The 72,089-nt window shown below is 33.6% G+C and overlaps 1 long non-coding RNA gene across 1 annotated transcript; it reads right to left on the bottom strand.

The window, feature by feature from the left end:
• Positions 1-39,669: 39,669 nt before the first annotated feature.
• Positions 39,670-48,108, bottom strand: LOC118192227 (uncharacterized). The gene is made up of 2 exons (XR_004758734.2): positions 47,916-48,108; positions 39,670-40,296 (listed from the first exon to the last, which is right to left on the bottom strand). It is a non-coding gene; the product is annotated as an uncharacterized LOC118192227 (long non-coding RNA).
• Between the last annotated feature and the right edge of the window lie 23,981 nt (positions 48,109-72,089).

Here is a 72,089-nt window from a genome sequence, read left to right as displayed (position 1 = left end):
TTCGCATGATACTAATAGTAATGATATTAATAGTAATAATGATAATAATAGTAAATAATGATACTAATAGTAATAATGATAATAATAGTAAATAATGATACTAATAGTAAAATAATACTCTCTCGGATCCTTTTTTTTTTAATCAGATGAGAAATTTTTTTAGTACTTCTATGAATTTTTTTTCTTCTTCTTCGTTGACGGTTTTTAGATGGATTCGTATCAAAACTTAGTTTTCATATCGAAGCTGTTGTAGTCTGAAGTTCTTGTTTCTTAAATTGTAATTATGCCGCTATGATCAACTACTCAAACGATAATTAATTATGAAATCTTCTTTTTTTTAACACTTGTTTAATTTTTTATGTCAATAAGGACACTATTGCCTCCTGGCAGCGAACAATATGTGCATCTAGAGTGGTTATATTCTTGGATGTATTCACTGTTTATATATAGACTGCATCTACAATAACCATAAAATAAATGAACAATTTTTTTCCTTGCTTTCTTTTAATGATTTAGAGCCACTGTGTTATGGCAAAGCATACGAAGACTATTTGCGCAAGGAAAAGGATATTTTGGCAGAGGATTTTTGAAGGGAAAATGGCCTTTAAAAATGATTATGGTAATGTAACGTAAATTCTTTCGCTAGTGGTATAGTCGCTCAAAAGCAATGCTGCCTTTTATAGTTTACAATAATTTAACCCCGCTATGCATTCAGTATACTGATAAAATTCCTTTCAAAACTGTTTAAGGAAGTTTCAGATATTATTATGCAGTTCACGAAGTTATGTTACGAGCTTGCTAAGAGAGCTAGTTTGATAGACTGGATACTGTAAATTAGAAAGTACAATATACTCCAGATGATTCTCAGAACCGGATATCACAGATTTCCTCTTATTGGAATTTTTATTAAGTTCTGAGTTCCTCCAGCAAATAAGTATTAGAGAAAACATACGTTATTTCTATAATTTTACTCAAGTGCTTACTCTCGGAAACACACTGTTTAATATTACTATAATTTTATTAACAGCAAGCCAAATTGCAATACTTTTTAATCTTAGTTCCCTTTATTGTATGCTACTGCAAACCCTTTCCGAAAACTGATTTGCGGAACTCGATTTCGTGTATTATCATAATTGTTTCCATTTAATTATTTCAACTCAAGGACTTCATACTCGGTTCAACGTTCGTTCATCAACGCTGAACGTCTGCTGGCATCAGCTTCAGCCAGAAGTTATCAAACTATAAAGCTATCAAGTTATCAAGCTTTAGCCAGAAGTTCGTAGACTAAAAGTGAAGCTAAAAAATTGCCCAAATTGCAAAAGCAACTGGCGGGGAAGGATTTTTAGATATGGAAGAAAGAGACGTCAAAGAATTAATCGAGAAATAAAGAACTGGATCATCTTATAACACCAGTACGCAGTGAAAGCAGTCATAACGAAGAAGCAGATATTGCACCTTTGACTTACAAGAAGTTAAACGGCTTATTAAAAATGCCACAGGAAATGTCTGATTTTGCGAGATTGACCCAAATGAAGAAGACAATTTAGGAAACGCACTGAAAAACTCTGCGCCTCTAAGTGTGAAACGTTTAAAGAATTGTGTAATTCATTGCCTTAAGTAAAAACATCAGCTTTTTTGTAAAATAATGTACTTATTAGCATTAATAAAAATATTTTCAAGTAACATTTGTTTCATTTTTCCCCTTTAAATTACTAAAATATTTTGGTTTGTTTGAATTTTACATAGTATTTAATCTGAAGTGTACCTAGCACATTTTTTCCGTAGAAAGTTAACTTTGTGAAACGCGAATTTGCCTTCGTGCAATGCGTTAATTATGTAAACCCTGCTTTCGGCAAGTGTTTACTGTATTTATTGTAATTTCGCAACGAAATCAAATATAAGTGTCACATAGTACAGAATTAACTTGAAAAAACACAGAAGTGCATTTAAAATGGGATGTTCATTTCGTAAAAAGTTGCTTAACTTTCTCAGTTTTTTGGTATTTTTAGCTTCTAAGCATGCATACACAAAAAGCATTTTACAAAAAAATTTAAATTTTTACTATTAAAAAAATAAGCTTATATCTGTAATACGGTTATGTTTACAACGAGTGCAATCAATGACTTTAAAATGTTAGTGATTATGAGAAAGTTCTAGGGATGAGAAAATTTTTCCAAACGCAAAGAATGAGGCCAAGAAGTAGATATGATAACAAGTATTATTTAAAAAGCTCCTGATAATCATTGCTTGCAAGCATGTCCCACATAAAATATTTTGTATACAGAGTTTGGTTTATTTCATTTATTTGATTATGACAAAACACGCTAGGAATATCTGCCTAAGGGCAGGGATACCTTGGTGGAGGACTTCCTAAGGGAAATTAGCTCGTATTCACGGCGGAAACCACGAAAACGTCCACGCAACCAGGCCATTCGTATGGAATCGAACCAAAATCGAAATACCAGTGCTCAGCGAATTTGCTGCTTGGTCTCTGGTGGCCTTCATCTATTGAGTAAGTTTCTTTTATGGAAGAAATTTAGAAATCTCATAGACTGAGGATTTAAAGCAATACTTTTCATAAGCAATGATTAGTTAGTTACTTCATTATAACTAACCTTTTATAAAGCAAATTGCAGTTATCAAATCTTTATTGTTATTATTGTTCTATAACACAAGACCATTTATTAAAATAGCATAGGATCTTTTTTATTATAGAGCAACACATGCCAAACAATTTCCATAACAAAACATAGGCACCAACTTAATACTTCCGGCGGGAAAACATACTTTCGTCATCAGCTCATTTCGACTGACAAAATTTTTCTAAAGATAAAAAATGTATTTCTTATATTAGTTATTTCAACAAACAAAGCGCAAAATAGAATGACTCACTTAAAAAAAACTTTTTATTGACTGTACTCATTTTGCAGAAAGCACTATTATAAGAAATAAGAATAACGTATTTAATTTGACAACGTTGCCGCATGTGTCTTCCTATAGAAAATTGGTTTGGCACGTGTTGTCCTATAATAGAAAAAATCCGCTAGCTGTCGGAACTAATATGGCTTGATGTTGTTACATCATCTTTGAGAATGCATTAAAATGTCCGTACGAAACTTAAATACGAATACAGCAAACTTAAAAACAGGAAGACTCAACCACATGCTAAAAACATTTTGAATAGTTTACATTTATAAAAAATACGAATGAGAAAAGAAGAGAGAGAAAAAAAAAAAAAAAGATTCACTGCCTAATTTCCTCGCTCTGATAACTTTACAATTCGAGATGACGCAGTGTCCTGTACCATGAAAGAAATCACATACACAAAGGGGGCGTATATATATCTTATATAGAATAATCGTAAACTTCTCGAGGTATGAGTCAGAAAACAGTTCTCTTCGTTTTAAGCAAAGGTTTTACACAGCGATTAAGCAAGAAGATTCGATTTGCACAATGTTTTTTTTTTTTTTTTTTTTTTTTTTTTTTTTTTTTTTACCTCCAATGGCGGGCCCTCAGCCGATTCGGCTTGGCCACTACTAAGGCCAAAAGTGGTGGTCACTTTATAATGGAGGCACCTTATTAAGTGGGCCACTTTTGCCTCCTATGAAGGGTCGGACACTTACCTATCTTCTCCGGCATTCGAACCCGGGCCCTTTGTATGGCAGTCGGCTTCCCTAACCACTATACTGTGCGGACGGCCATTTGTACAATGTCCGAAATACTTTGGATGAATGCCAGAAATAACCACTGCTGTATATGCTATGAATTTTAAATACTTCACTATAGTTATTTGTACACTGGGCTCGATTAGGATAATCTAGAATCCTTTGCCTTCAGCACTGATTTTCCTACTTTCATAATGGGAAAACAGGATAATGAGGAATCGCAAGATGATATGAAAGTCCCTTGAAATCCTGAGCCCTAGGCTATCAATTCAGGCCCTGTTTACATGATTAAAAGAATCAGACTTACGATTGATGCAATAGTAAGTGTACCACCTATCGCGAGCGTAAACACTAGCTACCTCACATACAGATTATTTCCTATGAAAATATTTAAAGAAAAGATACTTGTACATAATCTAAATGATCTGAAATTCTTAAAAATAGGAATTCTTCGCTGTATGGAAGAGATCGAACCACATCTCTTGCGGTACCTGAATAAAACTGAAGATTCGATATTGATATTTTGTAGCTTTGAAAACAGTTTTAATCTTTTTTCATAAGTTAACGCCATATACTCAGAAATCTAAGGAAAATACACCAGAGTTCTAAATTTAGTTAAATTCATATAAAGAATGAAGGTAAGATTTTCATTCAGAGATTCATCCTTGTCATCACCGTATTTCATACATTCCATCATAATATTTGATAAATTTTACAGATAGAATTTTATATTTTATTCCCGGTAACTAGGACCATCAACGGCCGAGCGATTACGCCACTGAGCACTGGTCGTTTGGTCCGAGGTTCGATTCCTGACGGACGGGCTGTCTGCGTGAGAGATTTCATAATTTTCCCCATATGTAACGCAGACATGAACCAGTTTCCCTTAAAAAGCCCTCCACGAAGGCATTCATCCCTTTAGGCGGATAGCCCTTAAACGCTTTGCAATAACCAAACCTTCCCGTACTAAGCGGGCAGTTAGCAAATTTATTCCGTTAAAAATTTTTAAATCCATTTCTTTTCACAGCCTGCAAACACGCTTTAATTTTTTCCACTTGAACAAAGTTGCTGTTGGTGAAAAGCAGTCACATCTTTAGAATGGAGTCTAGCAGCGGTTCTCAACCTTTTGACTAACGCGTACCATTTAAATAAAAATTGAAAACCGTTAGTACCATCACTACAAATTACTACTACCACCACCACCCTTGAACAAAGCTCAGGTCGCATAAATTTACGAGTGTTAGATGAAAAACTCAATTAGGATGTTGAGGTCTTAATTTCTGAATTTAATAGTTAAAAATACTTTGCTCCTTTGCGTACCACCTTTTGTGTACCACATTTTTCTCTTGCGGACTACCAGTGGTACGCGTACCACCGGTTGAGAACCCCTGGAGTATAGGATTAAGTTTAGATGTTTGCTTTCAGCCTAGCTTTTTTTCTGGCTGCGCGTGCCTGAAAGAATGTAATTTTGTTCCCCCCCCCTCAAAGCATTTCTTCTTTAAAATGCGTGTCTCATGATAATTATTTTAACTGTTTAAAACGAAAAATGCTACATTTTTTTCGGAAAATTTGGCACTTGATTTTGCCTGAATTTGGACGCATCTCTCTCATGATTTCTTCTTTATGCTTAATTTACTTTGTAAATTATACCTCTTTTATCTTCCTCGCTGTGGTCTGGCAGTTTCCATGATCCAGACTCTTTTGAATCTGCCGCTACTAGTCTGTGTTTATTAGAGTGGCGCTGTTAGTAGAAGTCGGGATGAGCAATTCATTTCTGTAATGCAGCTGCGTGTTTCATAGTCCCGTTAATTTCTTAACATTCAGCGGTGTTACCGCTCTTTAGGATGTTAACTAAAAGATCAAAAGTTGGAGAAGATGTTGCAAGTATTAATAGGCTCAAGCGTTCTCTTTGCTTGGGTTTAGTGCCACTTGTGCACAAATCGAAAAGCAGGGAAACTTATGCACGAGGAACATTCATTGTTAGATGAATAATAAGTTTATATAGTTGAGCGGCAATTCCGCACAAAACCACATCTTCTTGTTATCTTTCGAAAACTTGGAACAAAGACACGGATCATTAATTCGCTTTACAAAATTTTCAGCTCCTGATCTGCACAAACAGGGACTTTTAACAAAATGTTTATGTTCTATATGAACGCATGCGTTAACGTGCAAAGAATGATAAATACCAAAGGAGTCAAGTACCTTTAAAATATCAAAATATCCCCCAAATGCAACTCATTTTAAAGCCAAATATCTCTATAACTGGTTTATGAGAGTCGAAATTTTTGTGTTTATTATTCGGATAATAATGTATTTGCTACTCTTATTTTATGTTCCAAGTATTAAAATGTTTTAAATAAAACGCCTTCTTTTTTCATCCACGTAATACCGTAACATGTACTGCGAGTAGCATTATATAAACAAATCGGTATTTTAACGCATTTATTTTTCAAAATAGAAAAATAAACGTACCCTTCAAACGACCCACATTAAAAATAAAAGAATTATATGTTTTTAAAATAACATTGTTTAGTTACTATTTTCTTAACTCCAGAATCGATTATTTTTTAACAGAGTCAAGGACAATTTCTAAAATTTTTAGGCGAGAAGGATAAAGCAGTTTCTCATTTTAACTCCCTTAGAGTTTATACAATTAGTCAAATTCTTTTGAAATTCTGATCTATGATTTTGGAGAAATTATGCACGTAAGCAAGAAAATTATAGTTATGAGAAATATTACTAAAAGATATAATTACCTTCAAATCCTGTAAATGCATACTATGTTCTTAGTAAAGAAATATAAAAATGTTCTTATAAATTAAATAAGTTTGTAATTAATAAAGTCATATATATATAATATAAATAATATATGGTATAATTAAATTTATTGCATACACATTGAAAGTTTATTTGATATTGCGACGGTTTGCCTTTAGATGTTTTAATAAAGGTAAAATTCACTTTATGTAAATGTTTTAAACTGAAACCGGAGAAAAAAGTAATAACACACAAGAAACACTCAAACCAGGAATTTACACTAATTAAGAGAAATCACGTCAGTAAATCATAAGTCTGATTGATTGGTTTCAGAGAGACTGTGCGGAAGTGTCACTTGTTTTCCCAAACTGGTTACGCCTGTTAAAATATTCCGATGTGCGCAAATGCCATTTGTGCGGAAATGCTATATGCGCAAGTGTCACATCATTCTTTGCTTGAGGGGAGGAGATACTGAAAAAAAATTAAAAAAGAAATTCGTGTGAAAATGTAATATGAGTACTATGGGATTCGTTTTTCAACAGTGTCTAGCTTAAAGACACAAAAGCAGATGATTTTTAGGTTTTTTGCCTAAAAAGGGCATAAAAATAAGTTCAAAGTCTTGGAACTATCTTTAGAAAATATTTGTAAATGTACGTTTTCTCCTATTCTGAAATTTGCCATACATTTGCTGTCCAACAACATATATGTGAAATGTACTGGTGAGGCTAGGAAATGGTGAAAGTTTACTAGCACTTTAGGGGATATGTTTCTTTTTTCCCCTTACCTGTCATTCTATAACAGTTTGGTGTCAAGGCTTGTGGATTTAGCGATTCAGTCTATAGATTATTCATGGCTTTGATGCTTTCGTAGTATATGACATATAACGTATTTGCTTTTTTTAAGAGAGAGAAGAAATTCTTGTTCTCAGTTACAGATATCACATTTGTATAGCAAGTACTTTTTTCCTTGAATATTTATTTGATTTTTGATTAAAAGATCTACTCGTGTTGCTGTTTTTATGCGTTATTTATCGTATGAAATTTCACACGAAACAAATAAAACATCTTAAAAGAAACACGAGCGAAAACTCGCTTTGCAGACATAGAAATTATTTGCTAAAATAAGCTGGCAATAAACTAAAGCAGAAATGTGAATGCAAATGCTTTACAACTTCATCCACGAGAGATTATGCTCCATATGTTATTCATTGCTTACATAGTTTTGTATATCACTCTGAATAACTTGGAAGATCTAAAATTAAGACAGGCAGTTTTTTTTTTTTTTTTTTCAATATTATAGTATTTCAGTATTATTTTTCAGTATTTTCAGCTAATATAGAATGAACTCTTCTGAACTGATTCTTACAACGTTATATGAAAATCATATTGCTCTAAAGAAATATTAATTAGACGAATATATTCCCATGTTAAGAGAAAACATGTTTTTAAACAACTAAGGGGAGAAAAGTAGGGGGAGAGGTATTTCGTGAAATTCGCCGTATAAAATTTGATACTGTTAATTAAATAAAAAACTACTTATGATTAAAAGATTTTTAGTAATTCAAGAACTAAGGCTAATTTCTTTATTATACTGGGATAAATCACTAACGATTCTTCATAAATTTCTCATAAATTTTTGTTTGTTGAGTGTAGTTTGATAACAGTTTTTGCCGCGTTGTATCGAAACTATGTTCTCAGGTCTTAGAATGATGTTTCGCAGTTTCTGAGCTGTGTTTTATTTAAATCATGCTTGCAGGTGGATTACTCATCCTACTCTATATGAAAACAAACCAGATCACATTTATACATATTTCTCCTCGTATAATTAATGATCTAGACGTTTTTCCGATCATAACTGATCGACGTATCTTCTTTAGACACTTCTAACAGAGCAAGTTAATGTTATAATTTGTTGAACAAATAGCAGTTTTATGAATAAATTTACTTTATTTTTTCATATTCATATTAATTTGAATATGAATATTTATTCATTTGAATATTCAATTAGCACAGGTTCCGATATGCATGCGCGAAGAAGATAAGCTAGAGAGCTTAAACAAAAAAATTTTATGTGCTTTCGTTGGAATCGAACATGGGTTTAGTTTTAGTTCATTTAATTATGATAAAGCACTCAAGAGCTACCTCTCTAAGAGGAGGAATACCTTCGTGACTTTATTAGAGAAATTGACTCGTATCCACGTTACACACGGAGAAAACCACGAAAACGCCCATGCAGCTAGTACGTTCTCCAGGAGTTGAACCCCGGACAAATTACCAGTGTTCAGTGACGTAACTAGCTCGATAAGCGGAGTGTTACTCCGCAACAACATACGGAAGGCATATCTTAATCCTTTAAATACTAAACAAAGACTACAAAAAGGTAAACGCTAATGAGAGCGTATTAGTGTACAGAACAACCGCTTAGTTCTCGAATCAAGAGTTTAATTAAAAAAAAAAAAATAGTAGTAAAATCAATTACAAAAAGAACCGGAAAGTGCCCAAAGTGAATAAAATGGAAATCCTTTGCAAAAACTCTACAAGCGATTTCATTTCTAATCTTTCGTACCTTTTCTTTCATCCCTGAACTAAAATAATGTAATAAATATCCACTGACAAGTGCTTTGGCTGATACTCTTATCTCCACCACTATTTTACGCAGTACTGCAGTGATTTAACATTTTCTAACCAGAAATGAGAGCAAATTCAACTACCGCTGCAAGACTTTGTCAACAGGCGGCTAAAACGAGAAGGAAAGGAAAAGCTTTCGAAAATCTCCCACAGTCTAAATAGATAAAAACGAGTGTTAACGTGTCTTTGTATAGTTAAGAATAAATTTCGTATAAATAGCGCGGTTTTATTTAGTCCTTGCTTAGCTTTTTTATCCTTCAGGAAAACTGTCGTCGCTTAATTTTATCTTTGTATTCGGCGACATGTTTGAGAAACTTTTAAGCGGAAGAGTGTCCTCTAGAAACCGTTGATCGTGTGGGGTTACATGTCTGGACACCCGTAAAGCGGCCACGTTCTATATACCGAACGCGAGAAACTGAAAGGCCTGTATTGGGGTCAGCCCATCCACTCCCACGCCTGAAACTCAGCTGCCACACTCTCGTCGTACGATGTTCACAACTGCAAGGCCTGGAGAGAGTTAGTTTTTCTTTATTAGAAGATGAGCGAACGGTAATATCAATCTGTTTTTCTCATACTCCTTGAGACGGAATGATACGATTTAATTCGTTGTTATCACGAAAGGGTAGAATAGGAAATAAAAAATATTAGCTGTAACATCCGCTCATATGCCATATTTACTTGTGTACCATTTCCACCATTCCCACTCACCGGAAATTTTGAAACTTTGGGTGGGAGGTTTTTTTTATGTTGGAATGGAAATGGTATGAATAACGTCGTAGAGAATTAGAAAGAAGTAGATCTGGGTTATGTAATTTAAACTATTAATACTGAAATTTAAAAAAAGTCTTTCGTTACCTTGAAATCCGGAATAAATTACCTTTGGAAGTCAGGTCATAACAAATAACAGCTGCTGAAACTAATTGTTTGCATTGAGATTTGTGTGATCCATTTCGAGTGCAGCGTAGATGTGAATTACTGTCATTAAGAAAATTAACCCTTTATGGTGAATTTGATGTTTTTTTGAGGAAAACGTTATAGCGATGTTATTATGCACTGAGTATTAATCAAGAATTCTTGTCATGACTTTAACCAAAAACATCTGTTTAAATTAGAGTGAGCATTTAATTAAAATAAACAAGCAAACAAAGAATTAAACGCTAAAGCAGTTTGTAATATATAACATGAATCAACACAGCATGAGTTTCTGCAGCTGAAGAAAAAGGTACCTTCGGAACTGCAGTACTGAAAATGTACTTATATTACGCGAATTCACGTTGCTTGTAGCATGAATTGCTTTAGAATTTAAAATATTTAATGACAAAATTTCATCTCTTTTCTTCGCAGGGTATCTTAGAAAATCATTGTATAATTATTTAAAAGCCAAAACAGATGCTACCCAGGGAAGGATATATATATATATATATATATTTCTATTCCTTAGCTTACCTAGGGAAGGATGCTTTCCTGAAAGTCTATGAAGTTAGAATTAATTTAATTATTTGATTATATTTACGAAAGGCAGGTACTAAAGCTATCAAAAACGAATTTCAATAAAAAAAATGCGCTTTAGGATAGTGTTCTAGATAACCAGAAGCTACAGAAATCTGCTTTGATTCGCTGAAAATATCTCGGATAGGAAGAACTTCCTTATGCAAAATGATATATAAATATCTGTGTACGAAACACCCAGCTATAGTTTCTTACTTTAAATAGGAACTTCAGAGTCAATTTTCCCATCATGCTTAACTTGTAACCATAGTAACGACAGCGGCTGCAGATGTTCGAATCCCCCTAATTGTTTTTCTGTCACTTCATTATTTGTACCGATGTAATTCTTCAAGAATAAACGTTTATTGCTGCACTTTATCTGTGTTGGCTTACAACATATTTGTCAACGAGGCTAAAAAGAATATTAAAATCAAAATATGGAATAATTTAGAAGAGAAGATGCAGATAATTGGAAATTATGCCCAGTGAAACACGATTTTTTTCATTCTTGAGAAGTACGTTCTTAATATGATTTACACGCATTATAACGGGCGCAATAGTGTCTTCTCGAAGAGCGACCTCAGTACCGATACAATTTTTAAATACGTTTAAAGCAGCAAACGTTAGCAAGTTGGAAGGACAGAAATAGTAGCGGAAATATGACGCATTCAAAATGAAAGCTTGATTTGAGTTTCGCTTTGCAAATTTCTCGATGTTTTTATTGGCTGTTAATCAAAATTTCGATTTCAATTGAATTTTTATTCGTGAAGTGTTTATGTAAGTGCTGCATAATTAGCGTTATTTAAGTCTCATATGAAATGGATTAATTTGAAAATAATGCAATGTAGAGATTTATCATAAGGAATTACCATTTTTAGGGCAGTTAAAAATATAGTAACTAAAGTAGCTAAACTAAAATGGAGAGTTAAAAGACTATTTATGTCTTTAGAAGAATTTTGATTTATATATTTTTTATCTTATGTGTATATCTTTTGTATATATGCATATTTTTTCCCTCATGTACATATATATATACTGTATTTATGCGAATCTAATGCGCCATCGAATCTAATGCGCATCCCCATTTTAAAACTTTAAATAATAAAAAAAATTGTTTGTCAGCGAATGTAATCAATGGTATGAGGAATTTATTGAATCTTATTTTATACAACAATGGATTTGTATATAAACTATCAATCAATGGTATGATAATTTTATTTAAATTTAGATATCATATTTTATACAACAATGGATTTATACATAAAGTAACAGAACATAGAATTAACCTATTAGTGGGCTATTGTTATGTGAAACAATCATTGTTAATTATCACTACCGTATATACGGTACATAGCGTAAAGTATGAACATGAAATAAATGGTGACATTTCTATCTAGCTAACAGTTTCTACAATCAGTGATTAATAGTAAACGTCTTTATTCACTATTTTGATGATAACGTTTTTAGTCCCCTTCTCCGTAATGGTGTTACGAGGCATATCAAACCAAATTGGCGTCTCGTCAGCGTTGCCAATTTGCCTCATTGAAAAATTCTTTTCCTTCCGAAGTGTGATGACATACCGCTAAAATGTTAGTAGTTTTCCCTCAAAATCTGCAGGAAGCTTTTGGCATATTGTTGTACGGCGTCTTAGAAATAAGCCCATCCGCTTCATAAACCGATCCACCCATCGACGGCTAGCTTTAAACTCTCGTTTCGGTATTCCAAGAACTTCAGCCTCCTCTTTTGCTTTATTTCTTATAGTGTCGCTAGTCACAGGTTGTCCATTCTTCCTCCTTTCACGTACAAATTCCAAAACTTTTTCTTCAATTTTAGGGTGTCTTCCTTTGCGAGGGCCAGTGAATTTCTTTCTACTAGTTTTAGTTGCAAACAGTGCCAAATTCTGTTGCCGCCACAAGCGAACATTGCTCTCAGCTACGTTGAACTCTCTCCCAGCCTTTCTATTGCCATTTCTTTCAGGATAAAGAATTACTTTACTTTTGAAAGTAGCGTCATATGACATTCTTCTCTGCTTGCCCTCCATTTCGTGACTACGTACTCTGCAGTATGCAATAATGTGTCAACGATAAATGTAACGGTAAATGTAGTCGAGAAATACAGTAATCCATTGTTACGATTTAAATTCGGTTGACGTCATCGGCGAACTGCTGACGTCATCGGCGAACTTCGCACTCGAATCTAATGCGCCATCGAATCTAATGCGCACCCCAATTTTGAGTACTACATTTGGCCAAAAACGATGCGCATTAGATTCGCGTAAATACGGTATATATATATATATATATATATAGAGAGAGAGAGAGAGAGAGATAAACGTTCCGAGATGTTAGACTGTAATCTGAAGTTTTCAGATCGCATATTTTTGTTTTTTTATTTCTTTTGTTTATTTTCTTTAGTAAAAGTTAAACACAGCATAACATTTGGGCCCATAGAGACGTCAGATTTGAGACTATGAGACTGTGGGGAATAAATGTACCTTCAAAAAGACTTTTCAGCTTAAAAATTAAATTCAAAAATTAAATATGAGAATAAAACTGTTTAGTAAAGGCTCGTGTTTTCATATATCATACCAAAAACTTTTAAGTAAAATGGAATATTTACGCGACATTTATGTTCAGATTCCAAATGCAAATAAAGCAATTAATTTTTTCGGGAAAATAACCGGCAGATTTGAGGTTAAAACTGTCGAATTTTATTTTTTATACGAAACTGTCAAATTTATTTGTCATTCTCACATTTCTTGAATTAAAACCATTAAAATGTAAATTTAGTCTTAGATTTTGACAGCTTGGGTGTTGATTGTATTTGTTAACATTTGTACTCAAATTGTGTTGCGATTAAGCTTACATTTAACAGCTAATCAGTGTTTAGCAGTTGATCGATTAGTCTTCAACAGATACTTTTCGAATTACATTTAAGATGATACTCGGAGAATTCTGATTGTTGAAAAAATTTATCTGTTCGCATCAGTGAATTCGTGATTGATTACTTAGCTAACGACGCTATCCGTTTGCTGCAAAGACGACTGTTATATAAAATGGCTGATATTTCGATGAAAGCTGTGGTAAATGGGAAATATTTACTGTTATATTTCTTCCGTTGATATTTTAGTATTTACAACTACTAAGTTTTCAAACTGAAGGAAACTTAATGTGATTATTCGTTTCAATGTTAAGCGTTTTATACCAAGGTTTTAAACCAAGTTGGTATAATTGTTTTCTTTTGGCTTTTGGAAAAAACAAATTTCCGTGTAACTAAGGTCAAACACAAAGTTTATTTTGTTTTATAATTTTTTTTTCAGATAAAAACGAAAAGGAAACGAATCAAAAATATACTCTATCACCTGCTATAATCTTTTTCCTCTTAATGAATTTCATGAAAAAGCTACATAATTATTTCAGTGGAAGGAGTTACCGAACATAAAAAATAATCAAGTAAAAACGAATCAATCAACTTTTTTTAGAAAACTGATATTACTTTTAAATATAAGCTGGTTCCTATAACTAGAAACTGTACTTTATAGTCATCAGAAACTGCTTTTCGTTCTCTAATGGTAGTGAAGAAGACAGAAATGTAAAAGGTTACCTGCATTTGTACGGTTTTTATGTTAATCAGCCAGTTACATTATTATTTTGCCTTACTTTCCCTTCTACTTTCGTCAACTCCAATTAAGCTGCAAATTAGCTTCAATTAAATGAAAATTAGAATCAAGAACTCTATATTTAAATACAAAGTTCTTGATTCGAGATACAGCTTTTGGTAGCTAGCTTTGGCCGGGCTTACTCTGCAACAACTCCCTGCTACACATATAAATTTCTTAATCTGCTTTCGCTTCGCTAGACGTAACTGCTTCGAGAAAATGCTAAAGCTTGATCTAAAGCTTACTTTGTTTTTAATATTTTAATTTGTCTTGAAAATTTTTTCTGTATTTTTCGCAAGCTGGAGATTTGATTTTCTGTTATTGTTTTCAGTTTTGTATAACCGTCAGGCTTACGTGTTATCGAAAAGATTTATTTTAAATCTTCATTTGAGCTTGATACACTCGTGGGCAATTATTAAGAGAATTTGAAAATTATTTCTACTTTTACGAAAAGTATTCAACCAAAGGTACCAATCAGGCCGCCAAAGAATTATGCAAATATTCATGCGTAAGCATACACGTGCGCATCTACGGAACTGTGACTATGCAGCGGATATAAGCTCATGAGTTTTTTTTTTTTTTTTTTTGACGAATTGTGTGCTCGTACTCCTGCCCGACATTCACTGTGTTTCTCGTAAGAGGTAGGAAATTTTTATAATGCATCGGGTAAAATGAGAAGCTACGAACGTATGGATGACGCAATGAGACGGAGAATCGTCGAAATGAGATGGAGAATTTCTGGAAACGGGACACTGGATCCATAACCAGAAGACTTGGACAAGGATAACCAAGATTTACAATGAGAAATGAAGATCGTTATTTGGCAGTTTTAGCGCGGCAACACAGGACTGCTACAGCTTCACAGCTTTCACGCGAGCTGTATGTTGCCACTAGAACCCGAGTTTCCAAAAATTTCATGAGAAAGGACTGGATGCCAGAAAACTCTTTGTTACAGACAACTTAGTGACTTAACACACTTAAGTGAAACGCTGTGCTTTTTACAAATGAGTCGAGATTCAGTCTGGACACCAATTCTTGGCGTCCCTGTATCTAGAAAAACCATGGAACACGAAACCATCCCTCCCTCATCACGGAAAAGGATCATTGGAGGTGGTAGAGGTATAATGGTTTGGACAGATATTATGCTGGACGGCTTCGTGCACCCATGCATGTATTTGGCAAAGGCTCCCTGTCTGCTATGTGGTACATAGAGGAGATCTTGGAGCCCTATGTTTGACTTGTCAGAGGCGCAGTTGGTCCTGTGTTCTCGTTAATGGACGACAATTCTTGTCCACCTAGGGCTCAGCCGGTCGAGGATTACATGGAAAGTGAGGATATTCGCCGCTTGGATTATCCAGTCAGATCTCCTGACCTTAACCTTATAGAGCATATCTGGGACCCTTTTCGGAGGGCATTTTCATCTCGCTATCCCCGAGAACCATCTCGGAATTGAAAACTGCCGTGCTGCAGGAGTCGGATAAAGTGCCACAGGGACTCCTCAATTTCTTACTATCCCGTATGCCGTCATCTTCACGACCTGTCTGACTGTGGGAGGGTATCCCATATTATTTCCCATATTTATGTTTGGCTGTGAGAGGGCCTCCTCGTTTTCAGTTCAATATCACAAAGTGGACTTTGTACATTTCTGCACTTTGACGATAATCATGAAAACATAAAATGAGTTTTACTGGTACACCTCTTTCTCTGTAATAAATGTATATTCATATCAAATTTCAATAAAATTTGTCCATTAGTTTTTCAGAAATTCGACATAATGTGCAAATTTTTTGAATTTTGCACACTAGTGTATTTACTATACTTTAGGCAGGTAAGATGAGGCAACAAGTCTTTTGTCTGTTTTTGCAGTGATAGGAGATGATATTTAAGTAGTGGGGAACTGTAGAGTAATAAGCATCGTTATTCTTCACCTGCATGTGAAGTATATCTGGAGAGCATAATATAAGAAAATAATAGTGTTCTTTTAAATTGCTGGTAATCCGAAGATCATGCGTTATATTTGATATCCGCTACATTTTGTTATTTGACTTCAAAATTAATATTTGTTCGGCGTGTTATATTACCTTAATTGAAAGATAATGTTTTAAATGACGTCAATAAGTCAAGCTAGGAAATTTATCGTTACCTTATGTACAAAATTGCGATTGCAAATAGATAACTGTCAGCATTTGCTATTCCAGATGTTTAATATAAGCAGAGAAACAACTGTGAAACTAGCGAAAAGATAAACGAGCAACTATGTTAAAAGAAGATAAAGATTCTCTTAAATATGTTACAAATTAATAGCGCGTATATTAATGAGTAGAATAATATGTATACTTCATTCAGCTGCATCAACACATTACTCATATATTTTTCATAGAAGCCGTCATTAAACCAAAGCATTCAGTCATCCAGAGAACTACAAATGAGATCATTAAATATTTTCCCTTAATTTGAAAGCACTGAAAAATATGAATAATATTTCATCCCTGCTGTCAGCCTTACGTACAGGTAAAACCGTTTGTCATGGATAATGTGTTCCGGAGAGATTCATGAGACAGGCATTTCCGCATTGAGTAGCTCCTTTTATATATTTTGTTACTTAACCATTTTTGCAATAATTTTTGATGATTTTTATTGCATTATTGATGTATTTTTATTTTTACAAGTTACTATATTATTTGAATTGAGAACGGTTTTTATAACGAATGTGAGTTTATGTAATCTAATTCGCTTTATGAAAAAATATGTTTATTGAAGTAGTGACTTAACACTGATTGCCTTACCCACTATAAGGCAATCAGTGTTACATCACTACAATCAGTGTGAAATCAATGTGTCAGTGTTAAATCAATTTGGTTAAATCAGTGTTAAATTAATGTGTCAATGTTAAATCAATTTGGTGTAGATTAGGGATTTCAAACCCTGTTTTCATACCGACGTTTTTTTTAAAAAAATGGTTTTCTTCATGGTTTCCTTACGGTTTTTTTTTATAATATACAGCATACAACAAAATTATGATACAAGTAATTATATATAAATAACTTGAAAACAACAATTTAACTAAGAATATGAACCAATTCTTTTAAAGGAAAGGTGGTTATTAAATTTATGCTTTATTGTTTTTCGATTATTTTTAATCTCACAAATATATACGAGCTTTCAGAAACTTAATATGACGTTTGAACGTGATATGTTGATGCAATTTGTTTTTTAATAGTTGGCATAAAATTACTTAATTTAATTCTTAAATCACCTGGTTCAAAACCATTCAACCTGTTTTTGTTTTCTGTAGTAAATTATTGACTTGAATGAAACCCGCTTCTAGTAAGTAAGAAGATGGTAGATTGTAGGTTAACTGATTAAGGGAAAGCAATTCTAGGGTATCTGCCTGTTGGTAAGGAGGCCCTAGTGCAGGACTAGGGCCGGGAAAAGGAAAACCAGATCGTATCTACGTTATATGTGAGAAAAATCACGAAAACTCCTACTCAACCATCCCGTTCGCTGGGATTTGAACCAAAGTCGAATTCCCAGTGTTTAGCAAATTTACTGCTCGGCAGCTGGAAGGGTCAATATTGTTGTTTGATTTCTAAATTAATACTTGTTAGGCGTGCTATTGTATCTTCAGCATTGTTGGTTCGGTAACAAATTTTATTTATGAATATTTCTCTGGGATGACTTTTAAATTCCAAAACAGAGTACCCATGTGTTTTTATAATCAATGAGATCTTGATAATGCCAATTATTTGCCGGTACCTATTCGGCAGTCGACTCTTGATCGTCATTGACTCCTTTTAAAATTTCATCGACCCGCTGGTTTCAATAACGACCCCGCTTACTGCCCTTGGTCTAGATCCTATAAACAACATCCATAACATAAGTTTAACTTAATTCCAAGAACATAGACAGGAGATGGAACTTAACTAAAAGGTTTAGACTTAAGACTGTTCCTTCACATTTTAAAGTTAACGAACAATAGCCACCGCTCTTTGCTGCGTTTGAAGAAGTATTTAAAGCAGTGGAAGGACTAACTCTCACGTAAATAACTGGGTTCCACTAATGAGGACTAATAACCATATTCTGTAATGGGACTATTACATGATGCTAGAAAGACGTATGATGCTAGGAAAAATTTTCTCCAAGAAACAAGTTTTTCTTTCTTCTACCATCGGAGGGCACTTGGCTGAAACAATCTCTCTGAATGTCCACCTATGTACCACCTATGTACGCGTGACATTTTGCGACTGAAACGAAAATGTTTCTCTTGAAGATGTACCGTCGGTTTTCACCAAAGAACTAATTTCGCGGAAGTCAATCAATTAGCTATCAGGAAAGCAAAGATTCTTGGAAACGTTCCTTTCGACGCGCAATCATGGATAGCTTTCATATCTAGTAATGATTTTACAGACATAAAATTCACTCATCGGTCCACAACTCTATAGGACGGCTTTTTTCCTCACTCTATCATGCTACATGGGATGGTCGCCAAACTGATCTCTCCATGTTATAGTTTTGCTCACTATTTAAACTCAAATTAAGTTTCATTCTAGTAAAGGTCAGCAAACGAAATAGAAGGTACAGAAAAGAACTGGCATATAAGTAAGCCGTTATTTATCTAAAATAAACTTGAACGAGTAAATAAATTATAAGGTATTTTCTTCCTTCTTCCAGCATGCCTTCGTGGTGTAACGGTAGCACACTCGGAGCGCATACGAGAGGTCCAGGTTCGAGTCCCAGCAAGAGCACTGCTCATTTTTCACGTCTCCTGCTTCAAAAAAACCTAATTATTCCAAAAGTGGTGCCCGAACTAAAAGGTAGCGGACGATAATCTGTCACCACCAGAATTTGGCGAATGGGTCTTCCAATCCCCAGTCGACCTTTGAAAATTGGAGTATATAAGGTATTTTCTCTCTCCTTTCAGCATGCCTTCGTGGTGTAACACTAGCACACTCGGAGCGTATTCGAGAGGTCCATGTTCGAGTCCCGTCTAGAGCATTGCTCATTTTTCACGTCTTTTGAAAAAAAAAAAAAAAAAAAAAACCACCCCTAATGATACTGCAAGATAATTCTTTTAATCTTGCTCTCTCTTCAGATTCTTCTCTTGCGGATTCTTCAGATTCTTCTCTCTTCGACGTGCGGTCTCCTCGGACACTCCAAACACGTAAACGGCCATCAGAATACTGCACATAGAACCGGACTCGTTTGAAAAGACGACATTGAGCCACTCTTGTACCCACTTTTGTCGTTTGGCTCACCAGAGTCGCCATCTCTCTCTGTGCTGCATTGTCAAGGGAAGCAGAAGTAATGGGCAACCTGCTGATAGTCCACGCTGATGCAAACGTCGACGCGCCTTATGAGCTGATACTGGGCGTGCTGCGAACATGCCCATTTCCTGACTAATGGTCCGTGATGTGGCCGTATGGTTTTGCAGGGCTGACCTCACAATATGTATGTCCTCTCTGGGGTTATTCATGGGAGGGCATTGAGATCCTGCATGCAGTTCAGTATGACCCTCAACAATCCATTGATTCCATATTCGCATGACAGTTGTTGGATGTCGACCAGTGCGCCGGCGATATCACGGAACGATAATCCACACTTTCGATAGGCAACAATCCTGCCTCTGCATTTCCTCTTCTTATTCGGGACATAACACGAAATTCTGAGCAAACACCAAACTTAGAAAACCCTTTCCAGATGAGAAATCTACTACACAACTTTTCTTTTATGCAGTACTTCAGATGTCGTTGCTCGCATTGTCAACTGGTTTTGAAAAAGAGAGAGAAACTGAGAACGAAAAAAAGATATTAGATTTTTATACCAATTCAAAAAGCTTCCTGTTCGGTAAAGAAAAAGGCAGGAATTTGGAAAACGAACTCGGCACTCTCTTTATTTTAACCCAATGCACTTCTCTGAGAGGGGGAAAGGTGAAGGGACAAGAAAAAAAAAAAAAAAAAGTCGAGAATGCTTTGCAAAGAATTGTAATTCGAAATGGCTAAGATCACTTTAAAGTAAACTATATCTTACTTTTTTTGCATAAATATAACACTTCTGATTTTTCTCGCAGTAATATTTAATACCAACATGTTTCCAACTTAAATTATTTAATTACGTAATTCTTTTGATGAAAACTGAATATCGTATGGGTCTTATTGTTCTAATGAATGTTACAAATACACATACTTATCGTGCCTTTTATTAAGACTGAAGGCTCGTACCATCAGCGCACAATGTGTTGTCCCCTTTTCTTTTTGTCTTTTGGATTGTTTCGATAGCCATTTTGTTTTTGAACTAAGGTCGCCACTATAAAAAGGTGCAGGAAAGGTGCTGTTCCTTATTTTTATGACTATCCCAAAACTATTATGAAATGCCTAGCCGTGCTAAGATAGCTTCCTCGCAAGGCGGGTTTAGGGTTGCAAGAAAATGGCAAGGGAAGGCATAGTTCCCAGATTTGGCGTGAAATCGCCCGTTTGGCGACAAAATTGGCGATATACCATAGATGGATGGAGAACATTCTGGAAAGGATTTTTCTTGGTTTGGCCCAAAATGTTCTCGAAAACAGCTCAAAAAGCTACACAAACTCCGCCTGTACGCGAAGAAGCAGTCCATTGGGAGTCTAATCGTGTGTCTCGTAGTCTAGTCGATCGAGTTGATCGTCAGTTTAGTGTCGAGTTGGTCGTCGAGTGTATCGCGAGTTAGTGCATCAAGATTGTGCATCGTTGAGGTTATCGTCGAGTGCCTCGCGAGTTGTAGCGTGGAGAGTCTCCAGAGCACGTTCAGTTCCGAGAATGACTGAACCGAGTCGGGAGCTGTACTTCAGTGCTTTGTCGTGAAGCTGACTTCACCGTTATAGCCTGATATCCCGAAGACTGCGTTGCTGATTGTTTCAGCGTGTTTGTTGCAGTTTTTCAACGACTTTAAACGTGTTTTAAGAGCTCTTTTGAGTAATACTGGATAATAAATTGTGTTTTCATTCTCCATCAAGTGCTGTCATCAATCATTTCAAATCCACGAACCAACAACTGGTGTCATTTCGAAGGACTCGGCTTGAGTTGGCATGTTCCAAGATCTGCAACACCCTCCTGATATTTTCTAGATGTTCCACAGTGAAGTCATCTATCTGGGGCACGTCATCTCCGCCGAAGGCGTCCGCACAGATCCAGAGAAGGTGTCGGCAGTTAAGGACTGGGAACGCCCTGTGTATATTCATCAACTACGGAGCTTCTTGGGGCTCTGTACTTATTACAGAAGATTCGTGAACTCCAACATCGCAAGGCCTCTGCATAAATTAACAAGGAGTAAACAAAAATTCGTATGGACTGAGGAGTCCGAAAAGTCTTTTAATCTGTTGAAGGCGGCATTAACATCTACGCCCGTGATCTCATATCCTCAGACCGACAAACAATTTATGTTAGACACAGATGCCAGCAACGAAAATGTGGGAGCTGCCCTTTCTCAAATGATTGATGGTCAAGAGTGAGTTATAGCCTATTGGTGTCAGTGCTTGTCCAAACCGGAAAGGAATTATTGCGTTTCCCCATTGCTCGCTATCGTAAAGGCCATAGAACATTTCCATCATTATCTCTATGGCAGAAAATTCTTATTGCATACCGATCATGCTTCTCTAACCTGGCTATTAAATTTCAATAATCCTGAAGGACAAATAGCCAGATGGATTCAAAGCCTTCAGGAATATGACTTTGAGATAAAACATCGCAAAGGGTCCTCCTACGAAAATGTGGATGCTTTATGCAGGAAGCCTTGTCCAGCACACTGCAGGCATTGTTCAAGAGCCAAGGCTAAGTACGGATTGGAGAAGCTTAGCATCCGGCAAATAGCATCTTCAACATGAACCTATCAAGATCCGTGGAGTGATGAAAGAGTTAGAGAAGAGTAATTGGCGGATCCTGACATTAAGCCAATAATAGAGCTGAAGGAATCATCCAGTACAAAACCCAAGTGGCAGGACATTTCCATATTCAGTTCTACAACTAAAAGGTTACAACTACAACTAAAGGCTCTCTGAGACTCACTCCAGTTCCGAATGGGAGTTTTATATCGGCTGTCTGAAAGCGACGATAGAACTAATAAGAGACGGCAGCTGCTGCTTCCCCGAAACCGAATACCTGATGTTCTGAAGGAAACACACAGCAGACCAACAGCGACTTTCCTTCAGCATATTTGGACCTTTTCCACAGACCACGGATGGCAACAAATACATCCTTGTTGTCATGGATTATTTTATGAAGTGGCCCGAAGTATACCCAATTCCAGAGCAAGAGGCTGTCACGACAGCTTCACTGTCTCAGAGTATGTTGAGTTCCGAGAACGACTTAAGAGTCGGGAGCTGTACTCTAGTGCTTTGCCGTGAAGTTGTCTTTACCGTTACAGCCTGATGCCTGAAGACTGTGTTGCTGATTGTTTCAGCGTGTTTGTCGTAGTTTTCCGACGACTGTAAACTTGTTTTAGGAACTGTCCTGAGTAATACTGGATAATAAATTGTGTTTTTGTTCTTCATCAAATGTTGCCATCAATCCATGAACCCGTACAAGAACGCAACACATCGCTCAGTTAGAAACTGTATGAAGTTATTAGCACATGGTTTAATTTTTTAAATTAAATAACTGGTTGTTAAACAATGCGGTTACGATTACTTTTTCAAATTATATTTAAGTAAATAAAAGCCTATAAAAATGTTTTTGTTATTACAACAGTGTCTTATGACGCAAGCCACATTTGTAAGATTAAGGAACTGTGGTTTGGCGATGCCTGGTGTGTATAATGATAGTCTCCCACTTTAGAATATTACAGAACTCCCGTTTTACCAAATCTCGGAATTGCGAATTTGTCTTTTGAAAATAAGCTAAATTTAGAGAGTAAGGAATGAAAATTCTCCAGAGTTTTTCACTCAACGATAAATGATCGTCTGAGAGGTGTACCGTTGTTACCTACAACCATCTCGGACACTGACTTCAAATTCCCAATTATATTAATGAATTTTCGCTTTGCGAAATGCTAGAAAGAAATTAATTCGTGAAAACGAGATATTTCTACAAGTAACACTTTGGAGTAGGGACTAAGCTTATTTTGTATATTTTATTTCTGTGCATATCCACAAAATCAGATTCATACACATTAAAACTCGGTTATCACAACCCGGATATAAGGAAATCACGGGTGTAATTAAACTTAATGCAGTGAATATCTCAGAATATTGCTAGACCAACCAAGAAAAGTTTGTCATTCATATGTATTATTTCTCTTTGCGATCAAGTTCGACTAAATATATGTTTATCTAAAATGTCACTCAATACTTTTAAATCATTTTTCTAAATCTGTAAAGGTATTCCTACACAGTAAATCTGAGGGTGGCTTGGCAAATGCATAAATGCAGAAATAAACATTAGAGGTTAAGTTAACATTCTGAAGTCGGGACACAGATACCGTAATAGGAAAGACAAAGGAAATTGTCTAAAAGAAAGGTGGTAAGAAGTGAAAAAGGAAAGAGAACAATGCCTCTTCAAATATGCGAAATACAGTGTATAAGCCCCGGTGGGCGCGTCCTTGGTCAAAAGAAACTATGTAAGTTAGGGAGCTGTGAAGCGGTGTTTCCGCTTCCTTTTCCTCTGAGTAACATATTTGCACCCCGCTTCAAAGAACGCCGCTTTCTCCCCACAGACAAATATACAACGTTGTCGTTTCTTTTTTGACGTACGCTCAGCAAATGAGTTTCCAAACCAAATTGATAAAGTTACAAATCACCGTGAAAGGTGAACTCCCTGAGAGGAAAGACCTGAAATAATATTTCAGGGGCAGAGATAGGAAGTTTGTGGTTTAGTGAGTCATCGCAAAATTTGAAGACAATCCAACTCAAAAAGCCCTAAAAAAACTATTCTCTTAAATCATTTCTTACAGCTGGCATCTGTACATTGATTAATTTCTGTAGATCTTCTAGTATATAAATGACATTGAAATAATCTTTTGCCTCAGAATGAAGCTACCTGAGATAATTTTCCTTTTCTAAGTATCAGCGGGAAGTCACCTTGTAAAATATATCGAGACATTTAGTCATTTTTTAATTAAATCCAAGTTAATAATGGACAGTCGCCTTGTAAAAGATATTGAGACATTTAGTAGTTTGTAAATTAAATCCATATTAATAATGGACATCTAAGATAGTATTATATTAGTATCATCATAGCTTTATATATTAGCTCATATACGTTTACTATAAGTTTATTAGTTTTAGTGGATATTAATGTAATTAAAACATTGTTCTTCTTTATGTTTTTAATACAAAAATTTAGCGGAATTAATGATATTATGATTATATTAGGGTTGTGGAAATGCCTATTTTACTTAGAAATCTGTTTCACTTAGAGTGGTTTACTTAGGTATATTTCATGACCAAATTTAATTTAATTTGCTTAGCAATCTGTGTACTCAATCTGTTAATGTATGTAACTTTCCAGTCGTCTTTCAATTTTGCGTAGCGCATAAATCGAGATTTTTCAAAGAGAAGACTACAAATTTAAATGCAAGTCGCCTAAGAAGGTATAAGTTTACATTTTCATTTCACTAGTAGAGACGAAATGTTAAAATATTGTTGCGTGTGTAAGGGTTCGTAATAGGTTGAATGCACAAGTCCGATAATAGGTTAATAAAATTTATTCTTATCAAAAGAAATATATCAGAACTCTTGAATTTTTCTCAGAGATATTCGTATAAGTGTTCACAATATCCCGCAATATAATCAGTAGCTATACTTAAACTACTAAAAACATTAAAATACAACGCAATGCAAAGCGTTTTTTCTTTAAAGAGAAAGCTAATTAAGATATCTCAGTTCACGCTGAACTAAACAAATCTCTACATTAATAACTAAGTAACTAAACTAAACAACTGAACTGAGATGCTCTTCCTCCGGATTTTATAGCTTTCAACCGGTCGCGAGATATTTCTAGTAATTTCTGCTTCTCGAGATGTCTAGAAAGCAAAACGAGTGTGGAATTATGGTTACAGCTAACATATTGAGCAATTACATTTATTCAATTTCAATACAAATTACCGATATATCCATTTATTAAATGCACATGCCCTTAGATACTTACTTTTCCGGCTTTTTCTTAAAATTTTTCTCGCGCTGCATTGCACGAACAATTTTAATTATAATTCTACTAAAGTTAGCTGTGTAAATACAAATTTCGTAACAATATAATATTAATTAAGATACTAAATATAAGATAGAGACTTTTTCCTAATTCATATGTATCTTTAACTCTCTTAACTTGAGAAAATCTGGTTAAAGAAAACTAGATAATTGCTTTTAATAAGACTTTGCCGTCTCATTCATTTATTCCAGCAATCCACCAAATCTAATACATTAAATCTGCTTTCACTTGCACCAGTTTTTAATTACATACTCAGAAATGGGCAGAAATGAATGTTTTCCAGGTATTTGTTAAATATAATACCGGCAGTGTTTTCCACCAACACCTGTAAGGTTCTTATATTATTATGACCAGTTATTATGATTTTGATCTGGGAGTTTTATATTTTAGATGGAGAGATTTTTTACCACTCGCGCCGTGCCGTTAGCTCTATCTAAATGTATCTCCTCCAGCTCTATCTAAATGTATCTCCTCCAGCTCTATCTAAATGTAATTATCCCGACTTCTGCATGCATTCGCAACTGATTGCTTATATTTCGTGCCAGTAAAGTTAATTTAGCCAGTTTATAGTTTACGTTATTACCTGTATAGACTTAAACTACTTTTATCAACGTTTAATTATCTGTTGTTGATTAAATTACTTCGTCACAAGTAGTTGTTTATTTGCAGCACCAGTCGTGCCTTTTATGTTAAAAGTTCAGTTTAATAAAAAGATTGTTTAAACCTTCGCAAGTTTTTGTTACTGTATTTCAGACATAACTGTCTAATTGTCTAGTAAAGTTGTAGGCTTAAATTCAAGCTCATTTACAGCCTTCCACACCGATGAAAATGATAATTGAAAAGAAATATTTTTCTAGGATCAAATTACGGTATCAGTTATATGTTGTATTGTAAATGCTATTGTATGATGCTATTAACTAGTAAGTTTCTCTTTTAAGTTATACTGCTAAAAATTGAAGCCAATTTTTAGAACAATGATTTTGGAATACGTTTCATTTTTAGATAAGAGCGGCAAAAATTTAACTATTACGAAATTAACTACAAAACACAGTTTTAAGTAACTGCCTGATTAAAAATTTTCCTATTTGACTGGCCATTTAATTTGCATTGGTGACCAAGCTTTATTTAAGATCAGTTAGTTATAGTATATGAAAAATTCAGTATTGTCTTAATATACATGGTTATATATATGGTTTTCACCCCTTTTTCTCTAAAGGGGCAAGAAAATAAAGGCTATCTTGAGTTAACCTTTGAGTTTTGAGGTAAATTTCGTACACAAAAAAGCCTACTGCATGCTGTGAAATCAGAGCAAGCTTGTCTTTGTTACAGATTTTTCTTGTATGTATAAATCTTCTAAAAATAATTTACATGAAATGAGTCGCTTCACAAAATGAGAGTCTCATTGGTGAACTCCGGGTCAGTTTCACGATTTGTTACTTGTCAGTAGGAGTGAGAGTAAATGGTAGTCCTTGTGCCACAAGTTCAAAAGTCAATCGAAATATATGCGGCAGGAATTCTACGGGTTTAACGGCCGAAATGTTTGACCACTCCTCTCCTTTCTATTTCTGAAAGCTTTCGTCATGCTAAACCTTTTCCCCTGATTTCTTACAAGCAATGCAATAAATTCAGTAAGCACGGATTCGAAGATAAGAGAATACACTGGTGAAATACCGAGTATAAAATGCCTAAAATATAGTTATTCCCCCCCCCCCAATCTCCTTCTGCCCCATAAAAAAAGTCAAGATTTTAAAATTGTATTAATTTCGGCATAAAATAATGCATTGACTAAAAACACCTTTTAGCTCTCTGAAATAGATTTTTTAAAAATTTTTTTCAATTTCTCTATTTTGATTTTAAGCAACGCTTTTTTGTTCAGATTTTTTAAGTCATACAATTAGAGTGTGGCTTAAATTCAAGGCGCATATTTTAACATCTTACCTTTGCCGATTTCTTACTCCAGTTGGGGAAAGATATCTCTTAAGAAACAAACAAAAAAAAAAAAAAACTTTTTTAGTATGCTGCAATACTAATGATTTAATCGGTGTTGAGGATGATGTTCTCTGATGCAAAATTGAAGATGAAAACGAAGAATCACGTTCTAAAAAATGAAGTTTGAAGAGTCAAAAGTGATTGAAGAGTCTGAATAAATCAGGTAGTTTATTTTATGTACATTAATACCTATTTAAATAAATAAAAATGCTTTTTATTTTTCAATACCTATAATAAAATCAATTTTATTATTATTGTTACTATTATTATTTTTTGAATTTCCAATTTTAAAATATTACGGCGGCTTAAACTCGAAGTAATAACAGTAATTTATTTTGCTTTCAGCATAGTAAGGCAGATATATTTTAACATTAAATGATATGACTGAGATGTTTTTAATATACTCAACATTCATTGGAAGAGTTTGGCAATTTAAGAATTTTAAAGTTTTTTTTTAAGTGCTTAAACTTTATTTTGCTTCTAGAAAAACGAATATTTTATTTTATTTTAAAATACGTCATGTATGTGTGCTTGTAAATTTGAAAACATCATTTTATTCTCGCTTATCACAAATAAATCTTGCACTATATATTGTCATAATTGTTTAAAAAAATAGCTATTAAATGGATTTGTTACTCAGAACATTAACTTCAAATAACATGTAAAAACATAGCCTGTAAATATATATTAACCATTTAAAAAAGATTTTAATATCACACTTTGAAGACTCGATATAATACGAAATGGAAACTAAGATCTCATAATGAGTCCATTTCGTTGCCAGTTGAGATTAGGCATTGGAGTTGTATGGAAATAACAATACGGTACTTTGATGGCTCTCTATAGTACGATTTTCATTATTAACGTAAAAATTTAAAAAGGAAACTAGTGCTACATAGGATGTAACATTTTAGTTTCCTTTTCAAAATTTTTATTCTGTTTCAATTCGCAGAATGCTAGTAAAATCGAAAACTTCTTTCGTGGAATTCTTTTACCATTGGAACGGACATCCGGTAAGATAAGCATTGTTATTTCCTCGCCTAAATGATCTCAAGTAATCTGATGATCTCTCACTGATTAAACGAAACCAAAATGCTAAGGAGAGTTTGTTGCAGTTTTAATTCTCTCACACTAATGTTCTAAAATTTACGTCTTATATAAATACTACACTTACATTTCCTTAAGCACCATACAGGTGACAGTACGAACCCCTTCCACCAACCTCTCGAGAGGATTTTCGGCTCGCCGCATATTTAGAGTGCCTCATGCCATACAGACACTATACATTTACAAACATTCATGTCTTCTCCGGGATTCGAACCTGAGCCCTTCGGTACTGCAGTCAACGTCGCTAACGACTATCCCAGATGGGTGGCGAATTGTGGGTTTTGTGGGTGTTATTACACTTTTTTCTTAAAATTTTTGAAGGCGTCGCTATGTGCTCTTAATATGGTTGAGAAGTAACTTATTAAAATTTACACGAACCGCCTGAATTAGTTCCCGCTATATATGTCAGTTTGTATAGTCAGTTATATGTATAACCACTATGTATGTCAGTTTGTATAGTCAGTTATATGTATAACCACTATGTATGTCAGTTTGCATTTTTGCCTTATGTATTATTTTCACTGTTTTGCCTTATTTTATTAATCCAAAGGGGCTTTCTCCCTTTGTCCCTATTGTTTTCGTTTTTCGATTTATCTTCGATTCACTACAAACGGCGAATCACTTTTCAAACTGCTGCCACAAAGTATTATCGCCCTGTGTTATATTTAAAGAAATTAAATAATGAAAAATCTGCATAAATGTATGTATATTTCTCGCATTGTGATAAAACTACGGTACCTAGAGCCATCGAATTTCGATGTAATCCTCCTACGAATATGGGCATGTGGAAGACCAAATTTGAAATTTGGAATTTGTTTTATTATCGATTTCCTATTTTGTAAAACTTTAACGAAGTTTTGATTAACAAACTCAAGGATTTCAAAGCGAGCAATGGCAACGTTGTACAGAAAAAACATTTTTATTTCCAGCGCGTGAGTCTCTGTATCGGAAATTCTAAAGGATATGCTCATTTTAAAACTATTTTGCGATATTGCTGTAGAACTGAATTTTATGGTTTAAGTGCGAAGAACGTGATATTTAATAAATAAATGTAACACAAAATGTTAAAAAAACGCCTCTTTGGACGTAATTTAAAATCTGAAACATTTCAGATTTTCTTTAAAGCAAGTTTTTTCCTTCATCTTTTATTATTTATGTATTATTTTACTTTTTAGTATTTTTAGTATTGCTATTTAGTATTTTCCTTATTTTAGATATTATGTTTTACTGTTTCATCAGTCACTCTGTTAATTGCTCATATATTGCACTGTACTCATTTATTGTTCACGTTGTGGATGCCTATTGTAACCACCTATCCATAACTCTGTATATATGTAACTGAAATTGTTCTCCTCACCAGAAATGCACCCTTGTTCCATCACTGCACTATCGTCTCACCCAGCATTTGTTTGCACCGCCCCCAGCACTCGTCTTGAGCAAAATAGTATGTACCAAAGTGTGTTATGTGGACCAAGTTAATTCCGTCAGCGGGCTATCTGGTCGATATGCTAACTGCCCCAGTGGATCGGATGCCTCACTGTCGGTGGAAAGAAAGAAAGTTTGTATAGTCATTTAGGATTTTTTTTAGAAGCAAAATTTGGAAAATCAACTATACCCTTTTCGGCATAGTTGATTTCCGGAATTCGAATTCCGGGTCTGCCGATTGCAAGCCGGACGAGCTTCCAATTGCACCACGATCTCAAGCTGCAAGGGAGGGGAATATTCTAAATAAGTCGTGGATCGATGAGGAAAAAGTGATAAAAGAAGCAGATTTCTAGCAAGCAAAACCATTTCATTTATATATTTTTTTCAAAGTATGAACAAGAAACATATTTAATGATAAAATTAGGTGTGGAAGAACGTTTGTATGAGTATTTATGTATTTTTGCATGATTTTGTAATCAGATTATTTTGCAGCTGTGTTGCTCGAGTTTGTGATAGCTTTGCTCTGTACAGTTGGTACAGTCGAGTATAAATTTACAAGGCAAATAAAATAGTTTCCGCCAGATGTTCTTAAACGTGACCATGAATTAGACTAAAAGTAGGGAAATATTCTAGTGATTGTATGAGGATCAAGCTGCTATATATTGAATGATAAAGCAAGCACAGCTGATTTAAAAGAAAATTATCTGACATTGAATTTACAGATATATACATATTTGATAACTGTAATTTTTTTTTAAAGATCCTGCCCAATATAAACCATTGTGCACTTTAAACTTTTCCTTTTATGTAGTACAAGTAGTTTTTCAAAGTTAATGACAATGGGCAATATAATTTTTATTTAAACAGGGATTAAATTTTGCCATGTTTTTTGTTCACGGGTCCATATAGAAGAATGCTTGCCAGAGCCTCAACAATTAAATTTTGCCAGACACACTGATTAAAAAAAAGTGAGCAATGGATCTATGAAGGCTCTTTTCATAGATTCTGTCACTTCGTCTTTATTTGATGTAAATTCCCAGTTTTGGCTCACTGAAAGCTTTTAGTTAAGTCCATTAGCAGTAAATTAAGTAGAGTTCATTCATGTCAAAACTTAGAAGATTTTAGATGTTTCCTAGACTTGAACCATAGCACTTGGGTTGCAGATATCTCTTTAAGACTGGCATTTAATGAACTTAGTGCTATTTAGGAAGCAAAGCAATGTTACACTTAAAAGAAGAGATTATTCCAGTCACATATACGCTTTTAAATATCTTTTCTTCCCTTCGAAATTTTTAATCTGAAATCATTTAAAACAGTGGCTTGTCGATATCCTGAAGCAAGACTGTTACTGATAAAACCAAATCAAAGCATCGAAATTTCTTCTTATCCGTTATCTAAATTTTAAGGGAATTTGATGAATTATAAAGAACATTGCTGCAGCATCAGAAATGAAAATCCAGTGAGATAAATTAGATTTTCTAACTGGATATATCATTTGTGCCTTTTTTCTTGCCACAGCTCCTATAATCAAGACAATACAAATTCCTGTCTAGTTATGGGGATACTCTTTATAATACCGAATGAAAATTCTCTAAGCTATTCATTTATTCATCTTCATTCATATTAGGTATGATAGATATGATCTTCATTCATGTCTATTCATCTTCATTAATTCTCTAGGATATTCATCTATTCATCTTCATTAATACAGGATTGTAGAGACATTAGGTATTTTTGGAAGCAGGCAAGATGAAAATTAGCAACGGCTTCGGCGGGAATCGAACCGCTGACCTCTGGAATATGGGCCCAGCGTGCAAACCACCACACCACGAAGGCATGGTAGGAAGGCGGGAGAAATATCTTATAGGCTATACTATATTCATTTTCACACAGACTATGATCATCATCTTAAAATTTTCAAAATTTTGTAACTGCTAGGAGTAACTAATTTTGTTTTAAGAATTTCTATTTCTTGCGCTCACTTTTTAGATGGCAGTTTGTATTCATAGAAACCTGGGGCATATCTTGTGGCATTCTCACAAGATATGTCCCAGGTTACCAAAAGGGTCCAAATGCCATTACCTTAATATCAGACTGAAAACTCAGTAATTCATAACCTTCGAAGGCCTGCCAATGACTAAATGTCTAAAGCCGCTGAACACTGATAGTTCTCCTACATCTCGAATCTCTATGAACAGACTGCGTGGAAGAGTTCATTTTTTTTCCCCACGTGTACTTGAATACCAGCCATTTTGCTTAGTGTGCTTCTCGAAGGCATCCCTGCGCTAAGGCAAATAACCATGGAGGTAGGAAAGGAAGGAGGAGCCAACCGGCGCTAGAAGTGAAGCACTGCTTTGAAGCTTGGGTCACCAGATGGGGTGTTCTTTGTTTACACTCAGAAGCTCGCTTGACAGGGTTCTGATAGTATTTCGACACTCGACAGTTCCATACAAATCGAAAAAGGGACACTTTCGCATGAAAGAAACATTCATAGTGTGATGGATAATAGCAATTTGTATAGTTTAGTGACATTTACGCAAAAATCACATCTTGGTTATTTTTCGATAATTAACAACAGCGATTTTGATTATGAAAAAAAATTCTAATTTTATAAAATTCTAAGCTGTTGAACTACAAAAATATAGATTTTAAGAAAAATGTTATGCTTAAAGAATGAAAAATACCATACGGTACATTTAAAATTGTATACCTCTTTCGATACCCTTTATAGAGTATTCGCTACTTTTATTTTATTTTCCAAACGCCAAAATGTTTTAAATAAAACAAATTTTTTTCACATCCATATATTATTTAACATGTACCTTTTAAAATTTTTTAGAGGAGAGGCTTTACTGCTGCCCATTTTAAACTCATCGTTTTAATTTTATATATCTGAAAAATAATCACTTTGGGCTTACACGTTTTACTTATTTGGTTTAATTAAAAATAAATTTACCATCAAATGCTGCAATCCTCCTCAAAATTAATAAATATACACACAGATATGCCAATAAGTTAGCTTTCCCTTCATTTGGAACCACACATTTATGTAAAATTATGTACAGTTTTACACCAAATGTGTGGTTCCAGAAAAGGGATACATTTGCGAATTTGGCGGAAGTACCATGTGCGGTCAAGATGATGTGACCATGCGAACGTGCTACATCATCACGACAGCGTATTAAGAATTTTAAAATAGGGTAATCGACGGAGGTGAAAACATCTGTATATCCTGCCAAAGAAGGTCCGATCATGAATGGTCCTCTTATTGATTCCAGATTGTTAAATGTTTCTCACGCAAGTCTTTTTTTTCTCGGAAATTCGAGTTTTATGCTGGCTTCTTAACGTACGCAGGTCATTAAATTATTTATAAATGTATTTGAAATGAAGAATTTATTCACTTATAAACAACTGTGAAAGTACTGTGAAGAAATCTAATTACTAAATGTATCTAATTTATAATGATTATAAATGTTATCTAAATATATAATAACCTTAATATTGAATTGTAAACATAAATTGAAATCCTGTTGACAAATACGTTATAAAACTATTTAAGCAAGAAATGTTCGTATTGGAAAGCAATCTGTTAAAAGGTATTGTAAAGCAAATGCTATGAGATGCGCACTTAAGAACGTAATAAAGAGTTTTGGAATATGTATTGTTGAAATGAAGGGTAAAAAAAAGTCTGATAAGTATAATTAAAAGAATTATTCCCCTTACATTTTATAATAACTCAGTTACAAGTTTTCAATAATACTTTAAAAAAATCCTTATTTTATCCCCTTTCAGAAATGTTCAGAGAAAGTCAAGTACTATTTAATGTATTTCGCTAATTCCTAATAATTCTCTAATTTAAAATGAACCGAATAGAGCATTAATTATAAATTGACTTACATTTTTCGATTTAAAAGATGCCTCAGAAGCCAAAAGTCATGTCATAGTTAAGAAAGTATTTTAGGAAGAAGCTCTATAAATAGAAAAGAAATAATGCATAATTTTAATATTAATAATACAATAAACTTTGATCTTAATTTTTGTACCTTAACCGAATAAAATCGAATTATTTTAATTTTTGTACCTTAACCGAATAAAATCGAATTACCTTAATTTTTTTTTCTAATGTAATTAACGAAAACTTGTGAAAATATTTCATTCAAATTAAAAAATTCAACTGTCCTGTGAAAAGTATAGCATTTAATTCCGTTCAGAATGAAATGTTGTTTAAAAATATGTTGTTTTCATATACTTAGGACTCTGAAGTGTTGTAGAAAAAGAAAATATATACATTTATATGTGTATTTATGACGTAATTACAAAAATTTACATCCGAACGCGTCAAATCCCATTGAACTCAATGGTAAATGACCCAATGTTTTGGTCACCACGTAGGGATCGCCGGTGCTTCAGAGCAGGGTACGGGAGAAACTTGTTTAGGGCGGCTCCATCTTACTTCCTACCTCCATGCAAATAACTCTTGCGTGCTTTGCCGTATTCGAACAAACGAATAATTCCCAGACAGAAGACAAACAAGCCAAAGTAAAACATAAACTAGGCAAAACAACAGTTTTCTGTTTGGCATATATTTTAATCTCAGCATTTTCTTTCTTCTGATGATGAGGAAAACGCACCTGTGCGCCTTCGAAATCAATAGTCTTGGTTAAAATAAAACCACTAAAATTTCCATGCAGTCAGACCGCTCCCGAGATTCGAACCCGGGTCGAACTACCTTTGTTCAACGACCATACCGCTCGGCTGCTGGTGAGCATTAAACCATGGATGCTGCCGTTATGATGCTCGTAACAACTATGCCAACGGTAATGTAACTTTTGGTAGTAGGAAAGTTAAGAAAATAATTACAATAATTTTTATTTTAGTTTTTCTCCCAGAACCTCTTTATTCCCATGTAATCTAGTAATTCCCTTAATTAGTGTGGCATAAACAAAGAATATTTTCCCTATTCTCCGGAACTTAAGTGCACAGATAAAAATTCATATATAGATATGAAACAGCCAATTGAATTCATATTTTCCATACTTCTACTGATAAAAATAAGGGTAATAAAAAGAATCAGAAAATTACCGAAACATATATTAAGTTTTTAATGAAATGTTATTAAATTTTTGTATAGTTAGTAATTAATTAGAGAAATATGAGCTACAAATTACATGCTTATAATTATACGTTTATAATTTTAATTGTGCTTACCAGACTGGCGTCCAAGCCAATTCGTCATTTTGATCCTGTTATTTGTTAAAAATTAAAAAATGTCAAATATCATTGTTTCCAACAATGAGTATCACAGAATCAAAGTACAGATCTCGACTTACATATGAACGTCTTGATGATTGCTTACGAGCAGGAATTTCATCATAATCTCCTAATTATGAAGCAATGATTTATGAAATGCATCGCCAAATATCGCATTGACTTTATGAATCACATTTCTATAAAAGAATTTGTGAACTTTTGTCTGTATTATTCAGAAATTATTTATTTTACGTAAGAATACCGTCACTAGCTTTTATATCTTAAAATTATCTTTTGGGAATAATTTTTATGTATATTTTAATTAATTATTTCGCCCTGTTAATTTACATGAAGTAATAAATATGTCCGCTACGCCATTGATATTCTAGAATGCGCTCCTAAGGTACAAAGAGGTTGGTGATCCCTGGTTTAGATCTTTTAGTTCGTCAGAGAAAGAGGTTCCTTTTACTTGAAAATCGTAACTGAAGATATTTTAAAATTGAATTTGAATTTAGAAAGTGTTTGCAGAGGGAAAATCCTGAAGAAACGGTGTCTTGTGTCGTCTCTACCGACAGTTATATGTATCATAATCTGAAATTTAAAAAAAAGATATTTCATCGGTTTTTCGCATAAAAACATTCAGTTAACGAAAGAATGGCAGCCCGCGTCGCTCATATGATATAGTGGTTAGGGCAGCCTACTGCAATACCAAAGGGCGGGGTTTGAAACCAGGAGAAAACATGAATGTTTGTAAATGTATAGTTTCTCTGGGGCATGGGGGCACACTAAATACATGGTGAGCCGAAAGTCCTCTCGAGAGGTTCATGGTAAGGGCAGAGGGTTGGGAGACCGTCGGATCCATCCCCTCCCTCGGGAAGCTCTCCATCAAAATTGCGGGCGGAACTAGCAAAGTCGTACCCTCACCTATATGGTCCTCAAGGCTCTTGCCAACCACAGGCGCAATCTTGCACTTCTTGCCACGATGAATTTCGTGGACTTGTTCTGATGTTGCTGTCAGACAGATGAGATAAGTCACAACAGCACACTAACATGGCTGCACGAATGTCAATAGCGGATATTGTCAACATAAAGAATGCTAAGATATGCAGCAATCACTTATTATTATGAATCCGATTATGAGGATGATATGAAAAAAAATCTCTATTTATATCTGTTGGTAATCCGACAAAAAAAAAAAAAAAAGAAAGAAAGAAAGAAATGGTGCTACCCAAACTGTTATTATATCTGACTTGGTTATTTATCAGAATACAACAAGGCAGAAAGGCAGCAGACAAGAAAAATATTACAAAGTGCATTTGATAGAATTCATAATTTAAGTCCCTAAAAGGCATATCTGGAACTTCATTATGATAAGAATAGCTATGAGGAACTGAGTGAATATAATGTTACTGAGAATGTTTGAAATTCAGCATAAAGATAAATTAATAACAGAATGTAGACTTTTAAAATATGCGAATATATGTATATATATATATACGAAAGTATATATATATTATATACGAATATATATATATAATTATATACGAAAGTATATATATACCACTTTAAAATATTTTCATTATTTTATGGGTAAATGACATTGCATAATAATGCTGATGATCCTTAATAATGCTTTTTTAAGAGTCACATCAAAAGTTTACAGAAGTATGATTAACTCATTCCCAGTGCTCACAGAAATAAAAGAAGCGAAATTTTTGTTTCGATTGAATGTATTATGAAAGCTGCTATTAGCATTGACTAATTATTAATCAGATAGATGTGTAAGGTCTTTCTAGCACGCAGTCCAAAAATGTACTTGTATATTTTTATTTAATATTTCTATGATGCAAATTATTTTGCAACCAACATCAAAAGCATAATTTGTGTTATTTTAACACAAAAAGAATTCTTCAAAAATAGAAAAATGAATGAATTCATAAGAATTCTTCATAAATTTATCAATGGTTACTGTCGATGGATTAATACTTTCTTAAAAATTTGGTTGGAGGATTCACAAAATTATGGGGCTAAAAATGTTGCAACCAAAAAAAGATGGTGAAACATTGATCCATTATTTTGGTGCTTTGGCTGAACCATTATTTTGTAATATGTTGAACCATGATTTGGCAGTACATTGAACCATGAATGAGGAATGTTGAACTATGAGTTAGGAATATATTGAACCATAAACTGAGGCTATATTGAACAATGAACTGGGACTATATTACACCATGGATTGGGAATACGTTAGCCTTAGACCGTTAATTAAACATTCGTCTTTGAGTTATATGTACTTTCATTTGTAAATTAAATTGCACTGATTATTATTACTACCTTTGTAATTTAATTCCACTAAATATACCTTGTATGTATTAAAAAAGGAGATTTTAACATACTCATGAAATGTACTTAAATCATTTTCGTAGAAATTTCTTGGTTTATTTTACATTCCCTCGTGAAAAATCTGTAAACAAGAAACTTTCTTCTTTAATGTTATATAATTGTTAATTTTAGTGTTACATAATTTTATCACATTATATACCTGAACTCTAATGATTTATTACAGTGTGTCTGGACGATAATTTTTAAACAGTATAATCAAGCACAGCTTTTATCTCACACTGATTTGCTATTCTACAAACATACACAGCGAGAATAGATTTAAGCCCTCCAGTATTTAAACTCTAAACTGAAACTGCTTTCCCCTAATAAAATTGAAATTATACATTATTTCTAATGTGTAATTAACAAATATTTAGCTAATTACGATAAGGTATAAAAAACAAATTATTTCAAACATAATACTTATTTTTTATTCACATTCCTTGATACTTACTTTTATAACCTATTAAAATTTGGAGATTCTGCAGAAGTGTATGCCAGGATTTGTGAAGTTTCCCTTGTTTCTCTCCCTACAGAAAAGTTAGTTTTGATTGTAGATTTTTCATCACAAGCCTATAGACTATAAAGACCTTTCAAAATGTTCCTTTATGATATTTATTTCATTTACGGTACGTTAAAATGCATTATGAAGCGTGCTAAAAATGTAATCTCTAATTATACCTAAGGGACAAAAAAAAAATTTACGAAACTATTCAAATAGTTCTATTTATTCAAAAACAAATTACATTTTTCTGAAGACTAAATGTAATGTAAATCTCTTGGTAAACGTTATGTAAAAGCGTAAACATTTAGTGTGAAATATATTAGTGAAAAAATATAAGTTAAAATTATGACTCCAAAGCCTTAATGAAGTACACATTTAAGTCAACATAGACAAATTTTGTGCAACTGCTACATGAGGAAATTAAATACTTTATAAGATATTTTTCCCGTTTTCTTAGCGAGTCTTTGTGGTGTAGTGGTCTGCATGCTCAGCGCGCAATTGAGAGGTCTGCGGTTCGATTCCCGGCGGAGGCTTTGCTAATTTTCAATCTCTCTTGCTTCCAAAAAAAAATCCTAATGACTCTACAGTGGCGCCCGAACTAAAAGCGTGTTGGATGATGATTCTCCTCACCCAGGATTTGGCGATTGGGTCCCCTAAAAACCCCAGTCGCCCTTTAAAAGGTGTTGTATATAAGGTATTTCTGCCGCCTTCTTAGCGAGCCTTTGTGGTGTAGTGGTCTGCAAGCTCAGCGCGTAATTGAGAGGTCCGCGGTTCGAGTCCCGGAGAAGGCGCTGCTAATTTTTCAATCTCTCTTGCTTCCAAAAAAATCCTAATGTCTCTACAACTTAAGAAATATTTTATACTGAATATTGTACCGACATACATGTAAGCATATTTTCATAAGAAATTAGAATGTAGTCGAAGTTGCGTTGAGAAAGTACGATAGTACAAATAAGAATTAGCGTATATCACTTATATTCTGCTTAACAATTTTAATTAAATAACACGTAGCTACTCATATAACCTGTCAAATGTTAATGTATTTTTATATATATTTCAATCATTATTTTTCAGAATTTAATAAAAAGTACTTCTGAATAACTAGCATACATTATTATGCTTATGTAGAAACAATATATATATATCAATAAAATATTGAAAGCTTACAATATTTACACACTTTGAACTTTCTAACTTGAAACCTTTAATTGTGTGAAATAAATTAGATACGTAGGATAAATTTACTTTTCAAGCACATGCGATATATTACAATTTCTTATAAGTATTAACAAAAAGCACTTTACAGGCCAACATTCTGGAGTACTCTACCAATAAATATTTATTTATTTATAACGTGCTCCGCCATTAGGCATTATGCGGAAAAGGAGACATTCATATCCAAGTTACACACGAAAACGTCCATGCAGCCAGCCGGTTTACCGGGGCTCAAAACCTGGTAAACCGCAAACCCTGGAACTGCCAGATTTGAGCTGTTTTTGCCACTCGGACGCTGGTGGAATCAACCAATAAATAATCGCAAAAATATCAGAAAGCACTCATGCATGCAACAGTTATTCATACACGTAATACATTTCTGAAAAGTTTTCGCAAATTTCTACAGGCAGTTAACGGCATCATGAAACCCAAATTTAGAATTTTTTATTCAATAATTTAGTTGTGGTAGTCTTATACATATGGTAACCAGTTCTTGCCATTCGTGATCATTAGAATAGACAGACGTATAGCGCATGGTACTCAGCATTAGGTATCAAAGTAATCTCCATCAACATACCACATCCTTTGCCAAAGCCCTGGCAATAAAACTTGGGGATCATGGATGAGGAAAAGTCCACGAATACTCGCTGCAAGTCTGCCTCATTGTTGAAGGAGAGGTCCTTGAATGGAAAGGCTGTAATTTGTGGGCAGTAGATCCGAAAAGCACAATGATTTCCAGCCAAGTAGCTGAATGGTAAATCTGATCTGCCTTGCCACGTGTGGTCTTGTATTGTCCTAGGAGGTACAGCACACCCTTGGATTAACTGATGCTGGCTTCTCATGATGAAATGCGTGTTGCACTTGTTGCAGATTTCAGTGTTCTGTATTCAGTGATGGTGCAGCTCATAATGCGCCACTTGATCCATTATGAGTTGCACCATCAACTGAGTACCTGTATCTTACGCCTGCACACTATGACTGAGTACCTATATCTTACACACTTAGTACCTGTACACCATCACTGAGTCCAACTTACATCAACGATTGAAGGAACCTAAAGAAAAGAAGTACAAGTATTAATACACAGCTACATAACATCATGCATTATTTAATCCTTCATATAACCTTTATATATATTTTTCTTTCATTATTCTCATACACATATCATGACTCATGTTACCATTATAATTTATGATAGCAAGTATGTAATATCATTGCAATACTACACTACTTCGGCTTGGCCACTACTACTTTTTACACACTATTTTTAAAAATGGTTTATTAGATTTATGTGTTATTATTTTTTGTATTATTTTTTTTAAATTTTAGAAATATAAACAAGCTTTCAGGAACATATCAGATTTTAACTGTTCAAAAGCTCAATTTGAATTAATGTGATGGCTGTGCTTGGTGTAGTGATATAATTTTTTAATGTTTGGCATAAAATCGATTCTTAAATCAAGTCCTACAGAAGTACTCAACCTGTTTCTTGTTTTCCAATAGTAAATTATTGACTCGACTCAAGCCTACTTATACTAGGTAAGAAGAGTGAAGAAGCAATAATGTTGGTTCAATAACAACTTCTGGGACATTTCTCTTGTCTGACTTTTAAAATCCAAAACTTGCATACATATGCATTTTTGTAATCAATGGGATCTTGACTATGCTGATAAATTGCCATTGCATACTCGACTATCGACGCCCAGATCATCAATGCCCCCTTTTAAAATTTCAAAAGCCCCTAAGGAACCGATCCCACTGGAAACCTTTGATATAGTGACGTGATTGCAAAGAACACTGTTGGTTAAGTAAGCGAGGTAGCAACTTTTCAGAAATGCAACAGTTTGTAACAGCCTGGAAGAGTACATTTTGAATACTGATGCAGTCTTAAGTAATAATAATAATAATAATAATAATAATAATAATAATAATAATAATAAACTGGAGCAGTTGCATACACAGTTATTAATAAATATCAAAAGCTGATATTCTGAGAATTTGAACTGAAAATTTTCTTTAGCTTTATTACTTTTATCTTAAACGAATATTAACACTTATATTGAAATAACTATAAATTAAATATTTAACTAAAATTTATTAAACTTGCTTGTTGTATTGAACTATAGGCACTTAAAAGCTACCTAAAATAATTCCAAAAAAGATAAAATACAAATAGCCCTCTGCATATTATTTGAATTAAAAAATGGATGTTTCAAAAACAGAATGTTATTTTGGATGATTTCATAAGTAAAATAAGTGAAATAGTTAAAATTATTCAATCAAAAAATAACTTTTACATTACACAAAACAAAAACCAATTTCACTTGTAAAAATATTCAAAGAAATTCCAGAACCTGTGCTTCTCACAATTATCTTGATTTTTCCCCTTTTTCTTCTATTCTAAGAAGTAAAGCATATCCGGCAATACTCATTACCCTCGACGACAATAAATTATAATAGGGGGACCGGAAAGTAATGTCGTTTCTGCGCATGTCGACAACAACATGCTAAGGGCAGAAGTGTAAGCAAATCCATGTCAAACACTCTTAACCAACCTTGTTCGACTATCCAAAAACATTTAAAGCAGAATGGAAAAATAAGCAAAGCAGGTGTTTGAGTCCCCCATAATCTGTCCGAAGAAAACAAAGCCAACCGATCCATCACATGCAACGTATTGCTTCAACGGCACCATACAGAACCGTTTTTTGATCATTTGATTACTGGAGACGAAAAAGGGGTCCTATATGATAATCCAAAACGCAAAAGGCAGTTTTAATAGGTGTTACAAAGGGTTTACATCCCAAAAAGGCGCTTCTGTGTATTTGGTGGAGTATTCGCTGAATTGTTCATTTTGAATTGCTGAAACCTGGTCAAACTGTTAATGCAGATCTTTATTGTGAACAACTGGATCGAGTGAACGAATCTTTAATCGAAAAATATCCGGCGATTGTCAATAGAAAAGGCATCATTCTGCAACACGACAATGCAAGACCGCACTGTGCAAGACCGACACTGGAAAAAAATGAATGAATTGGGATGAGAGGTGCTGCATCGCCCACCATACTCGCCCGATGTCACACACTCGGATTTCCATTTATTCCGGTCCCTACATTTTCTTAGTGACAAAAAATTTGAAAATTTGGATGATATCCAAAATGCCATCTCGAGATATTTTACTCAAAAACCAATTGATTTATATCGGTTTGGGGATTGAAAATCTGCACACTAGATGGCAAAAGGTTGTTGATAACGAGGGTGATTATAAGTAAACAAAGAAAAAAAAATAGGTACTCGAATTAGTGTTACATTTTCCAGTTATGAAAGAAGCTAATGCATCTATAAATTACTGATGCCAAACGAAGAATGAACTGAATGTTAGTCACTCTTATCATTTAATATTTTGCCATATTTACCACTAACAAAATGGTGCATGAAGAAATAAAATTTAGCTGAAATTTTAATTGGTTAGAAATAATTACTTATACTTTTAAACAGTCGAGCTTTCTTTAGCAGAAGATTCAAACAGACACAAAAACAATCTGAATAGCACCGCTTAACCACTTCAGATAAAAAAAAAAAAAAAAAAAAAAAAAAAGTCTCTTATTTGCTGTTATTTTAAATACATGGTATTAATGAATAAATTTTAAAATTTACATGCAAAATTTTTACTTTATAGGAAAAGTTACACATTACGTTATTTGTTAAAATCAGTAACTTTTCTTTTAAGTCATTTCCGTTCCGCCTAAATAAATATGAAAATATGATTTTGCAGGATTATCAGACGGGTTAAGAGATCAATACTGTTGTCATTCAGCTGTAAAAAATACTACCAGTTTGGCAAAATCGCAAGACCTTGAGAAATTCAACGAATTAACGTTGTATCTTTGGAAAAACACAGATTGGAATTGGTTACTCTTGGTTAAGTAAGCGAAGTAGCAATTTTTCACTGTTGGTTAAGTAAGTTTATTCCCCGTTTGTCAGAGAAAATGCAGAGAATTTTATAAAATTCAGATTTTGCAGCAGCTTGATGTTAAACTGAATCAGTATACAAAACAAAATCTCTAAATTTTTGACATTTTTTAGCAGCTTCGTGCAGCAGTCATAACAGTGTGCATAATAAACATAACTGTTCAAGTTCAATATATATTATTTTAAATAATTAAATAAAAATAAATGAAATAAAAAAGAGCATTTTTAAATACCAAGTTTGTCCAAACAGAATATTTCAAATATATACATTCAAACAGAATATTTTACAACATGGATAAATAAAGAAAATTCTATGCATCTTTATAAAAAAAATATTTCTCTTAAAAAGGAAAGCTTAGATAATATTTCAAAAAGGTTAATCAAACGATAAAATTTAACAGGCAAAGATTTTAACAAAGCAATAAAAAAATATTCAATAAAATATTTCAAATGCATTTTTAATAGTAATCGATAACTCTATTTCTGCTCTTATCCTGAAAGAAAATTTTCAAAATCAACATATTCTTTGAAATCATCATCACATTTTTGCTTGGATATTAAAGCACGCTTAATAACAGTAAGCTTATGATAATCCTAAATTTCTATCACTTTGAATGATGACTGACATTGTTCCAATATTTTTATCTGAAGAAAAATTAACAATACATTTGTTTACATAACAATATTTAAATTTTCACTTCAACAGTTTTTTTATAAACATTTTAGATGAATTACTAGTTATACTTATTTCTAATGTTTATGAGTACTGCAACAACAAATTAGGTTCCAATACTGATGCTGACATAACATTCAACATGTAAAGATTATTTACTCATGTTTCGCTTTATCTTTTGCATTCTTACTGACAACTTTACAAATTTAATTGACAAAAATAGTTTTATTAATGCTTTAAAAATTCACATAATACAAAGTATTTTTGGGGATGAAATTTTCTGAAGCTTGTAAAAAATTTTGCTTTCCCCCCCCTCTAATAAAATCACTATTTATCAAAGAGTTTCACTTTGCTATTCGGGCACCACTATTAAAACCCAACTTTCGAACTTCGTATTCAAAGATGTGACTTCAGATTATTTGTTTCTGTATAAAGAATTATTGCATTCTACATGTATGCTGTCATGGTCTAAGCGGTAAGCACGTCCACCTAGCACTGGAAGATTCGTGGTTTAAACCTGAAGAAGGCAGAGTCGATTTTCCCCATTTCTTACTCTGAAGAAAACCTAATAGTTTCTGCATGGGAGCCTGAAGTAAAATAGAATTAATGATAATTTTTCATGACGATTATTTGGTCGACAAGGTGTCCTGCTTTACCCCATTTGCCCTTTAAATTTGGGATAATGTAAAGACTTATCCCATTCCCTTCCTTGTGATATAGATTGTTAACATGTCAACTAGCACTGGAAAATCCACGGTTCGAATCTTGCCGAGGGAGCCTACGAAGTCTCAAGGCCAGAGGTTCTTCAGGTTCTCGCAATTGAAACCGGTGTTTGGTGTGTTTGGTGTATTTAATTATGGCAAAGCACACAAGGGCTATCTGCCTGAAGGGAGGGATGTTTTCGTGAAGGACTTTCTAAGGGAAACTGGCTCGTATACACGTTACAGATGGGGAAAACCACGAAAACGCCCATGCAGCCAGCCCGTTCGTGGGATTCGAACCTCGGACCGAATTACCAGGAGTTCAGCGACTTTACCGCTCGTGGGCGGTGGGCGACTGAAACCGGAAGAAGAGACCGGGGACGTAGCTGGGTTCGCTTGCTGATGTTTAGCTTTGCGAATGTCTTATTCAGTCTTCAGTTTCGTAAGCATGTTGTTAAAAATTTAAAAGCTTTGAAGAAGTGTGTAGTAGACAATATGAACCGAGATTCTTAGCTCATTAGTAATGTAGCTATGGCATACTAAACTAAACTTTAGCATGCGTAAAGCATAAACTTAAACTAATTTTTAAGATCGAATGTACATTAATGTTGCTCATTTTTCACAATAATTTTTAAGCGTATATAAATACATATATGCATATATATATATACAAATTAAAATATTATGTACAAACTCATTGTGTGATACTTATAAATTTATTTTACAGGAACATTATTAATTTACTTATTGATTAGTATAAATCTATTTAAGGTTTTCTTTGAGCAATTCAGATATGAAACTAGAATATTGTCAAGTCACGCTCCCCTTCTCCTTCCGTTGAGACGGCGGTTTGTAGAAAAATTCATATTCCCGTTTATTTATTTATATATTTTTGTGTTTAATTTTTTATATGCTTTCCAAATATATTTTTAAATTTTTCTATTTACATCATCAAGATTGCTTATATAATCTTTTAGAACTAACTTCTTTTTCAAAAATACCGGATTCCGCTAGGCGAATACTTTGACCTATTTAGTTATTTTATTTTACACTGCAGTTTATAACGCGCATTATTGTCCTTTCTTCCTTTGCTACGTTAAGCAGTATTATTCTTTATTATTTATGACTATATAAAAAGAAAGTTAGCATGTAATACAAGGTCATCATGAAAATAAGACAATTTATAAACCGGAATAGTTACAACAGCCCTGGCAGAAATAACTATAAAGCATCAAACGCTCTTGGAAGCCCACCAGCGGCCGAGCGGTAAAGTCGCGGAACACTGGTAGTTCGGTCCGAGGTTCGAATCCCGCGAACGGGCTGGCTGCATGGGTGTTTTCGTGGTTTTCCTCATGGGTAACGTGTATACGAGTCAGTTACCCTTAGAAAGTCCTCCACGAAGGCATCCCTCCCCTTAGGCAGATAGCCCTAGTATGCTTTGCCATAATTAAATAAACCAAACCAAACGCTTTTGGTCCAAACAGCTTTCAGAATGAGACTTAGTATTCGTAAGCATTTCATTTTATGTAACTGTGTATGAAACTATAAGCTGAAGCATTCTACGAAGTTTAATTATGTACACAATATGACTATAGGTATGTTGCATATTTTTGCTTTACTTTTAACAAAATAAGCATACATATTTTTTGAAATCTCTAAGAATCTGGGGGATGTGTCATATGTTTGCAAAAATTGCTTTTGGTAGTGATATTAATAGGCTTTCTTTGATGGTTTCTCAATTTAAAAATAAAGAAATTTAATTTCTGCTATCCTTTTAAGATATCTTTAAATTACTTCATCGTTTCTTGCTTGTTCACATTACTACATCTGATTAATGCACTTCCTTGATTTAGATCTGTTCGATTTCGTGTATGCATATGTATTGTATAAATTCTTACTTGCCTGCTTTGCAGGTTTTTTTTTTTTTTTTTTTAAATTTTTTTTAGGTTTTCTTTTAATAACAATCATTTAATTATATTCGAAGCTTAGTTCATTTTATAGATTTGAAATATATATATATATGCATACATATATGGATTGAAATATACACGAAATGAAATAGGTTTCAAAGTTATTTTAGTGTGTAGTAGACAAAGTGTGTAGTTCAAAGTTATTTTAGTGTATTTTAATAACGCTATAATTAAGATTCCATACTTCTTAATGAATTTGATTTATTGCATCATGCCTACAACAAAGGCTCCATTTTTTGAGGCACACCAGCGATCAAGCGATCAAGTCGCTGAACAATGGTAGTTCGGTTCGAGGTTTGGGTGGTTGAGGCTGCATGGGTGTTTTCGCGGTTTTTCCCATGTGTTACGTGTATACGAGCCAGTTTCCCTTAAAAAGTTCTTCATGAAGGCATCCCTCCTTAGGCAGATAGCCCCGAGGCTTTGCCGTAATCACGTAAACCAAACCATTTTGGGGATAAATTTCCTTTTGTAGCAACCATGTTTTAGTTGAGAATACAAGCTCTTAAAAAACGTGCAGTTCATAATTTTTGAAGCATTTTGGTGTTATTGTGGTTCCTCTTTGCCTGTTAAAGGAAGCTACGGAATAGCTGGGTACTGTCCCATAGTCTCATGCAGTTGGTTATACTCAGAACATCTCTTTATATTACGACCAAAGGAGGGGTTTTTTTTTTTTTTTTTTTTTACGTTTTTAACGTTTAGTGTGTTACCTTTATTTATTAAATATCATGTTTTTCGCACTTAAACCAGAAATTCAATTCAACAGCAATATCTTGCGCACCGACTGGCTACTGTTAACTAAGTAAACAGATTCATAAGAATTCTTGCTTAAGAATTATATAAGAGATGGCCCTAAGCGTTTATTGAAAGACTTAAACAATAATTTTTACAAGTTTTGCATACGCACGTACATACATGTAATTTAAAGTTAATTTTAAATTTAAATCAAGTTCACATATCATATTCAGATATAAAAAGTAGAACTATAGGAAGTAGTACAAAACAGTGCAAACAGTCACTGCACGATATTTATTTAAAAGTGATAAATCTTTAATAATTATATAATTTTGTGGTAAACTTAAATTAAATACAAAATTGAAACCGAGAACAATATTAAAGATAGTCAGATAAACCAAAACCAAACAAGAACGAATTTCCATAAAAAAAACACTCAAAAATTCGAGAAATATGAATAAACAAAAAGATCTTTATGAAGGGCTTTGTTTCTCGAGAAATCTGAAAGCAAATTAGCTCGTTTCTGAGCTAACCAATTCAGAAATTTAATATTTAAAATAATTTTAATTACAGAAAACGGATTAAATTGCACATTATTTTCCCAACCCCTATATATATATCTGCTTACGATATTGCGTAGATGACTGAGAAGAACACAGTGGCTCGAAGGTGGCAGAGTGGAAAGCATGATGACGCAATTTAGCACAACGTATCTTGAAAAATCACAGTAGTTGCATTTTGAAGTACGACTTCATCTTAAGCATGTAAGCGGCAGCAGCATGGATTAAAAGCGTCTTACCAGCAGGAGAGCTAACGCGGAAAAGGGGAAAGTTATAGTACTTTCAGAAGAAGGGTGGGAGTCGGAAACGTTTCAGTTCAGAGTTTTGGTTTACAATTAATTTGATTGGACAAGAGGCATCTGCATTAAAACGTTACGTAAGATAGAAAAATCTGGAACCTGTGAGAAGAGATGAATTTAGGGGCAGATCACCAAATTTAGAATGTTAATTTTGAGGTCGCCAATTATTTTTCTGAAACAGCTATCATATTTTGTTATGTCTTACATATATATACTATATAAAAGTCCGAGTTGAAAAAGAAATTATTTTTTAATTGATTATCCTGTCAGAGGAAAAATGTGTAGAGCCTATTTAGTATCGGTATATTAAAAGTGAAAAATAGTTGAAGCCTAAGTCAAAATTTTGTTAAGAAAGCTAAAATATTTAATATGTGGTGTGAATATTTAAATTAAAGTTTGAAACCAAAAAAATAATATATATACATTTCGATCGCCATTTTCTTGAGACGATAATTAAATTAAATTCCGCTAACACCAGTAATCCAGAATTTATAATATCCTGTATATAATGCACGAAAGTGTTAATGCTTTTATATAAGTATTAATACTACATGCATTCAATTTATTATATTACGTAATGCAAAAATGCTTAACAACAACTCGTCATATTGGCTTTTTATTCATCGCTAATTCTGTAGAGTTGCCAAATTCTTGCATTAACAATCCGGTGTAATCTTTTTTTTTTTTTTTTTTTTTTTTTTAACCGTATTTCAACGAATATCCAATTACCCTCGTTAAAATGAAAAGCCCGATTTGCTACAACCCTGGCAGCCACGCAATAAGCTGAACGGATGCACTTCCTGGCCGAGCGACCTTGCGAGCGAATATCTGTCAATTCTTGACTTCCATTCATGACACTTCGGATGCTCCGACCAATCAGAGCTCGCTGTTTGATTGGATCCGTTCCTTGTCCCTTGCCATGCCTGATTCGCCAGCTTTGTGAATTAACTGGAATGAGTCCATAGAAGCTGCAATGGTTAGCGCTCACTTCCTCTGATATCGGACAGGCGCTCATTTGCATGCGCCAGGAGTCACCGGATATTCTTCCGAATCGAAACCGTAATTTAACCTGCCTTTTCGTGAATGAATGAAGACTGTTTGGACACGAATGATTGTTTAGCTGTTGTGATTAGTAAGATCTCCTGCCAATCATTTGGTATCAAACGATATGTCATGTCAAACTGCAATCATTTTAAAGCAAGGCGCTGCATTGTTCGGCATATTCTAGCTATCGCAGATATTTGCATAAAAATGTAAGGAAAACCTTATGACAGATCAAAATTTCTGTGCTTGAGACATTCATCGTCGTGGCTTTAATTTTGACAGATATTTTATAATTTTTAAACACATAGTTTAAGAATGTTATGAAACTTTAAATCAAATTTCAGAAATAAAAATTAAAAAATTTTGAAAGGTAGCAAAATATTAAGATTCTTAAGTCGCATGAAGCATATAACTTTGCGTTGTCGTCAACAATTCACCTTCTGTTTCTTCACTAGTCTAGAACATGTTATTAAATATAAGCCACATTTTGAAAGGAAATCCCTTTCAGGGAATTCGGAATTGTTCATAAGACAGCTTGGAGAAGTTGTATGTTAAGTTGATAAAATCAATGCATGTTAAATAAATGTGCAAAATCTAAAATAACAATGAATCTGAAGCAGGAAGACCGCACTAATTGAATACTAGGTGAAGAATATTGCCAGAGCCAATATTCAATCTCATTCGTCCATGCCCATTCGACATGTATGTGAAATACAGAAATTGAAAATTTGCCCAAAAAACAGACTTTAGTTTGTCATAGATTTTGAATAACGAAAGGAAACAAGTCTTTTTTTTTTTTTTTTTTTTCTTTTTTCAGGAGGGGGGGGGGGAGTGTTTCTGATAAGAGCTTTACTAAAAATCTGCTTTAAAACTAAGTCAATTTATTTAATTTTATTTTAAGCTTTTATTGTCTAGTTTCAAAATTTGCATTGGCTTGTTTATCTTCCAGCTTGAAATACAGAAATGCTGTAACGGGAAGAAGTAACATGGTAAATAAAAAATATCAGTCAAAAATGAAACCGAAGTTATAAATTTGAGTAAATATCTCGATGATTTAGCAAATTAATTATGTATGTTTTGTTGAATTACAATGACTTGAGATTCAAGTGACAGCACTGTAATAGCTTAAATCCTGATGAGATTCACACTGCGTGTAATTTATATTGATATATATATATATATATTCCATTATTCTGCTGCTTAAATATCCTTTCAATGGTCTAAAAATGAAACATCACTCAAATTTATTTAAGTGGCAAAAAAAACTTCCTCTTCATACCCGAGAAAATCTCTTGCCAATATGTATACATTAAGCAAACTGATCTCGATCACATTGGCAAGAGATGTATGTTTTAGTAAAGGCCGAGTGAGCAGGCGAGGCCGTAGTAAATGCGCTGTTTACTGAGTTTCCGGGATTGAAGAATGTGTGCGGGCCATATTTCTCGATGAGAATAGCCGGGGATGAGTGGCGGGGCGGCGCAGGTGGTGCAGCGGAAACGCAGCGCCACCGTCTCTGCTACAACGGAAGTGCTTTGGACAGCGGAAGCAGCTGCTGAACACATCCGCCACCTGGATTACTTAGAGGGGGAGATGGCAGAAAACTCTTTCACTTTAGCCTTCCCAGCTACTTACGGAGATGGTAACAAAGCGGTTCGAAATTACTGTAATAGCTGCGTTCAATATCGGGGTGGGGCTAGGGAAAAAGATATTGAAAAGAGGGTGGGCGCGATTCGATAACCATCAGTTTATTTTAAAGAAGAGAGTTCAGATATTTTCACCCCGTCCTTTATTCATCATCTCAAAATAATCAAACTGGAAATGTCACTTGAGGAATGATCATCGCAAAACAGATCTTAGCCTTTTATTGCTTATTGGTCTTTTATACTGCAGTGAGAAATGGCATTAGCTAGTTCATGAAGCAACAAACTGAAATCTTTAAATCAGCCTCAGCAGTAATTTCTTATTTGTTACTATATGAAAGTAATTGGACACAGTGATTAATAGGACGTTATTTTTAGTTATATTTTAATAGCACAGAGCATGGTGCTGGTGATGTATATATAGCTTTGAGACGCGGGCAGGATAATAAGCAATGTGGTATTTCTCCGGTCAGTGTGGTGTTTCTCAGTTACCACATTGACCAGGCATTACGCATATTGCTTTATACTTCCTGGGTAATGTTTTTTTTAGCTCTTTTCATTATAATTTCTTTATTAAAATTAATTATTAAATCTGTTTAAATTTATATTTGATCTTTAATTATAGTTTAAAAAATGCAAATGGATTACCGAAAGAATTAGACTTATTTATTTGAGCATAAGGAATAGCAATAAAATTAAATTGTATTCAGACCCTTTAGTAGAATAAACTATTAGGTTCTTTATCAAAATTAATTTTAGGTTGTTATTATCAATATTATTTTTTGTGCATGTTAAACATTAATTTATCGTTAGCTCATATGTACTGACTAAAATAAACAATCTATCTCGTTATACATTCATGTCGTTTGCTATCAAATTTTACTGCAAAAATTGAGCCTTTGGTAATATTTGGAATTACATATCTTACATATGTTTAAACTGTAACTAGTTTTGCAAGCTTATCGTTGTTGCAAACAATAAGCTTTTCCTCCAGTCATCGACGACTTGAAGCTGATTTTGACCAAGAATCGATGAAATAATAAATAATTAACAAAATTTTTGTATCTGGATATCATCTTTATACGTAGATTTAAAATTGTTCCTTCTCCGATATGTACTCTCTGTACAGCTCTGGAGAGGTGATGGATGCCACACATCTGCCCCACTGTCCTGCTCTGCGCAAGAATTTTCTCTCCGAGCGTTACTGGGAGGCAAAAGATCTGTTAGATTAATGGACTCTGTTGCAGTTTTTTTTTTAATAATTATTATTTTTAACATTGTGTTGCTGCATTCTATGTTCTTTGTTCTTGTTTTTTGTGTAACTGTTCATAATCTACCATTGAAAATAAAAAAATTAAAAAAATGTATCTGATACTTAATCGGCGAATCAAAATCATCGAAGTATTAATATAAAATTTTAATATTCGCAATTTTTATCCTATTTTTCTGAACTTCAAAATAAGGTATGTGGTAAGTACGAAGGTTTATTATTATATTTTGCAGTCGTAATAGCTTTTGTGCACAAAATTTACTTTTCTTCTCTACAAAATTCGCCTTCCGCTTATAAAAAGCACCAACTGCTTTATGCGTGAAGTTTGTTGAAGATGATTTATGCACTTTTAGTTATGGCACTCATTTCTAATAAAAAGTTTCCTGATTTTTTTTTTTTTTTTTTTTCTTTTTTCTGCTGTTTAAGAAATTCTAGATAAATGCTGTATAGAAAATAAAAGGGGTTTGCTAATATAAAATCGCAGTTTTTAAATGTTTTTTTAAAGCGATATGACCCAATAACAACGTACCTGTTTTCCTCCGCCATAATCCTAAAATATCATTTTGTCTCTTGAATATTCATCAAAGAAGGATTAGGATTATTTAAATTACTGTTAAACACCTGCTTAAGGGATGGATTTTAAGCAAGACTGGCTCGTATTCATGTTATGCACGGGGAAAAACACGAAAACTACCAAACAGTCAGCCCATTCGTCAGGATTTGAATCACGATAGAACTATCAGTGTTCAGCGGTTGTACTGCTTGGTGCACTCAATCTAAAGGCAATTATTCAATTTATTTAAGGAACTTCTATCTCTCTAGTGTTTTTTCTTCTGTGTTAGAAACAAAATTTCTTTCTCTCTCTCTCACCCCCCCCGCCCATACCCCCCCAAAAAAATATATTTTAATTTTAAAAGCAGAAGTAGATAAACTAAATCTGGCCTAATACTACAGTATTGAGAACATGTTAAGTGAGGCTTCTATTCAAATTAAAAGAGCTTACTTACATATTTATATATTATAATGTAATATATAATATGTAGGTATGGCGATAAAACAGAAAAAAAAGTTTTAAATAAACTTTACTTTTTCTCTGCTTCATTTGTCTAAGACATTTATTGATTTTCATGACAAGAATGTGACAAGTAGTATTTATTGGTCATCAAGCTACTGAGTTTTCTTTTCTGGTTAAACTAATGAGTTTTGATTTACTTTATTGTCATAATATATTTTTAAACAACTGTGGTAATGAGAAAAAGATAACCTCATAGATTCCTGTTGATAAGTTTGAGCGAAATACTTGACTAGACTATCTTACGTGCAATCAAGAAATAGTTTTATTTGAAATATTAAAAAGACGTTAATGAATTAAAAATGTGCCTAACGAAAGAGAAAGAATTGGCCAAATAACAAAAAAAAATTGAGAGAAACTTACAAATCAAACAAGTCTCAGAATTAAAGAAGGGAAGTGCAAAATATTACATTACACCTGTTGAGCAGAATATTCGAAAACAATTGGAATATGAACTAATTGTTAAAAAAAGAAAAAGTAAAAAAGAAAAAAAAATGAAGAAAAAATTTTTAGTTCTGATATTTTTATTAACGTTAAACCCAAATAATCAGAATATTTGAAAAATCAGAATAAGGAGAATCAAAATATTTCCAAAAAAAACCAGCTAAAAATCATCTGAAGTATGCATAAAAACTACCGAATTTAAAGATATAAATAAAAATAAAACAAGCTTCTTTTTCTTTCCAAAAATATCTACTGTAAAGTAGAATTAAACTTTCTTTTATAGCCGGAGAAATAGAGAAAAAAAAAACTTGTTCTTAAAAACACAAAATTCAAATCAAATATTCCGATCAATCCTCAGTATCGATTAGATGTTGAAACAGTTCAGATAAACAGTTTTTTTAGAGTGGCGTCAAAAGCAGAGAATAAATATCTCAGCGGAAGAAAATGCGAAAACATTTAGGATTTATATACAGACTTCACATTTAAAGATACGTACGTCGACCTCTCTTTGCTCCGTCGTTTTCTCTTTGCTGTTTTTTATCTTTATCTGCAGTTAACTGCACCCATTTGTTCTCTCTCTATCTGCGTTTCATCTTTCATTCTTACAGCTAGTAAGAATTTTTATTTTATCCTTGTTAGCTCAATATACAGCAACACTGGCTAATTACTCTATTTTGAAGAATTATAAAAATGAAACATACTAGTGAATATAAATTAAAATGTAAAAGATTTTGACCAACTTTCGAAATTTAGCTCATCTGAAACAAATAGCAAACTTTCTCTTCGTGTTCCTGAACTTTCAAGGGTGAAGAGCTACAGAGGGTGTTTACACATTTTTAGAATGATTTCGGTACCTTTTAATTAGTGTTTAAAATGTAAAGAGAATCATTTTAAATGTCCGATCTGATAACTTTTTCCTGTGATTCATATGTTCCTGGAGGTTTGATTCGTGATTTCCATAACAGAAGGGTTTTAAATATTGTTTTCCGTACCTTTTCAGATACTTTCCAGAGTCTATTAATTGTGCTGGGTTTGCGCTGGTTTTGGAAGAGTTCTTTCCAAGAGACCAAATGCACGATAGTCCATAGGTGAAGCATCAGGGACTTCAGGAATATGTTGAAAAGGTATATAAGCAATACCTGTATTAGTCTTCGTTTGTTCAAGGAATGGATTTGTATTTGTCTAAGTACGACTTGTTACTTTGTCTTGATGACGTTTCACTCTTTGAAAGTAAGTGGAAAAAAGAAATTTAATTTCTTCTTAAATATCGGACGTAAAGCTTTCTCTTAATAGTACACTGAGTTGATTTGAACATTTTACCCCCACTCTTCTTATTTTTAATTTCCCATTGTAAGAGAATCCTGCCACAATAATAAAACCCTTACAGAAATTTTCTTTGCATTCTTGGATGGAATCAGGTTTTCTTTTCGTTTTCGATAATTATAAGTAGACCCTTTTCCTTTTGTTGTTGTTGCAGTCATTTAGGTAAATCCTAGCTTCATTGGTCCCAATGTCTCCATTTGTCCAATTGTCCCAATGTCCAATGTCTCCATTTGTCCCAATGTTCAATTCCATTTGTCTCCTGCTAAATAGTTTTCGTACAGGGTTCTACAAATTGTTCTGCTCTGAGTCACGTGCCTCGGCAAAAGCTAGTGAGCATTTAAGTTTTTCAACCTTTAAAATTATTGTAATAAATTAAATTATTTTATTTATTGCTGCTACATATTGTATTTAAAGATTTTGCAACTGACTAATGCGACGGCAGATTATCTCTCGTTGTCAACGATTTAGTTTTGTATCCATGTAGAAGTAATGATTGATAATTTTTCCTTTTTTGATTAATAATTTTGCTTATTTTGCGCTTTGAAATCTCAATACCATGTATTACACAACGTTTTTGAATTATGGAATAGCAATGTTTCTCTTCGGAAAGCGCAAAAAAGGATTCTACAATCCACAGCTTGTTTACATGCGACATTTTGAAATTAGAATAATTTTAAAAGAAGCAAACTATATTTCTCATTTCAAATAATAAGCTGTTGCCAGAAACTTTTATTCCAAAACATTTGCTGGTTTTAATTCTTTATCGAAATCGTTCTAAAAGTGTGTAAACGCCCACTGTACAATCAATGCTCAAGATATCGAATATTAAACGGACGTTTAAAATGTGTGGAAATCGTGAGAAAGCGAACTCTTTCCGGCACGCTCGCTACCTTTTAAAGTCGGAGTTTTGATTTTAAAAAAAAAAAAAAAAAAAAAAAGGTAGGCAGTCTAATTAGGCCTAGAGGAGTACGCAAGTAAAATTTTATGAAGACAGCACTTATCGTTTTAATTCTGTGGGTGTGCCCAAAGTGGCATACTGATTGAATAGAGCTTCGAAAAGAGTGCTGAAACGAGCATTGTTGTCAATGTACTGACCGATGAGATGCGGAGAAACAAAGAATACAGACTCTCAGTTGTCCTAGATTATCGGTGACCCCGGTCTGGGCACACATAGGGTTTGCCGTTTGATTTTAGGCAAGATTTCAAGGTAAAAATTTAAAAGTAATATAGAATAAGTAGATTAACATACAGCCAAAAAAATAACATAGAAATTTCTTTTCAAACAATTCCTTTTATACCCTAAGAAATCTGAACGATTTCTTTGAAAAATGGGGGTATTAAAAAACTAAACAAGGCTAAAATATATGGACTGGTTTGTGTTGAGCTGCCATGTTCTATAAATAAAGAAGGTTCAGAATAACCTATAGTAACCTATAAATCCTTTTTCATTCAATTTTTCTGTGCGTACAGAAGGAAATTTTTAGGTGTGTCTAGACTGGACACACTGTGCCGCAAAGTGTTAAATTACTTTTTCCCCTTCTCAAAACGAAAATCAGGTTTCTCGTCCTAAACTAAAGTTTGCTTTTCAGGAAAATGCTTAGTGCAATTTCTGTACATGAAATGTCCTTTGTGAATTCGCTCTTTTAGTTTTTGGAGCCAAATAATAAAATAGCCGATGTCTGAGGGTTGCGAGGTACTTCGACATTTTCTTCAGTGTTATCATATCTAAATAAATAATGGCGGACTTTACTGAAATCTGTAAGTATTAAGTATTGCTGCATGTAAATTGGTAGAGAAAGTAAATCATATTCCTTATAAGTCAGGTTAAATAAATCATTTGTAATATTCATTTTTATGTTTACATAAAATACATCTCTTTTGTTTTCTACGTTTTGATTATATCCTTTAAAATATTACAATTTTTGACAGTACGTTTGATGATGTTTAATGAAGTGAAGAAGTAAAGGCTGAAGTAAACCATTTTGAATTAATACACTAAACTGCTCAATTCTAATGCAACTTTGCATTAATTTAGCGTCACAAAGCAATGCAAAAATTAACTTCTCAAAAAAAAGTTATTAAATAATAAACTAAAGACTATAAATTTAAACACAAAATGTAATTTCTCTACATCCGCCATTTCCGTAAATAACTATCAAATATCTAATGAATCTGAGAGTAGCGGAAAATCATGTATAGAATAAAACTGTGAGTAAGAAGTATAGTGATGTAATAGTTATTTTGCGCATGTCTATGTATAAAATATATATGATACTAAAACCTGCAGTTTTACGTAGATGTTCGTAGTAAATAAATTTATTAATTAATCATTTTCCATTAATACTATAATCATAAGTTTAAATTTTAACTCTGTTATCTTATATCAGCAGCATATCTGTAACATATAGATGACTCCAAGATTAATCAATGTTGTAATTAACAATAAAATACTACTTTTAACAATTTATCTGTATTTTCAAGCAGTTTAATTTGGAGAATTTAAAATATAAGTACATTTTTACATAAATTAAATTAATGCTCTTAACAAAAAGAACAATAACTAAACTGAAAATAACAATAACTAAAAAATGTAAAATAAATATCTTTATAAAAGAAAAATTTAAGTTATAAATGACATTAAAGAACAGTATTTACAACAGAATTTCAACAAACAATATGGTTGACTTGGAACTCGTGTAATATATAAAAGATTATCACTTTTTTTGGTTGCTTTGTTCATCCCACAAACATTATCTTCTATTACTGTTGTTATTTCATGTATTTTCTTTTCCGTCTTGGTATTTCCTGTATCCAGTTTTGTTTTACGTTGATGGTTTGTAATAATAATTTTGCCATCGTTCCGCAATAAACAAACAAAAAGAATAAAATGTACTTTTTTCCCCCAAACATTATGCGCAAGAGGATTCTGTAAATATAAAATTAATTTTTTTTGTATTTTTTTAACATAGAAAAAATTTCAACTAGTGAAATATTTACTTTGTTTTAATAAATTAAAAAAATTAAACACATTTACAAACAGGATTCGCACGAATATAAGCAACTGATATTTCCTTAGAGCCATTTAAAAAATTCATAAAAACTAGAGCTGTTTTATACAGTACAGAACTTTTAATTACTAAATCAGCACATTTTGTTTTCTTGTTCAAAAAGCCTTGTATTTCGAATATCTCAGTCAGTCAGTCTCGAATATCCCCATGAATCTGACACTTAAATTACCTTTTATATTTAATTTATCAAAGGATAATGAACATTTTACTAACTGGAATTTTTATCCTACAAGGATCATACAAAATTTTATATTTACTGAATAATTCACAATGTTGACAATGCTGGAAGTATCGCCACAAATGCATCACCACAACGATGAAAGTGTTTCCATGAATTTATTTTATTTAAGAAAGATTATAATAGAAAGGACGTAGAAGTAATTGGGAATGTCTATGATCAATATTTATCAAAGCCGTTAGAAAGTCCTCTACGAAAGCTTTCCTCCCTTTCGGTGAATAGCCGTCGTTTGATTTGACGTATTAAAATGAGCTAACCCTAAAGTTAATTTCAATAGTAGATCGGAAAAGCAGTGAAAATCCTTGTTAATAATTTCAGGTAGTCTGCTGAAATTTATCGTATTATTTATTATACGTCACTGCGAATGCCCATTATTGCTTGGCTAACTATGCGACAAATATAACTATGAGACAAATTATGCGAGGTCTAAACTCATTGGGATAAGGATAAATAAGAAGCTAAAATACTATATATAATAAATATTATATAATATACTAGTTTTAGTTATTCTCTACGAAAGCAAAAGCAAATTCCCTTCTCCAACTAAAATCTAAGAACTGAATATCCTATGCGTATCCAAAATCCAAATATGAATTTACATTTTATTACTTTAGGCTCATTTTTAAATGGCAAAAGTGTTTCATTTTCTTGTGCAATAGTATGAAATTTTAGGAAGTTTAAAATGAAGAATTATAGATTTATGAAACGTGTTTCTATTTTAAAAAGTATATCTTTTTTTTTAAAAATATATTTAGAAAACAGAAACTCATTACTAAATTTATTTTTATCTTCGAGAGTGCTTAGAGTCATGAATGAAAAATAGCTTTCTTTTTTACGATTATTAGCTTTGAAAGAAGTGTGCTTAATAAAATAACTCTATAAATTAAAAAAAGAAAAGAAGAAGAAAGAAAAAGTTCTAACTTCAGATGATTCTGTCATCAGCTATCTAATGGCGTTCTCAACTAAATCAAAACGGCTGTTCTGCAAGTATTAAGAAAATAATCATTTTGCATATATTTACATTTACGCTGAAAGCTGACGAGACTTGAACTTGAAAAATAAAATCATCACATCGTGGAAATGTTAACTTTGCGGTTACTTTTCATCTAAAATAACAAATCGTAAATTTTTCTTTATTTTCCTTGTAGCGATATCTAACCACGATTCTTATCTTAATTGACAAGCTGGGATTCAATCCAATAACAGTTTTTTTTTAAAGAACTCCGTGGTGGGAATTTAAATAGTGTAATGTGTAAAGAACCTTAAGAACACTGAAATACTGAGCTTGAACGTCGCTCAACTGAAGCTTACCTGCATTAAAAATTCTTTCATGGATTTAAATGTAACGGGATTTTATTTATCTATTATATACATACATATATATAATAAATTTTTCGTATATTTTTTTTTTTTTTTTTACTTTTTATGGTCAGATTTTTTTTTAATACGCGTCTCGCTGTGCGCTTTTTAGTTGACTGTCTAATCATGCTAACTGGATTATTTTACATTAAAAGAACAGTAATATATGATTCATATGTATTACTGAAATATGCAAAAATAAATATGTGACCTATTTATTTGAATGTTGCCCTTCAAGCGACACTCCGTTACGAGGCGTAAGCTCGGTGTTGGTCTCTGGTGACCTTCACCTAAGTAAATGCGTTACGTTAGATAAGGAGCAAACGTGCTATGTAGGATGAATGTACTATTTTACATCGTTGCTGCTATGCAGTGTAAAGTGAATCTGCAGGTGGTTTCTCTTGTAGTGATACTCTTACTGTTAAGGACCGAATCTAAAATGCAGTATGTGTTTAAGATCATGAATTATTATTTTGATGCTACATATGCGGTATGAATATCACCTTTCCGTTCAGTTTGCTATTTTGACATACTAAGGGTACATGTTTGGCCTTCTTATTCTGGAATTCTTTGTAACCAAAAGTAAACAAAGCACAAAAGTCGCAGCACGTTTTTTCTTCTGATTCCCTCAATGCATCTGATATTAGTTTAAGTCGATTCCTTCAGTTATTTAATTTGTAATAAATTCTTGGCCGAACTAGCGCAGAAATGTCAAAATTAGTATATAGCGTGCATTTCTTTGCTTTAAATTCATTTATACAGAGTAAAAATTTGGGTAAATAACAAAATTTGCAGCCAAGTAAATAGGAATAAGTTGTTTTGGTTTTGATACAGCAAGACATTATTTTTGAAGACACAGCAAATATCAGTCGTTTGACCCTGCTTGCAAATAATCATAGTACACGCTTTCAAAGACTGGCTGTGTTTTGATCGATTACCCCCCCCCGGAAAAAAAAACTTACACATAACAATAATGAATCGTAGTGAAAAGGATAGTTATCACTCTGTTTTTCATAGTGCAGCTGAAATAAATACCAGTAATAACATTCAGATGAGTACTAAAACAATTATAAAACTATCAGAGAACTTTTAATTGGGTGAACGAAGACCACGTTGGAAAAAATTAAACTGCCCCCCCCCCAATGGCGAGTACTTGCCTATAACGGCATTAGCCACTACTAAGGCCAGACGTGGTGGCCATTTTATTGTAGATGTACCTAATAGGCGGCCACCGTTGCCTCCTATGAAGGGATAGACAATTTTACATTCCCGCCTTCTCGGGGATTCGAACCCGGAAAACGTAACCGCTATACCGTCTGGGAGGCTTGAGAAATTAAACTTCGTTTCGCTAAAACCCATCAAGGTTGGACAAGTCAGGATTGCCAAAAAGCGTTATTTTTCGATGGAATAAAGTTCAGTTACTTTTCTTCTTATGTGTGAGCTTTGAAATGAGATTTGAAACGCCAATCATCTTTCAGTGATTAAATATTAAGGTAGGAGTGTAAATGTGTAAGCATGTTTTTCTTACGGTTTTAGATCGTACTGATGGAATTATGGATGATTTTCAATACATAGACATTCTTCTACCATATGCTACCATATTTTACGTTCTGCTATGATGTTTTGTCAACTTCAGACATCCACATAATAATAGGAATGATTGGGTGATGGCTTCACTTTGAGAAACGATGATGATCCTAAACACGCGTTCAAGTTATGAAAAAGTTGAAATGAATGAAAGTTATGAAAGTTGAAAAAGATTAAATTACCAACGTAAATTTCCTATCTCAATTCTAAACATAGTAACCTCTATTTGCAATGCGTCATTTCGAGACTATTCTTACCAGTCTTACGTAATTCTGATGATGTAAATGGAACTATAACTCTTAACAGCCAATAGTAATTTTATAGCAATATTAACTATCCAATCAAAATGCATTGGGAACCAAAACTAATTCAGTCTGAATAAAGATTTCACCCTGAATATTACGCACTTGCTTTCCTACGCTTTCGTCTAGCTAGACTGCAGTCTGTTTGCTTCTTCTATCTTACTGCAAATTTGTCTAAAATGTAAACTTTTCGGTATAGGCGCAATTAATAATGTACCAACTTGATTATAGCCCCAACATGTTTGGTGAAATAAAAATGAAGATTTAATTTGCCTTCGCCTCCAATTTCCTATTCATTATGGATCAACACTTCTACGCCATCAAAATTTTGCTCGACATTACTTCTAAGTTTGTTTATGTCACACATATATATATTTAAATATATAAACAAGTGATGAATTCTTTATTACCATAATCGAATTATGCACAGACGTTTTTCGTGCGAAATAAACTATTTTATTTTATGTTGCTTTTCGTCTTTAGCGCGTGGCCATTTTGTTGCTACTAAATTACATTTTAGCCTCTGAGCTTACTTAAGATGAAATTGTAGTAGATGTAACCCTAAACTTCTATACTTCCACAAAATTTATTTTTAGTTTAATATAGAAAAAAAAATACAACTTATAGATAGATAAATAAATTAATGAATAAAAATAGTTAAACATATTAAAAATTAAAATGAAAGTAGAAGACTATGTGTATTTATTAAAGACTAGTGATACCTATGAAAACTTTAACAAAGACAAATAAGGTTAATCGTAAACATTTACACATTATTATTATTGTACTACCGATATCCAAACAGATAAAACCATAAACTATTAGCGTTTCTTCCCGCGTTTAAGTTTCAAGAAACGGGCTTTTCATGAGATTTGTTTTTCTTCACAAGTAGTGTCTGTAGCTAAGAAGCAGTTCTGCTCGGAATAGAACTTTTCAACGTGTTTGATACTGACTAGCAGCGGTTGATGAGGCATTGCCAATGGTCGAAAATCAGTCAAGGATAAAAAGGAAACATACAGACGTTACACCTTTTAATAATCTATAAAATTTGTTTACCTACAACATGCTTGCCTAGGGCGCCCATTCGTCCCGGATTTTTCGGCGCAGTCCCGGATTCCAACTGTGCGTCCCGGAATTCACAATTCGTTCAAAGATAATTAAGTTTCTATACTGTTTCCACTTATGGATCGTCTTATTTTCGTATGGATGGCATCGGCGACATTGGGGCATCTAAATGATATGCCGTAAGAAGCAGTTTTATGTATCGGGAGTAACATATCGTTAATGGTGATGACAGTATGTCAGCGTGCCCTCGCTGCGAGGACGGCATGGAACTGAAATCAGTCACCAAACTGCTTCAGCCTAAGCTGCCACTGAGTATTAACTTCGTGGCAGTAATAGTCCATTAAACTCCACTAGTAAGCCTTTTATTACATATTTCTAGGTGTTCACTGGAGACATGATATATGTTTGTGGTGACGTGGTCGGGAATCAGCGTCTTAAGAGACCAACGAACGACGGGGTAGGCTAACTACTCTTCATTCTCTCACAGGCTCACGGTCTATGTACACTCATTCACTGGCATTCTGTCTTCCATGCCACCCGACACAAACGACCGACTGTACTGCCCACGAACTCCCCATATTAACAAATCGATCCTCCAACTACTAAAACTCCAAATATTTATGTATATCTCATCTGCTAAATCATGTGCTACCAAGTTTAGACAAACAAACTGTAGTATCTACTGTTAAAGTATAATAGTTTAACTTTGTAGTAAAATTATTAAAATGTTCTGCATTTATTTATTTATTTATTTATTCAGTATTCTTCCAAATGGCGGACAAGAAAAGAAATAATTTAATGCCGATAGGGCAAAAGAATTTCCTTTCATAAAGCGGATAATAATTGATTTTAATGTTCACTGCAATGCAATTTAATATTTTCAACTACTTACGGTGGACGAAACGACCTTACACGACACAATGACTGTCGAAAATATATGAAGGCAAGCAGCATCTTCGCATAATGTCAAGGAATATTTTCGCAAAACCCTATCTGATGAGAAGAAACGAAATTTTGCACTGGCTGAAGCAGCGCTATTATTTTACACAGTCGCTCGCAATCAGTTATTTAGATCTATGGATTGCACATTAAAATTAATCGAAGTATTTTCCGAAAAAAAATTGTTGTGCACTTACAAAAACTGAGGAAATAGTTTAAAATGTGATAAAACCCTTCGCAATTTCCACTCTGAAATCAAAGGAGAAAGGAGGGAGAAATACCTTATAAATTAAAAAAAAAAAAAAAAAAAAAAGTTCAGCAATAGTATAATGAAGAAACACTCACCGATAAGCGTTAGATTCTTCCAAATTTTAAATTATGTCAATAAAAATCATATTCCTTGTGAACATCTCTCAAAACTATAGAATTCGCACTTTTTTAACCTGGTACTAATGAAGCTAGTGAAAGGGTGTTTTCTATTATAAATAATTTGTGGACAGCGGAAAAATTGCACCTGGACTTCGATACCGTTTTTATGTTACTTCTCTCTTTCCGTTTTTCCCCCAGATTGCAAAACTTCTCGCGTGTATTTAAGTAAGATTGGTTTGTTAAGGTTTGAGATGGTTTAGACAGAACGTGGTTTGTCTAGTGAAGGCCACTTGCCAGGTGTGGCATTCTAAGATAAAAGTTCCTGTCTTCGGCCGTACATTATAACTGCCAATGGTATTTCACGCTGGTGATGCTTTAAAAGACAACTTCGCGTTCAAATTACTCCTTTAGCTATTATCTGATTAGATTTAGCTTTATACTTAATTTGGATTTTGAGTTCTCGCCATAAATACTGGCTGATTTGTAAGCATCAGCTGTGCCTTCTGTTCATCTCAGTCTTAAAATAAAGGGTCTTTTACACCCTTCTGAATTCTCTGTATTATTTCTGAAGACATTGCGATAAGTCGCTTACAGTCTTGTTGAAGATTACCTGCAAGTTACTATTAGTAAAAGGCTCTTTCCTTACACTGTGAAGGCAATCGCTATAATTATGTGAAATTTCGAGTGCAGTGCTTGCGAAGAGCTCAAAGAACAAATTGAAAATTACGATGAACTACTTAAAAAAGTTCATTGCGCTTGAAAATACAATTCATTAGTTGTATGAGTTTTCTTATGCTTTGAGTAATTTTTTTACTGTGTTGGTATGTTTCATTTTCATTTATTTATTTTATTTGGTTTATAGATTCGCACCCATAAACCAAATTTTTAGGGTCGGCTAAAAAAAAATGGTCATTCTGTGCCTGTCCAGTATTAAGTATGAAATTAAGAACGCTACGAATAATTTCAAAGTTCTCTTAATTTCACCATTGTATATTAAACCACACTCGCAAGAGAAGTTGCACATCTCTCCCAAACTCAGAAGTGGTATAAAATGAATTGTAAGGACTAATCCAGGAATTACATGTAAAGAACAGAAAATAACTTAAAAGTTGAACTTCCGTGCAGTTTAGCAGCTCGTAGAAAGAAAAATAGAAACGGAAAAAAAAAAAAAAAAAAAAAAAAAATACATACACATCAAAATAATTGTTTTCAGCAGCGGCATATCATGCATAATGATAAGTTCCCCACCCAAAGCTTTACGAATATTGAAAGGGGAGAAATATTTGTCAATAGTAACAGCTCGTTAAAAACTATATCTCTGAGTAATGTCAAGGGCAGGTCAAATTTGCTATTCGCGTTTCCGCCATTTAAAATAATAATAATAAATAACTATAAATAATAGTTTAAAAAAGATCTATTTCTGAGACCTGTTGATAAATTACTTTAAATTTATTCCTGAAAATAAAATTCTTGCGAATTTTTTTATGCTACTGCATGGGATATTGACACAGACTTTAAAAGCTCGTTTTAGTTCGAACTTATTTAATTATGGCATGCAAAATGTTTTAAACGGAAAAGAGTAATCTTTTAAATTAAGTGTTGAAAAAGCAATCAAGAATATTTCTTGAATAAAATCTCCTAATATTTCTTGAATAATACCTTTAAATTCATGTATTAGTGCCAGATTCCCTTTACATTTCTTGGCATTCCTATAAGTTATTATCCAATTTGTCGTTATTACACCTGTCGTTTAGTGTTTCGATTGTAAAAATGATTCTTTTCTGATGCAATGTTTGAAAGAATTTTCAACATTTGTTTTCATCTGTATAAAGCATTCTAAAAAATGCATCTGTTGCGTTTGATTCAATACCTGTACAATGTGTCTTGGTGACGTTAGCCTTACAATGATGTCAATCTTTCGTTCCCTCGCTTTTCAATTTATTACGTGCCAAACTCTGCATCAACCTGTATATGCCATCTGTGGGCTTAAGATATTTGATCGGCTAGCGTTGACCAGAGGTTGAAAGATAGAGTTAGACTTGGCATGGCCTGGATAGCAATCGTAACAATTTCTCATTATTAAAAGAAACACCTATAAGAAAGCTAATGTGTAAGGTATTTAACCCGGCTTCTTTGCGAGTCTTCGTGGTGTAATGGTCTGCACGCTTAGCGCGTAATTGAGAGGTCCGTGGTTCGATTCCCGGCGAAGGCGTTACATATTTTTCATCTTGCCTGCTTCCAAAAAATAGCTAATGTCTATACAAATGGACTGTGAAAATTGAATTTTTCTTTAATGGATAAAACAATTTTTATTACTTCATAAATTCTAGTTGCTGAATTTGAGTCCCGCACATCCAACTTATATCGCTACGCAGAAGTTTGATTGTAATGCCATCTTTCTCACTGTTGATGGCAATATTTTATTTTTTACTTCGGCCACTTCATTTCTTGTAGTGAGCACTTCCAGTTTCTCGAAATCAGGTTAACATAGAAAGGAAAAGGAAAAACATTGTCTTGTTAGGCTCACGGATATTTGGGAAGACCTTTTTAAATGCTTCAACAGCTTTTCCTTGAGAAAGATTTACGAAGGAATGCTTTGCCACAAAAATTCATTCTGCTTGTGAAAAACTCATCTCCATCTTGCACTAAACAAACAGTTTTGAAAACTAATCGAGTGAACTGCAACTGAAATTTCAAGTAATTTAGTAGTTGTAACTGTATAGGAGTGTCATCCATTAAAAGAATTTGTTATTAATACCTGGGTTTGGAATTTCCATAATTTTTGGGATTTTGATTTGTGCTACTTTCGGTTCAACTTATATATATGTAACTATATATACATATATATCAAATGCAGTATTTTGTCGCAGACTTATATCCCTTTCAATCCCATTTTAGCAATTTTGCGTTAATTATATATGTGTAATTATATATGTGTAATTATATATGTGTATAATTATATATGTGTAATTATATATGTGTGTAATTATATATGTGTATAATTATATATGTGTGAAAGCAAATCTGCCCCGGCAATCACTCAGAAATTTCTCAGAATTAATGTGCAAGATACTATTACTATTAGGTATAAAATATAATTGAAATCATGCGTTGAAGAGTTGAAAATATCCCTGATTAATAATTTCTTTTTAAAATTAAACTATAAAAAATCCTGAAGGAGTCTGATAACTGAATTTTATTAAAACAAATCTAACCTTTGTTTTCGTAATGGGAAGGGCTTTTCCATAACTCTGTAAACGCTGCCACATGGGGGGAAGGGTTTGTTAGAAAGGAAGTTGATTGCTATTATTGCGTTTCGTTATTTAACTTCCTGTTTCTTACGCCTTTCCTTTAATTACAGTATCCTGAAACGTGTATTTGGATTAAGGCGTATACTGCTTAACCGGATGAGATTGGATATCCTTTGTTCCGTAATAAAGGAAAGTTAGCGAGAATATTTTCAAGATTTTCAACAATTATATGGGGATATATATTTTAGAAATATATTTATATTATTTTTAGAAATTTTTCATTTATTTTTTACGTCACGTTGTGTTTGTGGTATTTCAAGATAAACTGAAATAACAGTGATTTTTAATATTAATTTATTTTCAGCATATTTTTCTTGTTAAAATAGAAGAAAAGGATTTATTGGAATAGAAAATATATTCAACTAGAAAGATATATTAAACGAGTAAAATATATTCAAGTTTCAATATAAGCCTTTCCTTATTGATTGATTTAATAGTAGAATGGCGATAACCTTTAATTGTAATACGGATACTGCATATTAATACTATCACGTGCAATTAGATTCCCTGTTTTTGCCCCTCTACCGTTCTTACGCTGCAAATATAGAAATTGCTAAATGAAATTAAATGCCACTTAAATGCGTATGCTGAGCACAGATTACTAAATCAGAGGTAAAATGTTAATCTTAAGAGACAAAATTTCTAAGCGCTTGAATAGATAGCAAGCAATCAGATTCAAAAATGAATTAATAACCTGCTACATAGTTTTATAAATGATTAAACAGTATGAAATTGTTTAATTAATGACATGTTACAGATGTTGCAAAGATGTAATGCAAATTTTTGAATTAAAGAGGTGTGTTTCTTATCTCGAAAAATAACTGAAAATCTCTTATTCTGGAGAATTCTTGACTAGCTACATGCGGTTACAAGCGAAAACATCACTGAGGAAAATGTCGTGAAAAAAACAACGTAAAGGAGCTGCGAGAAAACACTGTCGTATAAACTTCTCTTAACTTCCGGCTATTTATTTACATTTGACAATCGGTGACTTAAGTCAGTTGATGCACCAAATTCACCACCTTTCTGCCCAGTGGGACCAGAAGTTAACAGTTAATTTTTGTGCATCAAAAAATTTGTCTTTCTGCCCGTTGGCCAAAGTAACTACTTTTAATTGTAGAAATCGTATTTTTAACTGTATTTGGTGTTTTATGTTTTTCTATATTTTACAGTTTTTACTGAAGATGTTTTCAGTTTTTATATGTTTTTGCCTTTCTGTGGAGTGAGAACTTAATAGATTTAATGATAAATACACTAATACTTGTGAAAAATGTAACACCATGAAGGAATTGTCGGAAATGAGTGAAATGTATTCCACATATTACTGATAGTGGTAAAAATAAACGATCAAATTCTATCAAATATAAGATAAAAAAAACGGAACGAACAACTGAAATCAGTACTTTGGGCGTCCGCCCCTTTGAGCGATGAGAACTTGTACACGTCGTGGTATTGAATCATACAGATTATGAATGTAATCCTGAATCAAAGCCATGTGGAATCCTGTAAGGCATTCCACACGGCTTCGACTTGACTCCAAAGTCTTAGCGTGCACCCCACCAGCTGTACGACCGAGTCGCCGACCGATGAAATCCCAAACATGCTCAGTGGGCGACATATCGGGGAATAAGCAAGCCCATGGAAGAAGCGAAACCTGTTGTGCCCTAAAGAAGGCTTGTGCAGCCTGAGAAACATACGAACTGGCATAATCCTGCTGAAATAGAGCGCCTGTAATGCGTCGAAGAATGGGGAAAACCTCTAGCTCCACAAGTTCCCTTATGGAGCGATGACTGTTGAGCTTTCCCGCAGTCTGCGCTAGACGGCACCGGCAATTATACCCAATAGCTCCCCACACCAGGATTCGAGGCGTTTGTGCGTTACGACTCTGGATAACGCACTATGGGAGCTGACGTTCTCCTCTGTAACATCTGACGCGTACTCTTCCATCATTGTACTCCAGATTGTAGCAAGATTTATCGGAAAAATGAACGAGATAAGATATAATGATAAGATAAGAAAAGCCTGGCCTGGAGATAAGCTACTGGCGCCATCTGTTGAGGAAACCAGAACTAAAACGTAATTTCTTTAAAGACTGAAGGCAAAGATGGATTGGAATTAGGGTCGTTAATTAGAACAGAAAGATTTTTTGAATGTGAAATGCCTCTAGAAAATCCAGTTCACCAATGTAAGAATTTCACTCTGTTTGAAACAAACGCATGTTGTTTTCCAAAATAAATATTACAAGCAAACTGAGGGATTAGTCATGGGAAGCCTCCTCAGTTCCATCCTGGCTGTTATCTACATGCTATATTTTGAATCAAAATTGTTTGAAACTTTAAACTTCCAGGTAGGGTTCCGCTACGTAGACGATACTTTTACCCTGTTTGAAGGTAATAAAGATGATTTAAATAAAGTTCTTTCAACAATGAATTCCATTGATCCAGCTATTCATTTCACTTTTGAACTTGAGACTTGCAATTCTCTTCCGTTTCTCGACATTCTGGTCACACGTAACACATCCAACTTCAGTACTACGGTTTACCGTAAACCTTCAGCGTTTTACCTTCCACCACACTTCAAATCATGTCATCCGACTAAACAAAAGTTAGCTTCATTTTATTCCTATGTTTTCCATGCTCTTCAAGTTTGCTCCTCCAAACTATCCCTTGATGAAGAACTAAATTATTTAAAAGCAATAGCTATTGACAGGGGCTTTTCATCCAACATTTTTAATCAAGCAGTTAAAAATTTCTCATCTCAACACACCAAAAGGCACACTCTTGTTTTAGGAGATTATAAAAATTCTGTTGTCATTTCCTTCTTTCCATCAATTACCTATAAAGTTGCACATATTTTGCAGAAATTTAACTTTCGGGTCGTTTATTCTTCCCTCAATAAAATCTCGAGTTCCATACTCAAAGACCCCATTCCGGATATGAATTCCTGGGGTATTTACAGGATTCCTTGAAAGTGTGGTTTAATTTACATTGGCCAAACTAAGAGAGCCTTAAAATTTCGCGTTAAGGAACATGAGGCATGTGTTAGAAAAAAGGAAACACAGAAGTCTTCTGTTGCCCAACATTGTTGGTCCGAAAATAACACTTTTAATTTTTCTGCTGCCAAAATTATTCAAAAAACATCTTCCATTGGTGAACTGGATTTTCTAGAGGCATTTTACATTCAAAAAAATCTTTCTGTTCTAGTTAACGACCCTAATTCCAATCCATCTATGCCTTCAGCCTTTAAAGAAATTATGTTTTAGTTCTGGTTTCATCAAGAGATGGCGCCAGTAGCTTATCTGCTGTCCAGGCTTTCTTAGCTTATCTTATTTAATCATTATATCTTATCTCGTTCATTTGCGCTTTTGCAGCTGAGATGATGGTTCAGTACAACCATCAAAACTAGTCCTGTGAAAATTTGAAAATATAACGCTGATTTTTGTTGTTTGACTTCTAAATTAATTATTATCTATTATGGCTGACTTAGACTGAAATCAGTTCGTTGTTTGAAACCTGCCCGGAACAGAGCTGCAGGGAAAGCATTTTCGTCTGAATTAAAAATTGTCCCGCTTACATAATCGAGACATCGTCAAGAATGCTTCAGCTAAGAGCTCTCTTGTTTAAACCAGTGCTAGAAGAAGGAGAAATTTGTTTCTCGGAAAAGTTTGAGATGTGATCACTAGATGTGATAAGCTCATGAACTCTTTCCTATCAATGGATGTTAGAATCTTTTATTCATAAACAGTTGAAACGTCCGATTTTAAAACTTTCTGTTCGAAAGAAATTTCTCCGTTCTAAGAGGTAAGCTGCCAGAAGATTAAAATTGCGTACTTAATTGAAAGGATTACTTTTCCATGAGGTACTTTGTAACGCCATGAGGTACTTTGTAACGCCATGAGGTACTTTGTAACATGCTGCTTACCATGTGCCATTTACTAATGTTTCGTCCTTTAGGCAGACTGCAGTGAGGGATATCAAAGCTGTGAGACCAATTAAAATGCATCATGAATTGAAATGCTGATGCTAAATAAAAGATAAGGAAAAATCCTTTCAGATAGGGCAAATACTCAGGCAATGACAAAATGCTTCCAATGAAAGATGCATTGATGTTGTAACGTATGCAGTCCTCTGATACACAGGTGCTTAATGAGAAGAACTTCCTGTTTTGTTCAGAGATTAATAGTCAGTTAGAACTTTGAGGAAAGGTATTGCGGAAATTCCCTGGTGCAGTTTCCGGACATAAGGGACTTAATTACCCCATTCCAGGTATTTCCGATAAGACTTTTAACAAAACGAAAGAGAGGGCTTTTTGTGTGAGCGTTTTATGTAGTGAAAGACTCGGAAGAAGACGCAATCCAGCGTCGTGGCTGCATCCAGCGGCCATTGTGTGAATTATGGTTGTAATCGTTGATTATGTTATTTAATAGTAATCAATAAATTCTTATTATGTTTTTAAAATAAATATTTAAAAACAAATGTTCTTTTCTTTCACCCAACACGGGTGTTCAGACGTTACAATGTGATGAGATATGCATTAAACCTGGGAAGGAGGGCAACTGTTTGACTTGAGGATAGACGGGCGCCGTAAAAGAGATAATATTCCTTTTCTTCCTGTGATTTTTCAATTTTCTGTAATGTAACTAATTATTTCAGAAGTCATGTATAAAAGAAGTAACACGCTGAACAACAGAGGCATTTTTTCCCTTCATTTTCGTGTTTGATGCGTCTGTAAATAACACTTAACTTTTCTACTTACTTTCCTTTCATCCTATAATGATTTTGTCATTTGCAGAATTTACTATTTTACAAAATTATCTCATTAAATTTCTGGCCTTTAAATGTTGAAGCATACACCCTATAAACACGGCCAGCGGGATTAACGGTTTTAACTTTTATTGCTTTTTATTCCTTTA

This window comes from Stegodyphus dumicola, chromosome X2 (assembly GCF_044657685.1).
Source record: "Stegodyphus dumicola isolate Sdum_Otavi_A_Nest chromosome X2, ASM4465768v1".
Lineage (NCBI taxonomy): Eukaryota > Metazoa > Arthropoda > Arachnida > Araneae > Eresidae > Stegodyphus > Stegodyphus dumicola.
Note: the sequence above shows the minus strand (reverse complement) of the source record. Positions and strands in the feature narration are given on the sequence as shown.